The sequence below is a fragment of the Thalia democratica genome, chromosome 6, assembly GCF_965202585.1.
Source record: "Thalia democratica chromosome 6, ktThaDemo2.hap1.1, whole genome shotgun sequence".
Classification (NCBI taxonomy): domain Eukaryota; kingdom Metazoa; phylum Chordata; class Thaliacea; order Salpida; family Salpidae; genus Thalia; species Thalia democratica.
Genome location: NC_139170.1, coordinates 6,852,797 through 6,924,885, shown reverse-complemented (window position 1 = coordinate 6,924,885; position 72,089 = coordinate 6,852,797). Strand labels below are relative to the sequence as shown.

The 72,089-nt window shown below is 25.1% G+C and overlaps 5 protein-coding genes across 5 annotated transcripts in view; 2 read left to right on the top strand and 3 right to left on the bottom strand.

The window, feature by feature from the left end:
- Nucleotides 1–1,376, top strand: part of LOC145837835 (translocation protein SEC63 homolog) — a 4,354-nt gene extending 2,978 nt beyond the window's left edge. The window contains exon 3 of the mRNA XM_082945288.1: nt 1–1,376. This exon is cut by the window's left edge and continues 109 nt beyond it. Within this exon, the coding sequence (XP_082801414.1) occupies nt 1–38 (38 nt within the window). The 3' untranslated portion in view covers nt 39–1,376.
- A 23,235-nt stretch (nt 1,377–24,611) lies between these two features.
- On the bottom strand, nt 24,612–30,252 carry LOC145838645 (uncharacterized). Its single transcript, XM_082946269.1, has 4 exons — nt 30,199–30,252; nt 27,621–27,772; nt 27,058–27,196; nt 24,612–24,942 (listed from the first exon to the last, which is right to left on the bottom strand). The coding sequence occupies exons 2-4, from the start codon at nt 27,770–27,772 to the stop codon at nt 24,853–24,855; spliced, it is 381 nt and encodes a 126-aa protein (XP_082802395.1). The 5' UTR covers nt 30,199–30,252; the 3' UTR covers nt 24,612–24,852.
- Nucleotides 30,253–30,769: 517 nt separating this feature from the next.
- LOC145838373 (18S rRNA aminocarboxypropyltransferase-like) lies at nt 30,770–31,793 on the bottom strand. The gene has a single exon (XM_082945952.1). It carries the CDS (start codon nt 31,790–31,792, stop codon nt 30,839–30,841), a length of 954 nt encoding a protein of 317 aa, XP_082802078.1. The 5' UTR covers nt 31,793; the 3' UTR covers nt 30,770–30,838.
- Nucleotides 31,794–39,027: 7,234 nt separating this feature from the next.
- LOC145838467 (uncharacterized) lies at nt 39,028–41,016 on the bottom strand. Its single transcript, XM_082946066.1, has 2 exons — nt 40,846–41,016; nt 39,028–40,190 (listed from the first exon to the last, which is right to left on the bottom strand). Exons 1-2 carry the CDS (start codon nt 40,974–40,976, stop codon nt 39,797–39,799), a joined length of 525 nt encoding a protein of 174 aa, XP_082802192.1. The 5' UTR covers nt 40,977–41,016; the 3' UTR covers nt 39,028–39,796.
- A 7,375-nt stretch (nt 41,017–48,391) lies between these two features.
- LOC145838606 (uncharacterized) lies at nt 48,392–55,844 on the top strand. Its single transcript, XM_082946225.1, has 10 exons — nt 48,392–48,617; nt 50,021–50,152; nt 51,846–52,066; nt 52,857–52,983; nt 53,315–53,416; nt 53,604–53,670; nt 54,009–54,135; nt 54,533–54,639; nt 55,336–55,510; nt 55,748–55,844. The coding sequence occupies exons 1-10, from the start codon at nt 48,409–48,411 to the stop codon at nt 55,819–55,821; spliced, it is 1,341 nt and encodes a 446-aa protein (XP_082802351.1). The 5' UTR covers nt 48,392–48,408; the 3' UTR covers nt 55,822–55,844.
- Nucleotides 55,845–72,089: the final 16,245 nt, after the last annotated feature.

The window sequence follows — 72,089 nt, the reverse complement described above, 5'->3', positions numbered from 1 at the left end:
AGGGCATCTCGTCTGGGGAGTCCGATCTCGACGATTAGAAAGTTGATCAGATGTTAAAACGTTGTCTTGATTTCATAGGTTTTTTCTGTTGTTTCACGCGACACGTTTAAACTAAGGTTTTAAAGTAAAACAATATTTAAAAATCGAAAAGCTTCAGTTTGAAAAATGTGAAGGACCTGAACTCCTGAATACATTTTTTCTACGGTTGATTTTCTAGGTTTATTCTGCTGTTTCACTACATATTTTAATTAAAAATTATTACTATACAAATAAAGTATTTTTTTTTTGAAAACTTGAGAGAACAATTCACAAAAGACACTGTATGTGGTTCATGCAAACAGTTTTTTTATTTTTTAAGCCATTAAGGATCTTTCTTGCTATCGACCATTATCTAAATTTAAATTTTGGTTGTAATGCTACTAGTTAATAGGAGTTTTGCATGCTATTGATATCAATTTTTGTCAGTTGAAATTAATACATGATATCCAAGACTTCTATTTGTTGCTTTGGGGAGTTCAAAACGTTACATCACTGATTTTTCAACTAGTTGGGTTATTTTTTAAATTCCTACTGACCATCAAACAAATTTAAAGTTTTTTTTAAACATAGTTGTTTAAAGTTTTACTTTGCTGGAGATTTTTCCCATTTCTGTTTTGTATTTTGATTTATAAAATCCATATGAACGACTGAATTGTTATAGGGTAGATACTAGCGTTATATTTTTGACTAATAATAATAATTAGTAATATTGTAGTAGATCATTACTTTACAAATTTAGTTTATGATCTAATGGTCAGTTTTTTACTACTAACTCTTAAAACTCTTTTACTACTATCTAACGTCTAAGACTAAGTTTGATTTATACAATTTAAATTTTTCGTCTTAAATTGGCCTAGAGACTTACAACAATTAATTTTTGAAGAAACTTGAAAGAATGAACACTAACTTATTTAACCACCTTATTTATTGTTTATAGTACAATAGAAGTAGTTGGTAGGCAATAACTACCAATTGCTAGCCTTAAACAAAAAATTTAATAATGTACTATTGGTGAAAGCTTGGCTTAAAATATTTTCTGGTTGTTAGGTGCCTTTAAAAAAAAGATCTAATAAATTTTATTGTCTTAAATAAATTGAACGAGTTGAATTAAATTTAAAAATGAGTGTTTAATTGTTTTAGTTTGAAGTAATTAAACATAACTAAATAACAAAGTAAAAACTGGTTCTGTTAACTAAACACATTTAATGGCAAATTTTCTCAAGCAGTTTCTTTTATTTTAAAATTTATTGTACTACAATGGTCATTAGTAAATTTTCATATAACGAATTTTTTTACTTATATATATTGTTGTTAAGCTATATTAAAAGTGTGTTTGTTTATTCCATGTACAAATGTATTTGTTTTTATATTTTTTAAGAGGTGAAGTTTGTGATGTTCTCATTGTACTTCAAATAGATTTTTCTTTTGATATTTTTATTGCTTATAGTTAATTGTTTCTATTTTAAGAATTATTTTATTAAAAACACTTTTTAGTATGATTAAAACAGTTACACTTTTAAAATACAGCAATTCGTTGTAATTTATAACATTTTAAAGTTTTATACTTATACAATGTTTAAGTGATTATGACATTAATGTTTTAATATTTACTATCTACTGCTGAAGAAATTAGTATACTTACTGTTTTAATACTTTTAATTTATTTTTTCACTTAGCTAACATTTATACTAGTTTAACATTAGTAGGCACTTAAAACGAAAAAATATTTGACCAAAAATTAAAACTCTATAATTTTTAATTACAATATTTTAATGATAGACTGTTTTTTTGCTGCCCATTTTTTATAGAACTTTGAATAAAAGTTTTTTATTTTAAGTGGTTCTATTGATTATAAAAATCCTTAGCTTTTATAACATGACCTATAAATTTCCAGTACTGTTTTTCAAAACAACTTTTCTAACATTTTAGCTCAATGAAATTTTCAGGTTATAAGTATTAAAGTGATTTTTTTTGAAAGCTTCCAAAACTTGTGAATAGTTAAGGCTAGCTGTGTGTTTCAACATCTTATTTCTATTTTGTTTCTCCGGTTTTAATATTGAATTACAAACAACTATTTAGTGGTGTTTTAATAAGTTAACATGGCTTTGCTGCTAGAATAAATTATAAGCAGTATTATAATCTTTGTTTTTGATTAAAATAAAAATATTGATGAGTGTTTGATTTTTTTTTCGTTTTTGTTGTACTTCAAAATAATAAAGGCGGAATATTTGTGCAAGAATTGTTCTTTCAGCGTTTATATACGAATAAAGTTTTCTTTTTCTTTGTTATTTTATCCTCTAAAAATTAATTATCTATTTCGTATTGTATCCAATAATGTCACCACGTTTAAATGCACAACTTTTTGTAAGTATTTAAATAAATTAATATTTAATACTGTAGTTTAAGAATTAGTATGATTTAAACATGCATACACAAATATTCAAAGTTACACAAAATTTCAGTCGTTTATTTGCTGAAAGTTGGTTTTTTTATTTATTAAACTTTTTCAAGTCTCCACAAATGTAAAAGTACTTAAATGAAAGTAATTGGATGGTATTATGTTAATATTAAAATTATAAAATTAAACTATAAAACTGCCAACATTTTAAAGCTAGTCAAATCAAAAGATTTTAACTGGTGCTAGAAAGTTAGTATAAAAAACAATTAAAAAAAAAACTATTATATAAAAACTTTTTACCTGGAATCATGGGCATAAGTTGGAAAATTTTGTTGAAATTTGTTCATATTTGTTAAAAACTTAAATTTTTTGAGCAGTATAAATAATGCAAAATCAGACTAAAAGCAATTTGCACGCTTTTAACGCGATTTGTTGGTAAAGTTTTTAGATAGAAAAGAATTGATAAATACAGTAATTTTGTTGGAACGCAGTTTAGCTTAAAACAGAATAATTATTTTTGTGTCACTTAATTGAGTCTGAAAATATAGTTTCCGTATATGCATACTGCAGATTAAGACTTAAAAAATATTTTATTGAATAAAAATAGACTTTACAGTATGTGATAAACAAAACTTTTGATAACTATTTTATTTATCAATAAAAAGCATTCGGTAGTAGAATTCAGATATATTTAGACCTTTTAATGTAATTAAGTACCATTTAACTACAAGACAAACAAATTTTTTCATTATAAACTTTATTAAAAACTTAAGCGCTTTCGGAATGTCCAAATTCCCTTATCAAAATACTAAACACTCACTAGTTAAACTAACACAAAATAAATTGAGTGAAATTATATCATTTGTAAAAACACAACTAATTAAAACGACAAGTAATTAACAAAAATGGATTTTTATAAACAATAAAGACAAAATGGATTATTTAAAAACATTAATAGTTACTCTTGATCCTTTATCAGGACCAAGCTGATTATTCAAATTTGGCTGCAATTTTTTAATTAGTAAAGCTTCTGAAGATAATAATTCATTATACGAAGTGCACGTTTTAATAACTTTGAAACAATCATAAATATTTTTACAATTAGTACAAAATACAAAATTTTCGATATGTTTAAACACCGCACTGTTGGTTGGAGTCACATGTTCTTTAATTCTGACGAAAAGTTGTCTTTCTGTCTCACCAATGTACTGGTTGTTCAGATCACCTGGACACGTAAATTTATAGACGAGACAACTTTGATACAAGCTACTTATTGAATCTTTTAGAGAGAAATATTTCCCTACTTTTTCTGATCTATAAGTAATGCGTACTTTTACCCCGATGCTTTCAAATATGCTTTTATGTTCTTGGCGAATTTCTCTGACGTCTTTTTAACATATGGTGTTGTAATGAATTGTTTCTTATCATCTTTATTCTCAATTAATTCTGTCTCAAAGGTGTCTTTCTTTTGTATTTGTTCATCGATAAACTTGGCCGGAAATGAGTTTTTCATCAACAGCTCTTTTACCTTTTGCCACTCGTTATTTTGTAAATCTTCTGTAACCAGATTTTTGATTCTGTGATTCATGTTTTTTACTAAATTTCTCTTCCACGACTGCGGTACACACGAGTTAAAATTCATGAGCACGCCCGTGCTTGTTGGTTTTCTGAATATTGATGTTATAAACTTGTTGTTTTTTATTGTCACCTGTGTATCGAGATATGGTAGTTTATGACATCCAGATATGACATCCAGACTTGCCAAGAAGGATATCATACACAATAGTCAAATATTGTGTAAATTTTATTAGTGTAAGAAATAAATAACACAAAACTTCAACAAAGCATAAACATGAAAAAAAATTTAAACAAAATCTCGCAGTTTCAAACACAACTTAATATAAAAGATCTTTAAATACATAAGTAAATACCAAAATAAAACTTACATTGAAGTAATTTTTCCCATGAACAAAGTTTGCATTTTGTATAAAATGATAAACACAAATGGATGATCAACTGTAAATTGAATTGGTACAACAACATATTTTATTAGACTCTTTTGAATCATTCTAACTCCTGTTGCTGCAGCAGCTTCAGTTCCTTCTTCGTTTGTCTCAATGAAAGCTTTGTGAACTACTTTATCCACAAAAAGTCCTTTTGGTTGCATGGACTTTGCACTAAAATCTGATTTTACTTTATCAAAAGCATCTTCTATTCCCAACGAACGCAAAGTTTCGTTCAAATTTGCTTCATATTCGATTTTGAACTTTGGCAATTTCAACAAGACTTTTTTCCTTATAAAATTTTCACCCTTTTTAATGTCTTCAATTGTTTTGACGTCTAGTTTTGAGATCAAATCTTGTAAACCAAATCTTTCATCAGGTAAAATTATCAGCATATTTAAGTCTGGTTGCTTTTAAGGTATTTTCACACATTTGAACCCTTTTTCATCAAACGAAATGTACGAATAGTAATTTTCTTGTTTCATCATTTTAACAGTAGAAGTTTTCTTATCTGTACAATAGAATGGAGCATCTTTGGTGCTACATGACTTAAACTTTTTATACCAATCACCTTTGAAGTAGATACAACTGACTAGAACACATGCTGTAACAGGATCTATTTCAGCAAACAGATTTTCAATTTTCCAATTAGTACAATTTGCAACCCAATTATTGATTGTAGATTTAGATTTGCCTGAATTGTGCACATAGTCTAAAGACTGCATTTGACATTTAAAAGTGGTCTTCATGTCATTTTTGTACTTTTCAACCATCTCAAAAGTTTTTGAAGGAAAGACAGAATTAGCAAGTTTGATTTGTAAACCTTCGGAATCGGAATGAAGTACATCATTAAACGCTTTGAGCTTAGAGAGAAGCTCTTCATTTTTCACAGTTCCTAATGCCTTTTCAAGCTGTTGCTTAGTTCTTCCATTAGAACCTACTAGTAGCATTGACAGAGCAAGCGAAATGCTAAGTGGTGAAAAGAAAATGTTCTTATTTTCATTGGTGCTTTCACAAAGCTTGTTGAAGAGGTTCACATCAAATGAATTGTCATGCATACTGACTTCCGACATTACAAACCTTATATTCCTGAAAAAGTTGATACTCAATAATTTATTTCTAATGTTCAATTTATATTCAAAAACCACTAATCCCAAAAAATTAAAAGTTTGCAAAATAAATAATTACATTTACTACAGACTATCTGAATTGTTTTAATCAAATGTATTAATTAATTTCTATGCAACCAATTTATTTTTTAGATACTTTTTTTTACTACTTTTTTCCTAATATTTAGATATGTAACGTTTTTAGATGAACAAAGATGTGCAGTCTAGTCAAATTGAAAAAGATTTATTAAAAAACTTTCTACTAGACTTAAGTGTTAGATATCTGCTTGAAGTCTTATTCAAAAGTGTCATGAAAATAAGTAGTAAACATAGAAAAATCAAAATTTTTATTGTAAATCACTTAATAGTAAAGTTTCAATCATAACTGAGTAAGTTGCAACAAAATTTTTGATATTTTCAATGCTAACTATGATTTTTCACGACACTTTTGGTGCTAATGAGCTACTTTTTGTCGATCTGTGGGGTATGAATTTTACAGCGTTAAATACAAGCTAAAAAAAGCTATTATTTTATAACCTTATTTACAATCACAATAACAGAAAACTGTAAGCTTTAATAATTCATATGCAATATACTTAAGTTCTTTAACATAAATTGAATTGTCGTGGATCTAAAATGTTTTTTATGTGCAGAAAAGCTTTTATCTTTTTTTTTAATTTTTCATGATAAAATATTTGATTAGCTTTTAAAAGTACTGATTGTAATACGGTACTTCAAGCTAGTACTATTTCACTTATTGAAACTATACGTATATACTAACTTTATATTTGGTATTTGCATTTATTTACTTTAATTTATTATTTTGCTTTAGTGCTTCTAAGTAAGTTGAATATTAAGTTTATTTCTAACTAGACTTAAGTTTGTAAAAACTAAAAAAAACTGTTTTACTAAGTTATTTACTTTAGTTTATTTTTGTTTTTAACACCCCTCTTCAAGATAAGGTAGTTATTTTGTCATATTATTTATACTTTAATTTTAATTTTATGACTTTGTTTGTAAATAGACTGGGTTAGATAATTTTATTCTCAATAAACTTCCGAAATTCAACAGCAAAACAGCATGCTAAACGTTTCTAAAATAAAAAATGTTAATTTTTGATTTCAATTAAATTTTTAAAAAGCTGATTTTATTTACTTAGTGTTAACAATTTATACTGATTTTAGTTATCTTTACATTTTGCAATTTGAGAAGAAATCCATGTTTAAGGTTTGTAAACAAACCACGGTCAACTTGGCCTAACAAATTTCACAGTTAATAACTTTATAGTTCGAATTAATATTAGCAAACGACTAAGTTTTAATTTTGAATAGTTATAGGTATAGATAGTTAGTATAGAGATATTTGCAATGTTTTATTAGAAAGTTAAAAAAACGTTCTAAAAATCAGTAGCAGTGATCAACTACAGTTGAAAAAATAAAAAACTTAATATTTTCTACTGCTACATTTCTACAAATAGTTTGTTTAAGACTTTTTTTTTCAGATATTAAGATTCAGTATACACGTATTTGAAACAAGTGAAACATCAACAACAATTTTTCATCTTTAAACTGAACACTATATACGCTAAACTAAGCTTAATTTCACTCATTTAAGTAACATTTACTTATTTATGTCAGTAAAGAAAAATAAAAGTCTTTTGTATGTAAAACTATTTTCAAACGAGATATTTTAAATCTTTACCAGCTAATTTTTAGATGTATTTTTTTAATACTTACGTAATCTTATTCGAGCATATAGAAAAAATTTTAACTACTCCTTTATTTATACAGTAAACCAGCGATTCTTAACCTAGGGGTAAGTTTCATTGTTTTAGGAGGTAAATTTTCTTGACACATTTTATATGTACTTAGCTTACCTTGCTTAAATATTCGAAACAATTAATCGACTAAACAAGAAACTAGAAAAACCAAACAAGAAAGGCCCTGAAGTTGTATAATTGTGCTAGCTGAGGTCAACAGTTTCTTTGTGAAACTGAGGTCATCAAACATTGGTTTCAACGTGCAAAAAATTACAATTTCGGTTCATTTCACCGCATAAATGTAGATAACTGGAGATAATTTTGAACAAAATATGAAGTGTACACCATCTACAAATCTTTCAGAATCAGTTTGTACGACATTTACCCGAAATAAATACAGATATTAATGAAACTAACAAGAAATCATTTGTATGTAGCGTGGAGGATGTTGCTGAAGCCATACAAGAAAGAACTTGTCAAGTTAATAAACTCATATTTCGCATAAGATGAGTTTCATTCTTGCACTACCCACGACTTGGTATTTCAGCTCTGAAGATTTTTATTACATTTTGTTCAAGATACTTGTGCGAACGCGGCTTATCTGCATTGCTTATCACTAAGCCTAAAGCATGAAGCAGACTTGAAGTTGAGTCACTCATTCGATGTATCTACTACTTCTCCACACAATCATCTGCTTGTTGCCAAAAAACAAGGACAGCCGTCACGTTAAATGTTAGAAGTTTTTGTTTATTTATTTTATAATTGTTGATAAATAAAACTGGAGATGAACTTTTATATACCTTTCTTAAAAGAGTTTAGTCCGAAAAAAAAAGACTAAAAATCCCTACTCTAAATAGGTGCATAGTTTGTTATTTATCACTAAAAGTAAGTGTAACACCTTAAGTCTTTTATATACCTTTCTTAAGTCTCATTACTTTCCTGAAAAAGAAATTTCATTGATTATTTCAATGATTTTCATTATCTTATCAAAAAAAGAAATCAGCTTAGTAAGTAAATTATACAATTTAGGGTTATAGTTTGAAAACTGTGAGCGTTTAAAGTAATTATTAAGCATTTTAAAATTATAAAAAAAACCGGATGTTTTTAATCATTAAACGATCTAAATCCTTTTTAAGTTTCCTTTTTTTTAATTAAACTAAAGTTATACTTTTCAGATAAATCCAAAGCCTTTAAAAGTTTTTATAAACTAAAGTAAGTTAATGAAGAATTTAAATTGTAAAGAAACTTTAATCCTAACTTGAATATTTAAAAGGAATTTAAAAAGTTTAGTCATTTAAAAAGGCACCGATTGTTTTACAACATTAAATTTAAATTATTTATAATGACTAAAAACTTATTAAAAAGACTATTAAGATTTTCAACATAAATAGTTAGAGTTTTATTTAAGGTAAAGGTATTATTATTTAAAGGTATTGAAAAGTTTTAAATTTAGCAAAAATTTTATTATTATGTGTAAACATATCATATTATATATATTATTTTGAAAATCAATTAGAAATTAGTAGAAATAATTTTTAACATGCCTAACAAAAAGAGTCTTTCTTTAACTTTGTTACTACTACTAAAGTCTAAAAAACTTCTAATATTAATATTAAATGTAAACAAATTTAAACAAATCAGATATAATGAGCTAAAATAAACTTGTAAAGTTATCTGTTTGTTAAAACTTAATAACTAAGTAGAACAATATTTCGGTATTTACAAGTTTATTACATAAAAAATAGTATTGATCATTTCGAATAAAGAGTTTCAGAATTTTATTGATTAGTTTGTTTTTGTTGAATAGTTTGTACAAATAAACTTTTTTGAAAAAAATGCTAAATACTTTCATGTTGTAAAAAGGCAAAGAGTTAAAAGTTTACATATTTAATATGAAAAACACAGCAATATTTTTTTTTGGTATTTTATTGATTTTTTATTAAGTTTTATTTTTATAAAATTTAACCAAACTTTATAAATTGCATTGTATTCCGCTATAACTTTAAAGATTCATTCACAAAAAAAGTAAAACATACTCCCATGTAAAGACAATGAAAAATATACAACTGTTCATATAGAACATAGTTAATATATATACAAATAAATGAGTTCAAATTGTTATAAAAGTAGCATAAAATGAACAAATATTTTTATCAACCTTTTAGCTATTTGAGACGAGTATTAAATATTTCAAACATTAACCAATAGTGCAGTTGTAGAATTAGAAAAAAATTCACACTAAATCTATTTACATTTACAAATTCAACAACAATAAATGTTGAGGTTTTGGGTTTTTACACTGCTTTAGAATAACAACAGCTATTTACAAATGTATTTACAAATGTACACCACTTGAAAAAAAATCCATCATCACATTTGCTCTATTGTAGATTGTAAGAAAAAGAGAAATGAAAAGTTTATAGACACACCAGACTATTACCTTTTGGAAAAGTTCGCAGATAAGATTTTATTTATAAAAAAAGACATCGAAATATTTACATATATACAGCTAAAAGTCAACCAGTTACAAGCAATAGCAGTTTCAAATGACCCTTTTTCAAATGTGAAAATAGTTGGCGATTAAAGTAAAACAAAGTAAGCGAATTATTTACAGTATCTACAAGATGGACTCGTCCGATCGAACCGCATGACTAAAAGTAAAACTGCGACCTGATCAGACGAGCGTCCAAAACGGTCGCTGGGAAAAGTGACTCCGAGCAAGGGTTTTCGGTTTTGGGGAACCACCAAAACAATAAAAAAATATATACAGATTTTCGATAATTTGTCTATCTTCAAACAGATTTCAAGTGCCAGTCGATATAACGTGAGAGCGGTTAAAAAATATGTACAAGATGAAAAAAAAAACAGAGTAAAAAAGTAAACAGTTTGAATTAATGGTAAATAGATCTTATATATATTATACTTAAAAAGAGTTAAAATTTATAATTTAAGTTTATACAACATCTTTAAAGTTGTTTAAGGTAACAAGCTATTTCTAAGTGGTGTTTTTTAAAGTGATTCAACTTTTTTATGTAATTAGAAATTAAAAACAAAATTTATATACAACAAAAACTAATGAGGAAAAAATTGCACATTGTGTTTCCCCTTAATAAAAAGTAATAAAATCAAGTTGTGTTACTCTGGTTACTTATAAAATTTAAAACACAATTTGTTTGGTTTTGTTAGAGTTTTTAGTTAGTTTAAATTTGAATATACAGAGAGATTCAGGTGTCTGTCGTCTATTTTAAATTTTCAAAACAAAAAAAAAGTAATTAAAGAAAATTAAAATTTAAACTATCTACAAATGTACATGCAATGAGTTATAGCACAAAAGCCAGGGTAAAAATAAAAAAACTACAGAATTATTCATGGGCAATATATGAGCATCCTGACTAAAACTAGCAGAAATAAAAATGAAGATAATCCAAAATAAATTAACACAATAAATTTATACAAACCATTGGTTAGCTTGTGATATTTTGTTAGGCTTGTAAAGCTCTATATAAACAATCTTAAACAATATTTAAATTTAAACCACAAAAAAATAAATAATTTACTTGAGAACAACACCTTAAAAATTTGTTTACTTCAAACCGCAATAGTTGTGAAGATTTGATTTTTATAGTAAAAAGTTTTTTAACGCAAGAAAAATAAACAACAAAACTACAGGTGCAGACATTTAAAAAAAAGTTTCAAACAAAACTAAATGGCTTCCAAGCAGGCTGACTTTAAACAAAAATAAATAATTTTATGTACATGTTTTTTTTTTTAATTTAGATAATTGCATATATACTGATTATACTGTTATAATTTTTAAAAACTTGGGCTATCTACTCGTAACAGGTTTTTGATAAAAAATTTTTTCGAAAAACAGCATTGATATTTACTTCATGTGATGTTCTAACGTATGACGTCATAATACACAGTAGAACAGAGCGAACGCAACCCACACAAAAAATAGACAGATAAATAAATTTCTACACATCCATAAACAGACAACGACAATTTTGAGGGTTTCAAAAGAAAAAAAAAACGTTTCAATAAAGCATACTTTCACGTATTAATATTTCGAATAATATGAAAATTGATGATATATTTTGAATAAATAAGCACAATATATTTATTTTTCGTATATGAATTATTAATATGCATAGACTTTAAATTTTTTCAACTAGTAGAATTTTATGACTCTGAAATTTTGGAGCACAGTATTTTTTCTTCTGTGGTTTTTGTGAATGTGCTGTAACAATTAGACAAGACTTTTTTGTTTTAAAGTGCAATGTTTAAAACTTTTCACAGCTTTAAGTTTGAAAGATGAGTTTAAATTTTGTTGCAATCCTTGCTTTTTATTACAATATTGTAGATTGTTGTTTGTAGTATTTTACACAAAAAAATAAACATTAAAAAAATTGATGAGTTTTAACCAAGGCAAGAGCTAAATAAATATGTTTTAAATAAGTTTATAAAAATGTATATTGTGATAATGAGGTTTAATTGTTGCTGATAAAATGTTATTGAGTAAATGTGTTGAGCTTAGACAGTTTGAATAATCTTAATTGTATTAATACAAAATATATTTTACAACACCAACTAAAGAAAAAGGTATAAGAATATTTTTGATTCAAAATGAATAAGAAAAAACATGTTCAGAGTTTTTGTTCGATTCAGTCTGAAAAGACCTTGCTAATCAAAGTTGGTGTTGTCTTTTTAACTTTTATTTTTATACTTGATGTAGTTTTTGTTTTGATACATATACTTTTCTTCTTGAGTACTTGTTACATCTCAACTAGATACGGATCATGTTGAAAATCATTAGTGTTTCAGATTTTTCTTTTGTATTACTTTAAAATTGTGCTTACATGGTTTAATCTGTAAAAAATAGATTTAAGATAGCGTTGTACACTTTTCAATTGAACAAATTTCAAAAAAATGTTATTCTAGAGTGTAATGTAATGTATTTAAACTAAAAACAAAAAGATAAATTTAATTTTAGAAGTTAGTATAACAGTTATATAACTACTAAGTATAGTATAACAAAACAACAAAACAAGTTAGTATTATATATTTCACAAACTAATAAAAAACTCTTTTTATTTCCTACGACTTTAATTGAGTGACAATTCTTTATAAATTATTAATTTTTACTTTAGTTTTTTACTTTAGGGGTTAAATTGATACTTTAGAACTGTCATATTAAATAGAAAATTTAAATATTTTATCTTTTTTGTTTATCATTTATTATAAGTGTTGATTAGATAGTTGATGTTTAAAAAAATAAAATAAGTTTTGTTTCAAATTTTATGTTTTTTGCAATCCAGTATAGATTGTAATAACTTATCTATTTAGTTCAAATATGGTTTTGTCAAAAAGTGATTTTTTGTAAATAAATATCTGAGATAAAGTTAAAAAATAAAGATATTGTATATTACATAAAACAGTTTTTTAGTTAGTTCATAAAAATAATCTAAGATCTGATTTAAACTTGTTATAAAACTAAATGATTTACTGTTTACTTAAAACTTAGTTTTTATGTTTATTTATTTATGTTGTTTTGAAAACCCTTTTAATAAATTAAAACACTTATCAAACACAAAAACGAAAACAAAATTAACAAAGTATAAATTTTATTCATTTAACTAGCTGCACCTTCAAAAGTCCTCAGCTGAGAAATGTAAACAAAGGACATTATGGCGTTTTGCAGCTTCGCCGACTTTGATACGTGGAAAAATTTAAATGACCAGGGGCGTCAAACTATATAAAATCCAGCTCAACGATTAAGTTTCAACTAAGCTATCTAACTAGATATACTTTACTTAAACAGTTTTAAAACAATTGAATTTTAAAAAATGGTATTGTGAACATTTATATAAGTTTACGACTAAATTTCGATAAATTCATATGTTGAATTGTCAGTATTGATATTGTTATAAAAACTTTAATATAAAAATACTTAAAAAGCAACGTGTATAATTAAAGTTTTATTCGATAAATGTTTTAATTTACGCTAAGTTTTTATAATACAATATAATAATACTTATAACTTTAGTCTGTTTTTCTATATCATAATTTCTAATAAATTGTATATACTTTTGCTATATTAAACGATGATAGTAAACTTACAACAAAGAAAAGTAAAAATATGCAATCATAATATTTGAAATTTCTTTTTTAGTACAGTTTGTTAATCAGTCAGCTCAACAAGTTATCGAAACATTTACAATTTTATTTAAATAGTTACAACTTTTGTAATAGTTCTAGGAAAATTGGTCAATTAGAAAAAAAACAAAGTCTATGAGCTAGTTGTTATATTATTTTCTGTTTTTTAAAAGCTTGTAAAAAGCTGAACTTTATAGTTTAGCTGAATAAGCATAAACTGGTATGTACTTAAATTATTTAGATGTATTCAATCAAAATTTATTTTTTGTTATTATTTATTGCAACAAACTCTATGATATTATAAACACAACTAAGACAAAAACTTTAGTGTTTTAGTAAAAACATATTATTTTTACATAAATAATATAGTTTAAACTAGCTAGTTAGCTTTTTAGATGGTTTAAAATTTTGATTAGTATTCTAATCTATTGAGTTTTAAACCAGTTTGTAATAAACACTTTACTGTCATCCCATTAAAAATTCACTGACTGTTTATTCTATATGTGATTACTTTCTTCAAAAGCATACTAGCTAAATGTATTGATAAATAAATTGTTACAGCTAGTATAATATGAATGTATATGACTAAACTTTAAAAATTTTGCACTAATAAGTTTTTATTATTTTTTTTATGGTTAATATAACTAAAACTCTATGAAAAAATACACGTATGTTTTTGTGTTGTACTGTTTTAATTGACATTAAAAAGGATTTTTTGAGCAACTGTGTAGATCTGAAAGTAATAAAACTGTGTTAGTAACAAAAAAAAAAATCAAATTCAGCATTAAATTAAATATATCGTATTCTAAAAGAGTTATATATACAAAAAAAAAACTACTTCTAAGAACCAGAAAACACATTTTAATAATATATAAATTACAATAGGTGAAACAGACATTACATAAAAAGCCTGGAAGTAATAGTGACATAAGCTGATTGTAATAATTATATTTTTTGTTCTTGTACAATTATGTTTAAAAATGGTTCAAAACTTAACCAAATGACAAACTTAATTTTGATTTAAGAAATGAGTTTGTCGTTGTTCCCACTAACTAAATAATATAAGTTGTTCAAGTTATCATAAGTCAAACAGATTATTATTTCAATAACAGAAAAAGAAATGCAAATGACTTTAGAAATTTAACAAAAATACACTATATCGAAATAAATCGTCACAAAATGTATAAAATATGAACAAAAACAAAAATGAAATCAAGTTTGAATAATTTATTCGTATTATATGTACTAGTAAAATTAAAAAAAAAAAAACTGAAGACATACAATTTTCATATTTTATTTAACGGAAACAGTAAAAATATTTCTTGAAATCTTTATTAAATTATTATATGAATTATAGCATTTGTCTTAAAATTTCTCAATCAAATTTTGTGATTTTGTATTTACTAATTTATCGCATAGTAACTGTTTAAGAACGACGTCACTAAAATTTTTGAGATAAAAACTATGCAACTATTTTATACTACTTTTTTAGTAACTATCGTTATTGGAAAACGAAAAATAAAGCATTGTAAGAAATATCCGTGTACTGGCAATATTGCTTTGCTATAACAAACTAAAATGATGCACCACAGAAACAGCAGCCATGGATCTAGAAGTCCTAACATTGCGTCTCTGGCTGAGTTAAGATACAAGTAAGTGCTTCTAAAAACTACTTACGATTAAGTTGTTGTTCTACTGTTAATTCTTTATAACTAAGTTTTTATAAGGAGATATGAACAAGTACATAGTCTTTTTGTTTAAACTTCCGTTAATAATCTATAAACTGTGATAAAACACAAAGTTTTGTTTCATTAAAATATGTTTTGTTTAAATATATTTTATTTCTACGATTTGAACTTTTTTGAGCCTTAGCCACTGAATAATGATGATAAACACAGTTGTTGTGGAAAAATTTAAAAAAAGCAGTTTTTATGTTAAAAACATCAAGTCTTATATAAATGCATAACATTGAAACTTGCTTTAAATTAAACAATAGAGAGTTTTCAACTTAAGTTGCTTTAAGGAGACGAATTAAAATTTATTTTCACAGATTATTTCAAACAATACAGTGTTACACTCTTATAGTAAACTATAAGAGTTCATCACATGATAAAATAATTCTTAAAAATAACTTTTTATTTTTGAAATATTTTAACGATTGATGATCTGTGAAAGTAAAATGATTTGTGATTTGTAAAGTGAAACACTGTATTGTTTGTAATGATAAGTGAAATTAATATTAGAAAAAAATATTTAGTAAAATGTATAAGACGAAATAAATTACTTGGCGTTTATTTTCTGTGCATTTGTCGACTAACAGGTTTCAATTTTACAAAAATACTTTGATTTTGTGTTTGTTGGTTGACTTTAGTAATTTATATTTACAGTTTGGGCTAAAATATTACCTCAAAATAGTTATAAAACCTTTATAACAGTTGCTTAAAAACTTTAAACATAACTAAAGCAAATACATAAAAAATACTATTAAAAAACATTTTATATTTTTAAATCAAGATCAGAAAGTAGTTCATACACAAAAGCTTATCTTAGTTACTTTATATTATTATAGAAAAAAAGAAAGAAATATAGATTACAGTCTGATTAGGAATTAATCTAAATTATTAAAAAACAATTTGGTGTTAATTTCTTTCAACTTGTTTTATTACCTATTGTTTATTGTTAGTATAAAATTTCCTTTCTACTTACAACTATATTGGTGATATTAGACCTTCAATAAAAATCTAAGTTTAAAAAATGAGTTTATTTTAGTAAATATTTTTATAATGTGTAGAGTGCACAATTTTCTAACAACATTAACAAAGTTTACACTTTTAAAACCATTGACTTCTCATTTAAATGCTTTTTGATCTTTAAAATTTGTTACTAAAAAATATAAGCTGTTTGCTTAAGATGAATGTTTATAAGCATGCACTTTTTTCTTTAGATTAAAATTATTATGATGATTTTAATAGGTTTTTAAAAAGTATTACAAAGTTATTCAAGATGAAGTAGTTAAAAAAATATAACGAACAACCATATAATGACTTATCATATACAGTTGTTTTAAAACCTATTTAAAAAATTCATATGTTTGTTAACATAAGTGTTTTTGTAAAAAAAATCGTAATATAGATCAAAGTTTACCAAAACTTTAAATGTGTGCAAATTAAAAATTCTTATTTTGTAAACAATTAAATTTAGCTTTTGTGGTTTTTGTTTTTTTCAATTTAGTAGAAACTGTTTTTTTTTAATGGTTAATGTAAAAAATATTAACGTACTTAGCTAATTAAAATGTTTGACATTTTGAATAAAGAATTAGTTTACATAAACTTAAAAAATAGCCAGTGGTTTTGTTAATTTTTCTATTTTTATATAAACTTATACTTTTAGTTAAGAAATTACTTGAAAAACCCAGAAATCTTTGAGATTTAGTTATGCTTCTTGTAATAATCCGCAAATAGTTGTTAATCTAGTAGTTTCAGTAAGTTAAAGTATAAAATAGCAACACTTTTTATTTTGTCTTTAAAAACGTTTTATCCATAACGGATTGCAGCATTTATCCTTGAAGTTTAAAAATGCAGCAAAATAAATTTCAAACGTTAATGTCGACAATTACTTATGTGTAAATTAAAAGTTAAGTAATTAAAAAAAAAAGAAACGAGTTGAAGGTACACTGCCGGGAAATTTTAGGTAAACACTAAATGACACTTATTTTATCTACAAAAATGTACAAATATATACAAAAGTTATGAGCTTGCGTTAATAAATGTTCTGGAACTCAAAAAATTTAACTCAGTTTTGAAACAACTCACAAAACAAGCTTACTTTAAACATTTATTGTACTATTACCTTCTTTAAAGAAGTTGTTACCTATCATTCAAGTATTCACATATGCGGTTTTAGAATTGTTTATCTCCTTTTATAAGTTAATTTGAAATTATACATGTATATGTTTTTAGTTCTTAGGTTATTAGACAAGTTTTTAAGTACATTTTTAAACTCAAAATTCATTTAATTTTGGTTTAATTTTATTTTCTTTCATTTCTTTTAATTGATTGTTTTATCACTAAATATTTAAAAATTTAGATGATAGAAAAGTTATGTGTAATAGCTTGCAAGAAATTGTAAAGCATGTGGTGTACGACTCGATGACCTAAAGGTTCCTTTGTACACTAGGTCTTAAGACCAAACTTTTTAAGCGCTTTTTTATCATTCAATGAGCAATATGCGTATGTTAACAATACTAAAAATGATGATTATTACTAAAGAGTTATGTTATTTTTAGAATGGAGCACGACAACGGCCGCAACTGCAAGACGTACACCACCTCGGAGACCCACGACGAGTACACCCCTGACGTGAAGAGGGAGTATGTGTGGGGCCAGTACCCAAGGACCACCACCAGGCCCGGGGTCAGGGTCATTGAGGCGATGGCTGTCAAGACGGACCAGAAGGCCAAGCCGTACTACCGGTGGAAGAGCGATAAGTACAGAGAGGTTAGATATTGAAGTGTGTTTTTTGTGATGAAAAAAGAATAATAAAGTTGTTTTTAGATATTTTAATGTAAAAAAGATGTAGTTGTTGGCAGAAAAAAGTGTAAAACGTTTAGTGTAGAGTTGGGAGTTAATGAACAGTTATAAAATGAAGCTGTAAGTATACTTTTTTATATAGAGAGGTTTGAGTGATTTGATTTATGATGAAAACAAATTGATGGAATATTTAAGCTGAATACTTTTAGCGATTTTATTGAAACAAATTATTTTTACGACTTTTTTGTTGAAAAACAAGAGTAATTGCACTACAGTATATATTAGTTAAAAAGTTAGTATACAAACATTACACTTGTGACATTAAAGCTACGTGTTTTTTAACTTATGTTAATGAGTTTTGAAAAAAAAATTATAAATTAACAACTTTAAAAGGTTGTTTTATACTTTGTTCACTTTTTAGAAGTCGCAAAGGTTGTATAGAAGTTCTAAACAACAAGACTTAATAAACCAGTTTAGATAACAAACCAATGAGCCTACTAACCTTATGGACTTTTAAAAAACTACCTTAAAAATGTTATTTATATCTTATTCTTTTCCTTGGAAAGTGACACAAAAACTTTTTTATTTTTTCAGACATTCACAAAAATTTTGATAATATGAAAAGTTTCGAAAACACAAATGGACAGCTTGTTAGATTAGATGTCACTTTAAACAAGTACTTAAATTTTCTAAATTACTTTCTAAATTAAAAAAAATTATATCAAGGTGACGCAAAATCACTGCCACGTGGGGGAGATAGAGAGCATGGTGAGCGACGGAGCCACGACCATTTCCACCACCGACTACGACAAGTACAGGAGAAACGGACCCAGGATCCGCATGCCCTACCACCTAGCGGAGAAAAACGAAAAACCGAGTGACAGCGATGTTGAACCGGCACGGTACGATAATATTTGATAAAATCAATTTTATATAGCATATTTATTATAAATATGACTTTTGTGGTTTCAAAAAACTTATTCTAAGTTTTAGGTAAAATTTAGATTGTAGTTTTAATTTTTCAAGTTTAGCGTTGTGAGTGACATAAAAAAAAGGAAATTTTGTAGTTTCGTTTTTAAATGTTAGTATAAAGTAATAAAACACATTGGTAAATTGTTTTACTAAAACTTAAAACAGCTATTAAATTGAAATAAAATTCTTAAAAAAATATTTTAGACTTATTTTCAGGTACGGATAAGTTTAGTACAAATGATGTTTCAACTAAAATTAAATGAAAATATTATTAAAATAAAACTGCCAATAAATTATTGAAATATAGTTTTTAACACATTAAAGTAAACTGAATTACACAAGTTTAACAAATGTTACAATTGACAGAATTATTTGACTTTTAGCTTTGTTTTTAGATACTGATAAGTTTAGAACAGAGTTTCCCAAACTTTTTTTCATAAAGTTTCTTTTTTTAAAAACAAAAAAGTCTATGGCCCCCTTCGACAAAATATCTAAAAAAATACCCATAAAAACGCCTAGGACATTTTTTTTGCTCTTCATCATCAACACAAGAATATCTTGTGTAAGTTTCAAATTATGGCCCATGGATCTCCATGGCCCCTCTACTACTCGCCTCCCCCCTCCATTTACAGCTTATACCCCCAAAGTAACCATAAGGCCCACTTTAGCAAAACTTGGTTTAAAATTTTTGTATCATAACATAATCTTATATAAAACGTCAAGTTTATGCTATTAAAACAAATGTTATAATTTTACCGATATTATAAAAAAATAAACAAGTTTAAGTAGAGGTAATATTTTCCACAGTTACGACACTATGGTGCGAATGGAGAACGAGTATTACAGGAGGTCACATAAACTAGCCAGGCAGCTATGGCGGGTGACCAGGCCCGTGCACAAGAGGGCGCTAATAAAGAAACCCCAACACTGCGATGAAATTTGCAGGACGCAAGCGCAGGTAAAGATTAAATGAATTTATGTTAAATTACTTTTAAGTTTTTATGTTTTTTTCACAGCTTGTGGGAATATAAATTATTGATAAATGTAAAACATTAGCAAAGTAAAATAACATTATAAAACTACGGTTACTCTACTTCTTTTTTTTTGTATTCTAAAATGTTTTCAAGCGCACGTAAAAATATTAAACTACTTGTTTAAAATGTCACTTTTTAATTTTTTTAGCTGTATTTTATAGCTTCAAGGATCAATAGTTATTAAAAACCATTCTACTTCAATTTTTATTTATAAAAAACATCAAGGACTAAATAAAAGTTAAGTTGTAGTTGAAGTTAATCTTAATTTAAAAGCCAAAGTTTTAATTAGAATATATCGTAATAGATTTCAAAACAGTAAAAGCACATTCAATATAAAAAACAATCTTTTGTTCCAGGGACCCCTGAGAAAAACGAAGCAGGTTGAGATCGACAGGAGCCAGATCCAGTATCACCCGGATGCGAGCGACTACCAGAGGATGCAGCACCTGATGACGGCGCTGGGAAAGCTGAGAATAAAAGAAATCAGGAACACCAACGTGATCGAGCAGAGAGCGCCCAAGATGAAGTGCGGAGGGAAGAAGATGAAGTGTAAGGGATGCTGAATGACAATAAAATATTATACAAAAAAATTGAATTTGTTCCATGCTTATCTAAAATATTTGTGAAAGTTGTGTGAGCTTAGAATAATTTCTAGTTTAGTTGAATCTATGATTCGTAAAAATTATGTATAAAACGTTTTTGAAAGTGTTCTTGTAAATTTCAAAGTAATAGCTAAGATGTCGAGTGTTTATAAATTTGATAGATAAAAGTATTATAACGCTGATTTGTCAATAATAAATTATTTCGATATCTAAGCAGTAAAGACTTATAAACAGTAGAGTTTAGAAAGTAAAATTATTAGAAAGGTTGACGTATACTTTTAAAATATAAAGAGTTTTTTAATAGTAATTTTTCTAAAGTAATGTCAAAGTGGCAAAAATTTTCTACTAATGTAAACTATTTAGTAATTATAGTACTTAATTTTTTAATTGAGTACTTTCTGATAAAACCTTTAACTCTTCACTTACTCAAAATTTAATTTAGTTACATTAAAAGTTTATAATAGTATCGTGGTCGAGTAGCTAAAACGACATGGTCGTTTTTAATAAACTTTAAGAAATAAATCTATAAGTTTAATAAAAGCATAAAAAAAATTATAAAAATACTATAGTAAAACCATGTAGTAGTCTTGTATAACGTAACCAAATTTTTAGCTGCTGTGTATAATAAAAGTTTAAATCACATTAATTTATTTTTACAAGCAATTAATCTTTAGTAGTTATGAGTTGATCATTTTTGAAGAAAAGCAGTACTTTTGAGCTCAAAAGAAATGCAAAATCGTCATTTATTTACTTACACTATCTTCTATTTCATCAAACACTTTTAAGCAATTTCTTAGATAGTTTCCTCTTACAAATAGGCTCCTATAAATTATGACTTCAGAATTAAATTTATTTTAAAATATTATTGCTAAAACCAAGGGTAGCATAATAAATGTTTGAACATCTATTCTTTATTATATAAATTCAATAAACTTTCTTCAAAAGTTAAGCAAAAAGGCACAACAAAATATAAGTAAAGTTAACACGTGTAATGTTTCTGGTTAAACATTTTTTTCTGCGTTTTCAGGGGTCTTACAGGCTTGAGGAAACCAGTCAAAGGACGCCCCATGTGTTTCATATATTAACTTAAATTTGGCAAGAAATAATAAAAAATTATTATTCAAGATAACTTATAAACTGAATTTTTGTTTACATAAAAGTACTAAAACATTTTCCTTTTCTTTTTATAGAACAATTTTTAAAAAATGAGGATTTACAAAGCAATTAAATTATGCTTTATCAAAACGTTTAAATAGCTTCATTAAAAAAAAACTTCTAAGTGTCTTGTTTGAATTGGTCAAAAATATAAAAAAACTTGTTAAAACTAGGTACTCACTTTGTATAGTCCAGGTTTCTACTGGGAAATACTGGTCCTTTAAGGGCGGTTTTGGCTATCAGGAGGCATTAGTTAGTAGGCGATCAAGTGAATAAGTACTTAACTATCAAAGGATCGATATCTAAAAAAATAATGGCGATAATTGTTTTTTAATATCTGACAATGGGACTTCTATGAAAATGAATTTGGGAAACCCCCGTTTAGACTTTGTTTTGATGGTTTATGGCTTCAGTTGTGTGCGTACTATATCTTATAGAAACACTAACTACTTATACAATTAAAATGAATTGTATGAAGGTAGTCTGATTTTTATAGTAGAAATATGGACAGCTTTGAATGATGTGATCTACATGTAACAAAATTTGTTTAATAAACCATTAAAAAGCTGTCTTAACTCTTAGAGTTGAGACACTTTTTTTAAAAGTATTTTTAAACCAATTTTGTTGTATGTATAGCACTTATGTAGGTAACAACTTTAAATCTATGCTACAACAAATGCTCGTACAAAAGCTGTGACTTGAGTAGATAGGTTATAAAAATACCGTGGTAAAACTTTTATTTTTGTACACATAGTGTTTTTCATTTAAAATCCTCATAACATTTTTATTAAAAAGTTAAGAACACAAAAGGTGAGCACAATTGCTTTCAGAAGTTACTTACAAAACATCCTCTTTTACTTTTTGTTTTTTAAAATACTTTCTAAAAACATAAGAAGTGTGTTTAAATTAAACAAAGCATGTTCTAGTAACTAAGAACTGCCATTTAAATGCTACAAAAACTTTTCATAATATTGAATTTTATTTATATTAAGATTTAAACTTAGTGAAATAATTTTTTTGAACAATAAGCTTAGCTTTTATGAAAATAAATGTTTCTCTTTAGCTCAATTAGAAAAAAATCGTTATAAGTTTTAAAAATTAAGTTAGTGGTTCTTTATAAAAAAAAGCTTTCAATTAGTTGTATTAACTAGTGATGTATGCAATCTAAAACGAAATTGTTGAAAGTTTTTTAAACACTATAATTCATATCAAGTTTTGAATATGTGCAAAAAATGCTTTAAAAAAATCTTGAGTACAGTGTACACACTCTTTATTAAATATTTTGAAGATAACTAAACTTGTTTTTAAAAAATCTTTAGAAACTGTATCTAAATAATTTTTTGCTCTTTTGATGCATAGTAGTTTTACAAGTACCTTCAACCATAAGATAGTCAATAAAAGTTATTGGCCAAAAATGAACAAAAAATGTTAGATTTTACTTAAGGTTCTGCTTTAAAACTAACAATATATCTATTAATTTGAAAAATTGTAAGTTGTTTTTTATTTATTTAAATGTTCGCTAAATAAATGCTTGAAATTTAGTGGTTTTGTTCAGGGTTGCCACTAGTCGAGATGAAAAAAATTCTTGACTTTTTGATCGAATTCTTAATCTAAACCGACCAAAAAATAAAAACAAAGACTTGAAACTATGTTAAAAGTTCAGTCATAATTTCATACAAGTTAAAACAAAAGTTATTTTGGTAGATTCAATCATATAGCTTCCATTGCACCATTTGAACCATCTGTGTATGATCGATGTGTATATGCAATAAACAGATCTATAAGCAAAATACTTGTATTTATACCACATAGTAATTACATTGATAATAGAAGATTTTAATTTGATCCAAAAATTCAATTAGACCCTGAAAAAAATAATTGCAATTTTTTTTTCGGAAATAACATTAGCAAAATGAGGTTTACAATGATAATAAACTATATTTTTTTTTTACAAAAATTAACTTTGGCTTTTATATGAAAGCTTCAAGTACAAATTACAAGCCAGTTTTAATAGAATTTAAAAATATCATTTAACTTCCAATATTAACGTATGGACTGCAAATTTTTGGGGTCAATTTTCTCGGAAGTTTTAAAATTCACTAAAAATCTATCTCCTCCTTCTTTATTTTTCAAGCAATCTTCTTCAAATTTTCAGGAAACATTTCTAAAAAAAAAAGGAAAAAACCTTACTTTAGAATTTTAATAATTTAAAAAAAATAAAAATTTTATCACAAAAATTAAAAAAAAAAGTTTTTTTTCAAAAAAATAAAATTTTTACAAAAATTTTCTAAAATTCCAAAGTAACATTTTTTATGTTATTGTATGAAGATTAGACTGTGAAAGTTTGAAGAAGATTGCTTCAAAAAGTAGGAGGAGATAAATTTTAAATTTAATAGTCTTTATTCGCTGTTTTAGTTTCCTTCCCAATGGGAACCTATTATGCGGCCCGACTTTGCCTGGTCATATATCAAAAAATAATTCGAAATTTTTTAAAACGATAAAAAGCATCTTGAAGCTTAGAAAAAACTCTATAAAATAAAATCAACTTGTAAAAAACATGGTTTACCCCCCCCCCCTCTATGGCCTTAAGAGCATGCTTATATCAAATTTACTGAAATTTTTTCATAAACCCCCACTTTTTCCTGACTTTGTGGCAGCCCTGTTTGTTATTTAGGAATGTCATAAAAATATAATTTTGTCTAAATCACACTTTAAGCTGCAATAATAGTATATCATAAAAACAAAAAATTTGAGTACAGTGTACACTTTTTTTGTTAGTATTTTAGCTTTAAATACTTAAAAATTGGAAACTAACTGTTTAATATGATAACTTTATATGATAGTTTTAACAGTACTACTTTGCGAATTAGTTTATTTTGAAATGATATTATACAAAATATAGCTTTAAATTATTTGATATGGTACACAAAAAATTTGATTTTAATCTAAAGTTTTATTGAATACATATTTATACGAAAAAAAGTATTGAATTAACTTCCAAAACCAAAAACTAAGTTTTAGATACTTATATTTGCTAGACCGACAGTAGAAATAAATACGAGATAACCACAAAAATACTATATTTTGTTTATTATTTTAATACAACCAGACGCCTTTACCGTGATTGAACGGAACAGCATCTCCCATTCTTCTTGATGCCCTCTCCAATGTTCTGCGCCTCTGATCCTATAGATATTTGAATCAAAATTAAAATAAACAGTAAATAAAAACATAGACAAATATCAGGAGCTGAAAGCTAATAATTTAACGTTCAAGTTTTCTATGTTCTGCGTCTCTTAACTTATAGATATTTGAATTTATATTAAAATAAAGAAAAACATATAAAATATTTACATAAAAACTGTAATATTTTAACAGTTAAGTCTCCAATGTTCTGCGTCTGTGATCCTAATAAAAATTAATATAGACAACTAACTTTAAAACTTAAGTGGTTAAAAACTTGCCATAATATTTTACACTATTATATAAAAACATTTTTAATTAACAATTTAAAAAACAGGTGCTAATCAATACATTGGTGTTGTCATGATCTTTGGTACATACACAATATTTATATTATTAAAATTTAATCGTAGGAAGAAAATATTAAATTAAAAAGTTTATATTGATAAAACCAGGTGCTAAAAACTGTCAGTTTAACTTGGTTTAACAGTTTAAAACTTTGTGGATGCTAGAATTTTTGGTTGTACATGTAAAAATAGCTGCAAAAATTTTTTTAACTTTATGCGTACTTTAGGTTTTGTACTGTCTTTATTAAGATATAGTTAAAAGTACTGTAAGTTTTTTGTCATCTTAAATTGACAAAAATTTAAAACTATTGATAGTGTATAAAAATTCATATGCTTATATATATAGATTAAAAAAACAAGCGTAGATAAAAACTGCCAAATATTTTTTTTAAACCTTGTATCTATAAAAATCTTTGAATGTTTGGATAAGGGTTTATAAAAACAATAACATTTTTTAAGTATTTAAAATTATTAACTGTTTTCTTTAAAACTTAAAAAAATTGTTAGATCTGTAAAAGTATAATAAGAAATTTTATAAAAAATTATTTCTAATTAGTTTAATTACAAAATAATTCATCCTTTGAATTATAATACATTTATAACTAAAACATATCATAAATTAGTTATATAAGATTTGGTTGTTGAAAAAAGATGAAACTAATTTTTATCAGCTAGCCAAATATTGGTAACATTAAATTTGTTGTTATTCATTTTCGAAATAGGAAGATAAACGTTTATGAATTAATCAAAGTAAGTTAATAATATTTCAGAATAACTAATCATCCAACTTCTAGGAAAAGTTAATGCGATTTAACCTAATTAATTTTATTCTATCTTAATACGTAAAAGTTTAATAATAAAACTTAAATCTAACATGTGAAATTATTACATAAACTCAAGTAAATACTATTTCATAATTTCAGAGTAAAGTAAGTTCAAACAAATACAAAAAGCAAAAAAAAAACATACAGTAATTCTTCGTTTTGCATTCAAAATTATCTGCGTGTAGTTAAAATAGTTTTCAATAACCAAGCACTACTTATCTAGAACATAATTTTTAGTTTTGTCTTTTAGTCTTATACAGGGTTGCCGAATGTTTTTGGCAAATTTTCTCCAGCTTTTTAAAAATACTCACTTTTGGGCCTATTTTAGTTTAAATTTAAGTTTAAGGTAAAAAACTGTTTTAAATAGTATAGAAACATTGAAAAGATGCTGTAAAGCTACTTCAAATGTGTTTTTTTAATAAATAAAACTTTTGATGATGACAAATGTTTTTTATCTATATGATAGATTTTTTGTGTCAAATCAAAATTTTTCTACTTACAGGGTTGCCACTCGTTTTTTCAAAATTATTTCCACGTTTTCCAAATTTCTTCCAGGTTTTTAAAAGTACACACTTCAGGTCTATTTTTAGTTTAAAGTTAATTTTTATATAAGAAACTGTGTTAAATAGTATAAAAACATTGAAAAGATACTGTAAAGCTACTTCAAATGTGTTTTTTAATAAAAAAATTTTTGATGATGACAAAAAAATCCTATTTATATGATAGATTTATTGTGTCAAATCGATATTTTACTACTGAAAAAGTTAAAATTATTTAAAGTTCCAGGTTTTTCCAGGTTATTTTTGCCTAAATTGTCAAATTCTGGGTTTCCAAGTTTTTTGTCAATCCTGCTTGTAATATAATGTGATAATTTTCAACAAAACATGCACGTTTTGAAGTAGGTTTTTTAATATTTCTTTTTAATTTGATATTATTTCAAAACAAACATGTTTGGACAGAATTCCACTTCTGCACTCAGTGTAGTCCTGGAGTTGGGCCTTGCACACCTCCCTCGCCCTTGCCTTGTGCATGTTCCGCCCGCACACCATGTACGCCATCATCGTGTCCTGACACCTCCTGTTCTCACTGTTGGGAAAATATTGTGATAATAATATTAAGTAATAAACTGGCGTGACATAACGCTGTAATTGTTAGTTCAAGGAAATGTTGAAATCAGTAGCTAGTTGCATCAGATTTTAATTTTTAAGCTTCTTAAATTTGAAACAGTATGTTAACAATAAATATTGCGAAAATTTTAAATTATAGCGCAATACACTTTTATTTGCAACCGCAAACTTATTTTGGAAAAAAACCAAGAACTCAGATGTGTAGGTCAGTTTGTATAACTTTGGTTTTGCAAGTTTTTTCAAATTGTAATTCGAGTTAAACATGTTTCTAAATATTTTGAGCAACTTTATGCAAGTACAGTTTAGTAAATCATAAAAAGTTCATGGGTTAAAATTTTAAGCTAGTCATCAATAATTTAATTTAAAACAAACAAGAAACTAACAGGGCCATCCTCTGGTTGCCCTTCTCAGTGTGGATCGTTTTGGGCAGTTCGGTCTTCGCGTGGTACTTGTGAGCTTCCGGCAACACGGTGGCACCTGGCGCCCTGGTGAACTTCCCGTGAGGTACATTTTTGTTTACGCTCTCCGATGACATCTAGCGTTTGAATTAGTAATTTAAGTTAGCTTTGAGATGTTTGCTATCTAAAGGTGCTATAGTATACTTATGTTTATACTCTTGAAAGCAGCAAAAACAACGCGAGTCAAAGGAAATTACTACAATAAAATCAAAACTTAGTATAATTTAAAAGAAAAATTTAGAGTGAATAAAGAATAAAGTTGTTTTAATTGTAAAAAAGCTTTAAATTTAGCTATTAACAATCAATTTATTATTACTACCAAACTATTTAACAACTATGTTTATTTTTGTTAAATGAACAAAAATTAAGCAATAAAATTTTATTTAATGAACAAAATCCAAAATTTTTCAAAAATTTTGACTCTAATTAATATTAAACATTACATTGAATATGTACTATTATAGGAAGGTCTTTAAACGTATTAAATACCATTTGCAACTTAGTATATAGAGATTGCTCTTTTATAATTATTTCACAAAGCTTTTCAAATTAACTTATTGGTATATACTATGATAATAATAGTTTAAAAGCTTATTTGTGCAAAATTCAAGCTAATTTATATACAATTTGCAACTTAGTATATAGAGATTGCTCTTTTTTATTTTATTTCACAAAGCTTTTCACGAATTTAACGAGTTTCATTGTTAAGTGTTAAATGAAGTTGAAAAGATTTTGGAACTATTTCATACAACAGATATATAGTTTACTTTTTTATGCCTTTTTTTTAAAGTTACTTAAATATATTCTTTTTTAATTGATTTTTAATTTAAGGATTTTATATTAAACAGTTTGGGTAGTATTTTATTAGACTAAGTGAACTATTTTTATAAGTAAAACTGATTTAGAAAAGTCAGGAAAATTTTGGTAAAAAGTCAGGAAATTTTTCTCAGCTTGATCAGTGGCAACCATGTAAACTACTAAAAAATTTTTCAACTTCATTTAACATTTACCACTTGATAATGAAACTCATATACTTGTTAAAAGCTTTATGAAACAAAATTAAAAAAAGCAATCTCTATATACTAAGTTGCAAATTGTATATAAATTAGCTTGATTTTTGCACTAATAAATTTTTAAACTATTATTATCAAAATATATACCAATAAGTAAATCATAATGCCTCAAACTAGACAAAGTAATGAAGACTACCATGACAACCACCAAGTGCAATAACAAGCGGTATGTTTGCTCACATTAGGCTTTTAGAGGAACAAAATTAAATTATCTAAGTGTAAAAACTGTTTGAATCAGAAAATCAGGTAGTAAACATCTTTTAAACAGAAGAGTACATGCAATCGTCACATAACTGCAAAGAGCTTTTTTAATATAGAGGTTCACTAAAATTTACTAGCTTATAGCAGCTGGTGTCACTGTGCAAATAACTTTGAAAAAAGTGTATAAATTTAAATGTTTATTTTTAATTTCAATATGTTTAATGTAATAAAAAGGTCTAGTTTAAAGGCATTACATTAAATGAAAACGTAAGATATATTTTAAAGTATAAATAACGCATAGTTAAACTACACTAAAAAAATTGAAGTTAGTTTTCAAAATACTTTAAAAATATTGTATTTTTAATTTAAATTCTAAATTGACTCTACTAAGCCTGATTAATATGATTTATGCAAACCATATACTAAGTATGAAACTAAAATGCCTTTGATCAAAACTATTTTTGAAGAGGCATACTAAACTATTAAATATTTGTACCACGGTTGCCAAATTATTTTTTTAATTTCCCCCAGGTTTTAAAAAGTACACATTTTTGAGTCTACTTTTAGGTTAAAGCTAAGTTTAAGGTTAAGGTTAAAACTGTGTTACGTAGTATAACAACATTTAAAAGATACTATAAAGCTACTTTAAATATGTTTTTTAATATTTTTTTTGTCCATATGATAGATTTTTTGTATCAAATTAAAACTTAACTACTTGACATGAAAAAATTGTTTAAAATTCCAGGTTTTTTTAATCTAAATTGTCTAGTTTTCAGGTTTTTCCAGGATTTCAGATTTATTGGCAACCGTGCTATACATTATTAAAAGTTAGCATTTTAAGAAAAGTGATTATAATTTTATGTTAATTTTTGTTTTTCTTAAGTTAGTTTTTCATGGTATACTTCAATTTAAAAACCTTTAAATTACTTATTAAATATGTATTAAGTATGTTGAGTCAATAAAGGGCAGTTTAAACCAATATATAAAACATTGCTTTTACAACATTGTAACATAGTTTAGAGATCAATTACATTAAAAAAAATCAATAGCAACAAATTAAAAAACTAAATGCTTTTTAGTAGTTTAAAATACTTAAATAGTTACTGTTTAAATTTGTTAACATTATACATTCCAGTGAACTTGTTTCGTTAGGATCTTTATTAGTAAAGGAATCACCTAAATAGTTTAAATACTTAAATAGAAATATATAAATTATTTTACTAACTAACCTTTGTCAGTTCCAACGAATTAAATAGAAAAAAATATTTTTAGATTCTATACCTGAAAGTTTTTAAAATAAAAACTTTAAGTTATAGCAACAAAATTACAAGAATTGTTACTAAGAATAATTTAAAAACTTACTTTTTAGAGGTGCATTTTAAAACAAAATTTAACTGTAAGGCATTATTAAAAAAATGTTTTCAAAACTGTGACTTCAAACAAAACACGAATTAAAAATACTATTCAAAAAATCAACAGTCAATGTGATCATTAGTAAAGTTTTAAGAAATTTATTAGAATCCATGAAAGAACTAAAAACTAAAATAAACTTGGTAACTTTTTAAATAGAAAATAATAGTTATCTATCTGCCAAAATATTCATAGGTAGTTTAATGACAGAAAATCATCAGAAAAAATTTCCTATAGGATAAAAACTATACGAATTCAGAACATAATTATCTACAATAAACATTTAAATTCAGTAATCTATTAAAAACTATTTAATTTTAAAACACCTAAAACTATTAAGTTAGCTTTTTTTTTTTGAATTAAAAACTTTTTTGAGTGTAAAACAAACAAAACATATTCTAAAAATATATATTAATCTAAAGTGTTAAATTAAGCAATAGTTAAAAACCACTATGGAATTTAGTTTAATGATAATGTAGAAAATGCTTCTGCATTTAAATTTGGATTGTTTTCTAAACTGTCATCACTTCCAGAGTCTGTTTCAGAGCCACTCAAGGCTTCAGAGTCATTTTCAACATTTAATTCTTCATTATTAACATCTTCTTCACAATCACTTTCCTCCTCCTCACTGCTTTCTTCTGAATCACTATTTTCATCTGAGGAGTAGTTGTTTCTGTGATTGGGATTCCCGCACTCAACGTCAGAATCAATATCAAACGGATCATAGTCAGAATCGCTCTCCTGCAATAAGCTCTCCAGGTACTCCTCCTCAACTCTCTTGACATCGGCTGCATCGGAGCACTTTTGGTACTTTTTCAGTATTTTGCGGTTCAGCTCCACAAAGCTGTGGCCCCAAGAGAACTTGCCAAGCAGTATGTTTGCTTCTCTCTTGCACCCTACTATGTACAATGTTGCTGCAAACGCCTCAACGCATGATAGCTTCCTGGGCTTGCCGTAGTTGATAGGGTTGGCAGCCACCATGTAGGGCAGTAACCTGGGAAATCCTCCCTTCATCTTGGAGAAGGGAGTCTCGTCCAGCTTTGCCCAGGAGCAGTCGATCACACAGACCCCGTTGTCAAGCACAGCATCTTTGTCAGCAGGGGAGACATACTTGGTTGCCATGGGTGACAAGACAACGCCAGGGAAGAACTGCTGCAGCCTCAAGGTCTTGACCAGGTTCATTCTGGCTAATTTTCTGCCACTGCACTTTTTGGGGTCACAGTGTCCCAGGTCCCACATGGCAACCGTGAAGCTTATTTCATTCTCTTTTTCTTCCTGGTCACTTAGGCAGTTTTCTCTGGATATGACAGAGTAGCCGTCTTGTTTGCCGTGTGCTGGTGGCTTTCTGTGGTTCTTCTTGCCTCTCTGTTGGTTGTTTCTGTTACCTTTCTGCTTGTTGTTGTACCTTGGCATGTTTTATTTTTATACAGTATTCTGAAAGAAAACAAGGATTTCAAAATTTTCTAAGGATTAACTGAAAAATACAAATTGAAACAAACTTTTCAGCAAAGATATCAATAAAAAAATATTAAAAACTTTTAAAAATAATGGATACTATATATGTTAAGTTATTTTTAGACAGTTAAGATTTTGATAGCTAGATTGTTATTGAAAACTTACTAAGATTAATCTGATTTTAAAAATAACTAAGAGATTAATTAACAAACTTGACAATATTTAAAATAACACTAGACAATTTAAAAATTAAATTTATTCTGTACAAAACAAAAGTTTAACTGTTAAGTAAACTTTGATGTATTTTTTATTGATGTCTTTGCTGAAAAGTTTGTTTTGCTAAAACTACAAACTTAAAATAATTAAGCTAAACATAATAATTGGGGAAAGCACTAATGCAAATGTTGTTAAGAATTCATATTACAAAGAACTTTTTCATTAAGTTATTTGGATCCATTTTAAAAATTTGACAGAAAACTTCCAACAAAAATTTAGTATGCCAATTTTTTTTAAGAAATTTCCACAATGTTTTCTGAATTTCTTCTAAGTTTTCAAAAGTACATGTTTTTGGGTTTATTTTTAGTTTAAAGCTAAGTTTAAGGCTAAAAACTTTGTGATTAGTATAACAACATTGTAAAGCTAGTTTAAATGATTTTTTAATAATAAATATTTGATGATGATAACATTTTTTTATCTGTATGGTAGATTTTTCGAGTCAAATTAAAATTTTACTACTTGGCATGAAAAAATTGTTTATAATTCCAGGTTTTTTTCAAAGTTTATCAAATTCCACAATTTTTTAGCCTAAATTTCAGGTTTTTTGGGAACCCTGAGTAAGGTTAAAATAGTTTGATGCAATAGTAATAAAACACTTTATCAAAATTGATAAATTTTCTAAATTTGAACTAGTGTAAATTATCAAATTTTAAATTATTAAATTTAATATATTATTAAATTATTAAATATTTAGTGTAAGTTATTAAACTTACACTAAAAATAGTAAAAAAAATAGTATAGAATTAGTATTTTGTCTAACTGAAATGGATAACTGAGTAGTTTTCCTAAATTAAATAAAATTGAAGTGCTTTGGCATACCAATGACTAAATTTTTCCCTATCTGGCCTGCAGACTGAAAAAATTGCTCACCCATAAATTAAGAAATATAAATAAACATTTTTGTTAAACAAGTGCAAATGAAACAAAAACATCAATAAAAAAGGATCAACTGATTTAAAAGTTTTAAACATCTAGCTTCAATTTATATAAGTTTAGCAATTTGAATAAAAAGTCTAAGCCATTTTAGTGTCCTAAAAGTAACAAATAAAAATTTATACGCTCACCTACTAGGCAGCTCAGTTTAATACAGTTGGGTGAAATTATAAATTTTTTTTCAAGCTTATAGTAAAAACATATTTTTTAGCTTGAAGACCTACGACCTTAAAGGCTTATGCTATTGGTAAAGTATATAAAACTAAACTTTTAAAGTCTGTAAAATAACTTTTTAGTTTACAACAATAACGAAACAAAACTAATATTTTCAAAAAAAAGTTGATAAGCAAAGTCTAATAGTTTTGTGTTTTAATTAACTAAATTTTATGTTTAAGAACTAAACAAGCCATAGAATTTTCTATTTTGTCCTTTAAGTACAACAAACATAGTAAAAACTTCATCTTGGTAAAACATTAACCATAAATTTTTTTTATATATAACATAAAAACTATGTAGGATAAAGATACAAGACATTTAATTTGAATAGCATCTTTGTATACAAAACCAAAAAAACAGGCTTAGAACCATAAAAATTGATTAAAACCTGATTTTATAAAGTAAATTGAAGTAAATAATAATTTCAGCAAATAAAACTATAATGTAAATTATGTACTTTATCTGTACATGTTCAGGATGTCTTTTATTGAAGCAAAAAGAATGCATGGGTGACCAAATACTAGTCTGAATTTACAGAAACTTAACAAAAAAGTAGTAAAAACCATTATTTATCAAACTAGAACAGTTTTAAAAAACTAAATAAAAGGATTATTATCATGAAATATATAGTTCAGGGTTGCCACTTTTTTAGGCAGAAAAAAAAAACAGATTGAATGACCTTGAGTAGCCTGATTATGACAATTCTCATATCTTAATAACTAGCCTTAGTTTAGAAAAACCAAATTAAGCCCAAGTTTTGTAGAAAAAACCTTAAAGCCTGATTCAGCTTAAGTTTTCTAAACATTCTGAAAAATATTCAAACTTACTTTAATGTTTGGCAACCAAAGTTTTAATAATTTAAAGAACATATTTTAACAGCTCAGTCACTAAAATTTAAACTTTTACTTTTTATCCTATCAAGATAATGTTCCAGTAAATATTTTTTAAGTAACTGAAATTTTTTTAGCCCATTTCAAAAGCTTTAAAACTTTATCTCAAAAATTTATTTTTAATGCATCTGACTCAAAGTTTAAACCCTTTTTCAAAAACTTATTAAATATATTTAGTATTAAAAAAAATATATCATCACTTAAAGTTTAACTTTATACTATCTGTAAACAGTTCAGACTTAGAACTTTATTTTTACTCAAATACTTTTAATCCTCATGATAAGTTTCTGTCTGAATTATAGTATTACACAAATAAGTGTGTCAATGAAAGGCTTATTTTAAAAACTTAAGTTTTTACAACAGCTCAAATGTCTAAGAAACTCATTTTAATTATTTTATTAAATAAAAACATATCACAATATAAAATTAATTCAATTAATCAGGGTTGGCAATAGTTTTTGGAAGCTTTTCTCCAGGTTTTCAAAATTTCCTCAAGTTGTTATTTCGTTTGGGTCTATTAATAGTTTAAAATTAAGTTTAAGGTAAAACACTGTGTTAAATAGTATAAAAACATTGAAAAGATACTGTAAAGCTACTTTAATGTGTTTTTTAATAAAAAAATTGATGATGACAAAAAACATTTATCTATATGATAGAATTTTGCGTCAAATTGAAATTTTACTACTTAATATGTAAAAGTTGTTTAAAATTTCAGGTTTTTAGTGATTTTTGTTCAAAACTCCAGTTTTTTTTTCAAATTTCTATTTTTAACCATTTTTTATTTAAGAATATATTAGTTCTACAAAATAAGAATAAAACTTAAAAACATAATTTTTATTCAATAATTCTACTCAAGTTATTAAAATAAAACTTTGGGAGCAAGACAAAAGTTTGAGTTTGTCAACTCCTGGTCTAGACATTTTTTTACTTTTGGTATTTTACTCTTCAACTAGTACTTTGCTAGTTTTTATAACTTGAACACAACATACAAACTATGTCTTTTAAATAAATAACATTTTTTATTCTATCTAAATTTGTTAGTCATGTATCTGCTGCACTAAAATAAAATATTAGTTTAATACCTTTCTAAAAAGACTAAGTTCTTCAAAAATAAAAACTTATTTTGTGGACCCTTTTGTAAAAGTTGATACTTATTATTATACCTTATCTCCAGCTTTTTTCATAATAATTACTTTTGTTTAAAATACTTTATAAAATATCAAATTTGGTTATTATATATTTTTATTTATTGTTTCTTTACTTTATATATTATAGAACGTTCCAAAACTTGAATAAAAAATCCAAAAAAACTATTCAAACCAAATTTTATTGATAAAAATCCAGTACTATTAGAACATGTTTTTATCTCAAAACTTTATTGGATAAATTTATAAGTTTAATTTAACTGAGTAATAAAACTACCAGATAAAATATTCTTTTAAAAAAGTTTACTTACAATCTGGTGTGCACAATAGTCTTTTTTTACTGGAGAAAATCAGACTGGACAAATATAGGTGTTAAGTTCAGAAAATAATGAAAATTTTAATAATTTGTTAAAAAATAAAAACAAACAAATTCATAACTGTATGTTTGAAAACATGTCTGTAAAATTTTAATTGTTTTGTAACTTTGGTAATGGCCTACACTTTAAAAAAGCAAATATAAGTGTTTTTTTGGTAAAGTTTAGAGGGTGATGATATTTTTAACACATTATATAGAATATTAACAAAACAAATTGATTCATGACTCTGAATTTAACTACATGTCTGCAAAACTTGATTTTTTTTTAAAGTGTTGCTTATATTAGTACACTTTTTTGTCTGGTATAATTTTTTCCAGTGAAAAAACAACTATGGTATGCGCAGGACTCATATTTTACCAACTATAAATTTAAATAATTTAATTATATGTATTATAATGTCTACAAAATCACATTAAAAGCATTTCTTATTCAAAAACTTAATAAAGTGCACGAGTTGCATTCTAGTGTATCAATAAAATAAGTAAATGCTTATATGATTTCCAAATGCTTTTAAAAGGCTTAATTTCATCTAAGTTCCTCACAACCAAAAAAAAAATCCTTGTAAATATAATTAAACATTTACCCAGCAATAGAATACTGAAAAAAATCAAGGTAAATCCAGGAAATTGGAAGCCCATATAGTACAAACAGTAAAGTTTTGGTTCATAGTAATATTGGTTTATTTAATTTATTTGCTAGCTTCTAAAATATATCAACATTTTCAAGACCTTGCTTTACAATAGAAAGGATCAATTACTTAAAAATTCAAAAAAAAACACGTATAGTTATATAAAAATTTCGTAAATTAAAACTAAAACATTAACCATTTAGTTGCAACAACTGCCCATATATATTTTATAGCTTTATTGGTAATTTTGCAGTATGGTTTTAAATTTAAGGTATTTACTCAAATAAATATTAGTAACCTTTCTTAGAAAATTTAAAAATCCCCTAGTCAAAATACATTGTTTTGTGAACAAGTGTGGTATTAACATTTTAAATTAAATAGAATAACTAACAAACAACGAAACATACTTTTTTAAACGACGAGCTAGAATTATTTTTATTATTTATAATTTTACTTGCTTAATTTAAAAAATTTTAGACTAAACTACTCTTAATCTACTAGCTAGTAAAGTAAACTAAGTTTACCCTTTTTGTAGCTTAATAGCTGTAGGTTGAAATATATTTAAATTTCAGTTGTAAAATAATTTGACTATTGAGAATAAAATAATTAAATAAACTATTTTTTTAATTCATGAGCTTTTTTAACTTAGCAATAAACTAAAACAATAATGTATTGACCTTGTGTGTAGTATACAATAAATACATACAATACAGATATTTTAGATATCATATTAATCTAAGACTAGGTAATATATAATTATAAATCGTGTCATGTTGTTAAGTTTCTTTAAAGTTTAAAAATTAAAAAAAAACAAACCTTTAGAAAGTTTTTTAATGCATTTAGTAGTATTTATTTATAACTCTGAGTAAATTTTATTTCAAATCCAAAAGTGCTAAATTTTTTTTAAAGGTATTTTACTTTAAAAGCAAACTAATAGAAAAATACAAAAAAAATTGTTCACAACAGAAAAACCTTACAATATATTAACAGAAACTCCTAAATTCAAAAAATAAGTAGTTCTAAGTACTAAAAATGCATTTTTTATTTAACTTTTTAATAAAATTCTTGAATAGTTGTAAAGCAACTTGATGTTTACCGTCAGGCAACTTTTTTAGTAAGCTTTTCTTATTCTAAATTAGCTTAAAACGTAACTCAGCCTGTAAAGTTTTATTTTTTTGTAAGACTTTATTTAAACTTAATGTTTTTATCACAAATAGTATTAGCGTTGACCGAATTTACAACTTGCCTAAAAAGTTATCAACAGCAGCCTTTAGTACTTTATTTTAGGTAACAACTTTTTAATATAAATATTGTTGCAAATATTCTACATAAAAAGGCTAATAAATTCATATTTTCAATTATAGAAATAGTTTATTGTTCTCAAATTATAAAAAACGCACCTGTTTCTCACTAGTTTTCCAAATCGACCTCTATAATTTTAGTACTTTATTGTGATTAATCTAGCCATTTAAAATAAAACTATTAATTTTCAACTTGTATGTTTTCTTGAGAAGAGTATATATTTTTATAAATCATAAAAAAAAACTTAATTTACTTGGTTTTTGCACATAATAATTTATTACTATATTGTTATTCATTTATTTATTCAAAAAACTGCTGAAAACAAGTAATCAACTCAAAAATTTTTCAAATAACTAAAAAATTTCGCGTTTCATAATGAAAATTAATGCAGTAAACATAAATTCCTAACAAAAAAGTTACAATTTAGTTGTGAAAATATTAAAAATTAGATGACGGTTTACTTAAGACTAAATTGTATGAAAAATTTAAACTGAACTAAAATTTTTATTATTGTAAAGTTATTTTTCAAGAAAAATCAAAACAAAAGTTTAATAATTTTATTTTACATCTTAACCTTTCGTGTTTAGTAAACTATTAAAAGTTTAAATATGACCTGGACAAGACATCCGTAACCGAAAGGTTTTTCGTGCTCCGGTCCCAGGAGTAAATATATTGAGCGTTTTTGTTATCGTTCACTGAACTATAGTTATTGTTATACATCTATAAAAAGCAAGTTTCAGGTGCTTTAACGCATTTCATTTATGTAATGTATCAGCTTGAACAAAACAAATCAAAACTACTACAATTGTTTTAGTTAGTTAAAATTTAAATGAGACTAGAAGTACTTCAAACAACAAGTACTGCTTGTAATTATGAAAGCTTAGCAAAAAAAAAACTGGTTACTGATTAGATTTAGAACTTTAAACGAAAAAGAAACCGTTGTGTTATTATAAAATTTAACTGAGACGTTTGTCAATAAATGTACAATTATTTTTTTATATTTATTTAACGAATTTTACTGTTATTTTATACAGTTTCTAAGAAAATTTAACTTTTATATTTAACAAAAACATTTTAACTGTAGATATGATTAAATACTTTTTGCTTATTAATTTTTTTTAAAAAGAACATTAATAATTCAACTTAAAAAACAAATTATGTTAATAGAGAGTTTATTGTTAAACCTAAGGGTAATTAAAACAAATAAAAAGTTATTTAGTTCAAATTCTGTACCTTCTAGTTCTGAATATGTTTTAGTTATTTAATTACAAAACTTTAGTTTTAGTTTAACATTTTTATAGTAAATAAAAGAAACACGTATATCTATATACACATTAATTTCATAAAACAAATGAACATCAAAGTAATTTAATTAAATGTAAAGATGCTTTTTTTTAAAAAATATTTGATTATCATTATTTAAGATTTAAAACTGTAATAAGTATTTTTATTTATTTAGCTTAAAAAGCTTCAATTGAATATAAACAAGTATATGTTGAAAGAATATTATTTTGTATTTTTTATCAAACGCAAAAAAGTTATATAATATAAATTAACTAGATTTTTTAATTTTTTTAAGATTTGCTAAAATTGGTAACTGTTTCACGGTCATACTGTCCATATTTTAAAAGATATATTATAAATTTTGTTAAAGAAAATGCAGCTTAAAAAAGGCTGACACTAAATAAAGGTTATAGTACATAAACACATTTACAATTAAATCAATTTACAAAAGTTTCTAGCTTAAATTTTAGAGCAATAAAACCAAAAATAAAGTAAGCTGAAACACTTCAAGGTTAACTTCTTATAACTTACCTAATTAAAATACGTAAAAATATAAGAAAAAAATTAAAGGCACTTATAAAATATAACGAATAAATCTTTAAGTATTCTGTGATTAATTCTGTGTTTCATCCAAATAAAAAAAAGTTTCTCTATATAAACTAAATTATCTTAATCTTTGTTTTAAAATAGTTATAAGCTAGCAAACTTTTATGTAAGTATGGCATCAAAAACCAAAGAAGAAAAAACATGGTAAATTGTCAGCGCACTAGTTTTTTAGTTTTAAAGTTTATTTATTATTATATTCAAAATCAAGAGACAAACGCTTTTTTAATAAAATCAGACCTTGAAAAATAAAGTAAATTGTTTTTTTAGACTTTTTCACTTAAAAAAACGTCCGTTTACATTTTTTTTTAAAAAGTAGGTTTGTGCTTTTTATCCTTCTCTTCCGCTTTTTCAGCCATCCTTGCGATCTTGTCACTCGCAAAAACATTGTTCTTGTTCATCTTGGTCTTCTTCACCTGCATCCTCTCATACTCTGCTCTCTCCTTCTTGATCTTGTCCCCAATCTTGCAGTTACCGAACAAGCAGGGCATCTTGATGTTCCTCATCGTGATCATGTCCTTCAGCTTCTCGTAAGTGTCGGCTATTTTCTCTTTCAAGTTCTTCTGCTTCGTGTTTTGTTTTATGATCTTCATGAGTTCCTTTTTGAGCTTTAGCGTCGGCTTGTCGAAAATTTTCTCTTCTTCTTTTTGTTTGCGCTTGACGAAAGCGTTTCCTATCAGCTTCAAGATAAACTCGCACCCGCTTGAAAAAATAGGTTTTAAAATAAAGCAAAGAGAAAAGTACTTTCAATAAACAATTACTGTGTTTTGTAGTCTTATTGTAATAAATACATAATTTTAGGTTATGCGTTATGTATTTTTGGAGATACAACTGCCGTTTTAAATAAAACAACAGTTTTAAGTAAAATTATAAGTTATTCAGTTGTTTTTATCTAATTTAAGTTTCTCAGGCATTAAAAATAATTAGTAATATCTTAATAAGTAAAAACTTAGCTTAAGTAAGTTAAGTATTAATTTTACTTTACAATGACAACTCAACTGACTTAGATGATAGGTAAAAATTATTATAGGTAGTATTTTTCAAGTAAAGTAGAGTTTAAAAAAAAATAAAAATTAAATGAATAGTTGAGTATGTACGTAAATATGTGCATACACTGTAAAAATATAAGCTGTTAAACTTATAAACTGCGTATTGTTATTTATAAGTTTTTTCTTTTCATAACTGTACACAAAAACCACTTTTAAATGTTTTAAAACAATGACTCATGTATAAAGTTATTTTTAAATGAACTCAAAATTTTTTGCGAAAACTATTTGTTACAAAAATAATTAAAACTACCAAAATTTACAAAGAAAAGCGTTAATTTGTTGACTTTTAAAATTTTCATTAAACTTACGTAATGTATTTGAAGTTCAAAGGCTTCTCTATCAGGTTCTGATCGATCAAAACTTTGTTAACAAAATCTTCGGTTTCTAAAAATATAGCAATGAATGCGACTCCGACAGCTAGCTTCAAAATAAAATTCATGTCTCAAATAAAGATTTCACAGTTTAAACAATGTACACGACAATTTGTTTTTGAATAATTACGTTGTAGTGTGTAAATTGTTATATACGAAATATTTTAAACAGCACTCGACTCGCGCTAAATAAACAATCGAAACACATTGTCTTTTCAAAATATACAAGCCCAACATTCATCCAATCTCAATTTCACTAGTCATCCAAATGCAACTGCAGTGACGGCATAATAACAAATCTGAACTTTTTATGATGCAATAAGTAAGAAAAATGAAGTATTTTTAAACTTTCATTGAAAATTTATGAATAAAAATACTATACAAAAACTTGTTACAATAATGGTAGATACGGAGAAATAATTCAAAATTTTGTTAATCTAAAAAAATAATTTAAAACTTTTAATTTTTAAACAAACCTAAATAATAAGCATTATCAAATCAAAAGAAAAAAAAAACAAATTGCCTTGAAGATAAAGAATTCCGTTTTAAGTGTTTTAAAACAAGAAAAACGTAAACCAAACCGATGTAGAATACCAAAAATTAAAACGATGTTAAAAATTCGGGTGAAAATTATAATAAATTTAAAAACGCAACAGTGTTTTAAATTTTATTTTCAAAAAAAAAAGTTTTTTATTAATAAAAAATCTTAGTTATGTAAGATTTGTTTAAGAATTATGACATAGCAACTACGTATTATCAACGGTTCATGGTTTGTTTATGAATTTTTAAGCGACTAAACTCGACTCACTTAGTATTCAATATAAAAAACAAGCATTTTGAATTTACTTTTATTAACTAGAGTTGATTTTTTTATTAAGTAGCTGTATATTTCTTTTGTTTATATGTTTTGCTACATTATTTAATTTTGTTGAAATATATTTTTTGCTTACTAAGTGTAAAAGTTTTGTTTTTTTCAATTAAATGTTAAGCAATGTGAAATTAAAAAACAGTTTAAGGTATCGTAAAAAAAAGTAATTTAGTAAAATATCTAAATACTGTTATGACTAAAAAAGATATTAAATAAAAAAAACTATTATATAAGTTTTTAAACATCAGATTTTAAAAACAGTTTTTTAAATAAAGTTATTAAATATGCACATAAAGTGTAAATATTTATTTCTGTAAATTTTAATTAATTACCTAATCTTTAAATATTCGAACTTAAAACTAGTTATTTTTTGTTAACTTTACTTGTTTATATTTTTAAGTTTTTTTAGTTTTCAGTAAAAATATTTTAAATACTTCTATGCAAATAATCGCATAAGATGTTTATATAAATAAATAATTTTTGTGTTTTAATTGAATTATGAGCCAACTTTTATATTTCGATAACTTTTCATCGAAACATACGTCATAATACAATAGATTTACAAGGAATTGAGAAAGTATAAACAAGTTGTAATGATGACATGGAAATGTATAAACAAGTATAAACAATAAAAATTACTTAAAGATCACGCAAAAACTTAATTTGTACTAACTGTTTTTTATTTTGAGTTATTTATACTGAAGCTAAATGAAAATTATATTCTTAATTGATAAACAAAATACTAACTATAAAAGTGATTAAAAAAACAGTAATTCCCTAACACATACATAGGTAGTAATACATTTATATTAAAAAAAAGGTTTAGTAGTATAATAACAATAAATATATTTGTTTTAGAAAGTTTTTTAATTTTATCAAAATTAAATTTACCTTGGGATTTTTGATCAACTATTTAAAAAATGTTTTATTATTCTCTGTAGTATTAATTAATACAAATATTTTAAGACATCATAATTTTCGTTATTCTAAAAGTTTATAATTAAACTTTAACTTTTTTTTTAAGTTTTGGAATATTAATAAATTTTTGTTAAATACTTCAAAAATACTTTTCATTTAGGTATAATAAGAATTATTTAAGAAGAAATTTTTTTAAGTAAACTTTTACCAACAGCTGAAATTTAGCTGTCTTATTTTATTTATTTAATATTTATAACAAAACCAACATTTTTTGTTAAGAAAAACAACTTTTGTAATTTTTGTACGTTTGTGGTAAATACAACTTTTCATTTAAATTTAAGTTTTAACTTACTTCCTTTCATAGTAGTAAAATTACTAAATCTTAACTTTAGTTCATGTTTTTATATATGATACTACGAAACAGTCAAAAACTTGATAATTTTAAATAAAAGAATAATAGTTACTCAAGTTAAAAATAACTTAAACATTAGTTATAAACTTAAAATTTATTAGTAGGAACTAAAAATATACGGACAGTTGTGTTAATATATTCATGTTATATAGAAATCAGAAAAATTTATAAAAACGCAAAACTAAATATAAACATTAAACTAAAAACGTTACTCGTTAAAATGTTTTACAACATAAGCACGACTGATTCAATGCCAAAAAACGTTTATTGCGTTAGTTTAGATACTCCATAATTAACTGTATGAAGAGAAAAAATTGGCTTATTTTTGATAAAACACAAACTTTTTACTTGGTTAGTACTAATTCATGACATAGCTGCTTTTGTCTGAATATGAAAACTTTATGCTTTGTAAAACTAGCCTAAGAAAAAAAAAGGAAATGCTACTAGTATGAAAGTTGTGTTTAAAATCTCTTCCATCATTATTTACTTGATGAAAACCTGAAAAGTTACAACAGTTCAACAACTTGGTATAGAGAAGTGACTTTAGGATTGATTTGTATTAGATGAATAATAGACGAGAACTTAGTTTTTATAGAACGTTTGAAATAATAAAACACTAGCCATGTTTTTTTTTAAGTACAATTTTTAAAAAGTTGAACATGAAAAGTTATCTTGTAAGTTTACTATGCAGTTTTAGAAATTATATTTTCTTTAAGTCATAAAATACAAAAAAGTTAAGGATACATTTGATTAGTAGTTAATTTTTGAACTATATTTTAAACAGTAACAGAAATGACGCTTAGAATGATAGAAATAACAAATTTTAATCTAAGATTCGTGAACTAACCTTACATTTAGAGAATTATAAGTTTGAAATAGTTTTCATCATTATTGTAGAGTAATATAACAATACGTACCCTTGATTTTTATGTTAACATAAAATAATTAAAGTTATGAAAACTCGTTTACTAATAATGACTACTAGTCATCTAAATTATCGTTAAAATATTTCTATAATAAACTTCTTCGTATACACGAATGAAACTTTTGTTATTTGTGCAGTAAATTATTTTAACTTTTTGTTTTAAATTAACTTAAAAAAATTTTTACTAAAAGTTGCTGAATAATATTACATAACCAATGGTTTTTAATTTTAGTAACAACCAGTATATTAATAAGTTCTAACTGCTACATAACTTAAAACAAAAATATTTATCTATAGTTTGTATTTTTAGATTTATATATCAATTTTGACATACTAATCAAAGCTGAGTATTTTTTGCAGGTTTTTTAAGCCACTTTTTAAATTTTCTAAAATTTAAAGAAAGTACAAACATTTAAAGATTTTAGAACTTTATATATTAGTTTTCAGTTTAGAGTTTTTAGTTAGCAATAGCCTTTCACGATCAAATTTTTTTTATGTAGAAAAAATTTAAACAATACATGTACGAAGTTATAATTACGTAGAATTTTTCTATTTGTCACGATTTCTATCAAAAAAAGTGTAATCAGAACAGATTACATTAGTTTCTGTTCATAAATAGGTCATCAAAACAAATCTAAGAGTTTTTAACAAAGAAAACAATTTTTTCAAATAGCAGAAATTATATTGCTTTAGGAAAGTTACAGACACTTATTTTTATATGCTGTTTTCGCAGATTTTTTTTCAATATATTGAGTTGTTAATCCAGAAAAGCTCTTTTATCATTTGTAAAATGTTTTTGATAAACATGTTTAGCTTATATGATTGATAAGTAATTAATTTGTTTGAAATTATTTAGAGTTTGTTACTAAGTTGACTTAAAAAAGGATTAAAATGTTTTATTTTAGTACTTATAGTTTGATACACTTCTCTATTTGTTTGTTCAATAAAAATTGTATAACTTGAAGTATTCAGTTATCAAAGAAAATAAAAGTGCGTTTAAATAAGTAAAAATAGTTTTATTTTAGAAAAATATTTTACTTTAAAAAAGTAAAATTGATACGTTTATTTTTGTTACAACTTAATAAATTTAATTAAACTTATAAAAAAGGTTAATGTTTTATATAAATGTTATAAACAAGTGCTGTTGTATGCTAAGATTCAGAAATGATGAATGTTAATATTTCCAATAACTTTAAGGGTCTTTTATTTATAAAAACGTATAAAAACTTAAAGCTGTTATAAGCTTAAAAAATCGATAATGTTATTTGAGTAAACTTTCGTTATGAAAAGTACACTCAGTTAAACTTTACAATAATGGTTATGAGTGGAATCAGTATATTTTTATTTTCTAAACTTAAAATTTATATTAGCTATTATTTAGCTTGTATGTACTCTGTTTTATTATCATTGAAACTTAGCTAAACATGTTATTTAACTTGTAGCATATTATCTTTATTTAATAAAAAATATATAATTAAAGAATTTTAATGATAGTCGAAGTTTGAATTAAAGTTTTAACCTGTTTTATAACAATATTTTTTTCATAGTTGATACTTAAAAATGCTTGAACACTTCATTTAGGCAATATTTCGTTGTAATTTAATTTGAGTTTTATTAAAATTTAACTAAAGATTATAATCATCTTAACTTCTTTTAAGAAAGCAAATCTAGTAGCTTTGCTTAACTAGAACTTTTTTATAAAATTGCATTTCGACTATTTCCTTAAATAAAGGAAGACGTTTAAAACGTTTTAAATACACTGCAATAAATAAGTATTCATTCTGAAACTAGTTACTAAAACAACAGTTCAAAAATTATTCTGAATAAACAAACTTTAGAGAAAATATTTTTAACGCAACTAATTCAACTTTTTTCGAAAATATTGTAAAGCTTTTTTATACATAAGTGATAAAGTAAAATTAAAGTAAAACAAAGACTTTAGTTTTATGAAAACCAAACAAACCAAATCGACAAATAAATAATATTTTTTGCTTGTTAGTTTAGTACAGAAGCATCTTTTGAAATGGTCATTGAAGATTTTTTTAAAGTTGTTATTTCTTTTTTTTTTTAAATCAATATAAAAACTTAGTTTTCAAATCATTTTTACATTATTAAAAATTTTAAGTTTGTATAAAATAAGCTATAAGGCAAAATAAATACACTGCATGAAGTTCAATTAACAAGTTCTCTTATTGATTTCTAAAAGGTACATAACAGGCAATACTAAATCAAATAAAACTAGTTAGTTGTACTAAAAAGAATATTCCTGACAACACTACATATAATAACATATGTCTGTTATATTTGAAATGACTATGTTTATCTTTTATTTGTTTAAGACTTTTTAAGACTGCTGTTAAGACTGTTTAATTGTTTCATGTAACTAGTCTTTTTAAATATAAAAGTTAAGACATAGTAAGAAAAATGCAGTTTATTTTTTTAGTACTACGTTAATGTTGCGTAACTTTTATGCTTCTATTGTCATTGTGGTTAACCTTGTATTACAATATGCTAGATAAACCGTTAAAATTATTATGTTAAGATAAACTCAAATTTATAATAAAAAGTAAACAAGGTTTTATTTGTAAACATAATAATACAAATAAATGAAAATTAATTTAAAGATAAGCTTTACAACTGAAAATATTTGTATTAAAACTTTTTAATTCCTTACGTCTCTTTAAAAAAATTTATTTCGTTTAAAGATGAAATATGCAATTAGTGAAAATGGAAATGTTATGTTTTTCCTTTTATCGCTTAATATATTTGATATGTTGTTTCTTATGTTATTGTTGTAATCTCTTTCGTGCGTTTCAACTAACTTGTATAAAGTAACTTTGTTAACTTTCAAATTGTCGTTTGTTTTAGTTTGCTTGGTTATAACTTATAACCATTCTCTTATAACTTATAAGAGAATACAAACATATATTTTTAACTATATAAACATTTAAGTTGAGATTAAAATAAGGTTTTTTTTCTATATAATTATAAGTTATTTATTTTTTTGATCTGAACATATTTATTCTTAATAAATACGAGATTTATTGAATTATCTAAAAATAAATATCAAAATATAAAAATTAAAATTGTAAAATTGCCTACAAACCCATTTCTGTTGTGGTTATAACATCTAGTTTTGAGTGCTGTTATTTAAACATATATTTAAAAATGACCAAGATTAGATCAAAAATTAAAAAATGAGTTTATCTTCTCTATACCTATGGGTTGTTAACCTATTTATGTATAAATGACTAATTGTGTTCTACTTAATGACGCTGTTTAATTTATAAGTCACCATATAAGATAAAAATAAGTATAGTATAAAATATTAAAAGTAAATAATTGCTGTAGAAGTTTAGCTGTCAAAATAGTGCTATTTTATTAGTTTTTAGCATATTAAGTATATTGTGTAAGTGAAACACAGAAAATATTTTTGTCAACAGTAGCTATCTTCGAATTGTTTTCAATTTAATGAAATAAAGTGATAACATTTAGTTTAAAAAAATCTTTATTTAAAACAAATATTAAATGTTAATTGGTACATGCTTTTTAACAATTTAAACACCAAATTTTTTAAACGTAAATTAATATATTCTAAAACCATTTCTGTGTTAAAATATATCACAAAAGGTTAAAGTTTTTTAAAAGTTTTTACTAGTCGAAAATAGTCGAAAATTTTGTAGATGAAATATTTTTTAAGTATAGTTTGAAATAAACATAATTATAGATTTGATTAGTTTTTTTTTTGATAAGCAATACAAAAACAGACTATATTTTAGTTAGACGTCATTGATTAAATTTTAATTAAAGAACATAAAAACAAAAATAAGTAAGACATCTAAACTGTTTACATTTTTAAAATTTTAGTATAATCTTAAAGCTTTCAAAAACTAACAACTATTTGATATTTAAAAAAAGAACATTTAAACCTTAAGTTAATACAAAATCACTAAAAATAAAGTTTAAAAGAAATTTAGGTTCGATACTAAAGGTTCTTAAATTAAATTTTTGACAACTAATGTAAAATTGAAAATAGAATAAAGAAATGAACATTTTGTATTTCATTTATAAACAAAAGATTGTGTGGTTTCACTTTCTCATGTTTGTGACTTGCATTCATTTTTACTTCCTGCAAGTTGCATTCACTCCTTCAGTGCTGCTTTCAAAGTTTGTTGCAACTGGCTTTTTTTTCAAACTTGTTGTCTTGTCAGTCAACTTAATAACAAATAACATTTTTTTACAAACAGTGTTATCTTGAAAATTAAATTCGTTTTAAAAAGTTATACAGATGAGCTTTGTTTAAGAGTTACATTAAACTTTTTTTTTTACTCTGACAAAGATTTTTATCAACAGCTGTATAAAAAATTACCAAATAAAATGAACACTACGGCAGCATCCCTTTTCGAAGTCACCGACCTGAATCCGAGATCGGATGACGTCATTCTGAACACTGACGTCATGTTTAGTGACGTCACAGGTAGGTGCATGGCGAGGAACGAGAGAAACGGAATAGTAGCCCTGGTCGTCCTGCCCATACTGGCCTTGCTGGTCAACTCAGTCATGATACTGGCCAGCTATTTTCACAGGTCACTTTTTTATATGTACTTTCATAAATTTATTAAGTCTCTGTTACAAAATGTGAGATATATGCACCGATGTTTTTGTTTTAAGAAGTCACTTTTTTTTCTAACTACGAAGCAAGGTTATTGACAACTTTATTTTTTCTTAGTAAGCTTAAAAGGCTGTATAGTAAAGTTAATTATAGTTTTATAATATTTTTATTTATAAGTAACTATAAAATAGTTTTAAAGGTAGGTATCACTTTAATATACAGAAATGGCTTAAATAACATAGCTAGTATGATAGATTTGCTGTATACTTCAAAAGTGGAACAAAAAGATGTCTATCTTATTAAAATTGATGAAATTAAAAAGTTTAAATCTTCTTCTAAGTTTTATAAGCTTTTGTAAAACTTATTTTCTTTACTTATTGTAGTTTTAGTCTAAAATTAGTCTTTAAGTTACGCTGTTTAATAAAAGAGATTACTAAAATACTACGTATAAATTGTTTTTAATATTTAAATAAACCTCAGAGAACTAACATTACCATTAGTATTATTGAACTTAAGTTTAAAACTATGAATGAATATTTTACTAAAAATCTTTATACTATTATTTAATAAATTTTACTTTACTAATATAAAAAACGTTAATACCGCAGACACAACATTTATATCTGAGTCATTCTTCCGAGCTATAAACAATATAGTGACTAATACAACAACAAACTTTCTTAAACTAGATTAAAAAGTATATAACTAAATTTTTTTTTTGACTAAAAATTTTCTTTGTATGACCATTACTTATTGTTCACTGAAAACAGCTATTGAACTTAAGAAAATTTAAAGTATTCAAAAACAACAAAAATTGATTTTTACTATTACAAATAAAAGTTATTGTTAAGTTTGACTAACTTTATAAAAATGTTGAAGTATTCAAAAATATAACTTTTCAGTTTAGTTAGAATAAGTACACTAAAGTTTTTTAGTACACTGCGTGTTTAAATAACATAGTTTAACTGAATTTATAACTAAAAAATTGTTGTATTAAAATCTAAATATTTGTGATTGTTAAAATACACTGTGTTGTATATTTTATTTAGTAGTTTTGTAATCATATCAAATAAACTAATTGTTATGACTATTATATTTATGAACATTATCATACTTACAAGTAAAACATAGTTATAGGTACTTACAGAAAATCATTAAAAACTAAAGTTTTTCTTTCGAAATAAATGTAAAATAAGTTTTCAAGTATAAATAAATTTAATTGACAATATTTTAGAGCCTCATTGTTTTAAAACCGTGATCAATAAACTAAACCAAATGCTAAAAGTATACTTAAAACATACATAGTCTGTAACACCTTAGTCAATAAAAAGTTTGTAATTCTTGATAAAAATTACTCACCATGGTTGTACAAAACAGGTCAAAACTGAAGAGGAAAAACATTTATTTGTACTTGTACAGCACATTGATAGCAAATGTGATATTTTCAATTCTAGCTATTTACCAGATACTAAATCATCATTTTCAATTTGAAAAGAATCCGGCAATTGAGTAAGTTTTTTGCTTTCTGATAACTATTTATATTATAAATCTTAAAGTTTTTTTCATACAAGTAGTTAGAGAAAACTAAAAATATTCCAATAGTACTACTTTTTCAAATAACTAATAGATAAGAAGTTTGATGGTCAGCTACAGACAAAGTAAATATTGATTACTAAAAAAAAACTTTACAAAAATAGTTTAAAATCAAATAAATTTGGCAACTTGATTTTATTTACACTAAGTTTTGCATTTTATATAATGAAATTAAACTGTTTGAAAAGTTGTTCAAATATAAAGGTTTAAATAAAGTTGATTTCAAGAGAAAGAAAAAAATTCAATTATTTATTTTTAGTTGACGGGACAACACTAATATTTTCAAGAAAAACTTTTTAAAAACAACAAAGCTATAAACTTTTCATGGTTAGAATGTACAAATTTGCTGTTTATTTAATTGTGGTAGTTTTTAAAGGACTATTTTAACTTTCAATTTTTTTTTTTTATATAAATTTGCAATAAAATTTTGGCTGGCAATAGTTTTGTAATAATCCAGCAAGAAATGATTTTTCTTTGATAATCATGCTAACTACTTACAAAAGACTGCTGATTTCTGACTTGAAGAAAATAAAGCTAGTATATTAAGCTTTGAATACATTTTTGGTAAAAGTATTAGTTGCTTTTAAATTTATGACAAAAATATTAGTTTTCAATTTTATAACGGTCAAAGAAAATAGTATTTTACTGAGCTAAAACAACTTGTGTAAAAGTAGGATGAAGTAAAAACTGTTTAAAGTAGATTACTAACATAAACTAATTTTTAATTAATTTTTTTTTTAATAAAACATATGTTTCAATTAAAACATTTAGCTTTAATTATTCAAATCTTTCGAACGATTAAAAAAAAACTCTTTAAAGGTAAAAAGTTCGTAGATAATAGAGCAATTGAGTTTAATTAAGGTGGTAATACGTACTGGTAAAATATAAAGTAATTAAAAAATTTTTTTATAGTTGCTAAATTATGTTAATTCTAAAATAATTTAATGTATTAATACTTGATATAAAAATTAAAAAATAAGTCCTTGAAACATTAAACATTGCTAAAAAAGGTTAAATAGGTACAAGTATTAAAATAATAATTGTGAGTTGTAACTAACTTAGTAACAGAAGAAAAGTAATAGTTATAAACATAAACGTATAAAACATAAAATTAATTGCAAAGTAAGCTTTTTTATTTTCAGGTATATGTAGTAAAGAAATATTTTTATTAAGAAGACTTGTTAGAATGTTGTATTTTAAAGTTTTTTAAGCTAATGTAGTAACCCGTTTTATTCACAGCTAGTTTAGAAGCAAAAGGACTAGTAGAGAGATTTTGTATCAATTTATATTTCTAAAGGCAAACTTGGCAGAGAAAAAGTTTACAACAGTTTATCACATTATCTGAAAGAAACTTTGTTAGCATGTACTAAACTATAAAATTATGAAAAAATTAAAACCATACCGCATCGCGTTTTAAAGCTGTTTATATAGTACTCTATGTTTTCAGAACATTTTATCTTGTAAAAAAAAACAAGTAAACCAGATTTTCAGCTCAAACATGGCCATTATAACATATAAAATGAAATAAACTTACCAAAGAATAAAATGAACAAAAATATGTAAAAAAGATGTTTTTAATTCATGATACAAAGTTAATTGTACGTCACAGTGAAAACTCGGCCGTCAAGACGTGGTGGACGTTCCGCAAGGCCTCCACCCACGCCGTCTTCCTGATCATGATCGGAAACATCGGCATCCTGGTGTCAGCCATCCATGACGGGTCGGTGCTGGTTGCCAGGACGACCGCCACCTCGACCCACCAGGTCGACAACAAGAGGGCGGCAGAGAGGCTGAAAAACCAGAGCAAGAAGACAGTGTTCTTGCTCGCTTGTGAGTTTGAGTTTTTTTATGTATTTGTTTTTTAACTTGTATCTATCAATTAATGTTTAACTGTTTTAACTTTTTTGTTTGATATTAACTTATTAACATTTTACAACTTTAAAATATTTGAATAGATTTTGTTTTTTGTGAGTTTTTCTCGATTATTTTTTTTGTCAGTCTTATTACTAAAACATTTAGCCAGTATTTTTATCATTAATCCCACTGTATTGTATTTTTACAAGCTTGAGAAATTTTTGATAAAGACTCAACTTTTCAAACTTTGAATACATATATATTTTGCGTTTAAGCAAAAATGCAGTATGTAAACAAAAAGTTGAATATACTTTTTTGATTTATAATTTAATTAAGTTTTTCTAACGACTGAAATTTTTGTATATATTATGACTCACCTTGTGAAATGAAGCTTTAACTGTAAAACTGTTTAGTAACTGTTTTTATATGTTTAGAAATTATTAAATTAGACTTAAGTATTAACAATAAAAACTTTTGATGTTCAGAAAATCATTTTTGAAGTATAAGTACTAACAAAATATTTTTTTAAAACCAAGTTAAGTTTTACACTTAATAGAGTTTCACGTGGTTTTGTTATAATCTTTTTATGGAATAATAAAACTCAATGTATGTACATTTAATTTTCAGTTTTACTTCATACTTTTTAAAAGATCTTTGAGTGAAAAAACCATTAATACGTACAACAACTATTCGGTTTCTATTTTAACAAGTACACTTTTAAGAAACAACAACTTACAAACTTGTTAGATAAAATATTATTTTCAAGCGATATGGATTATACCTTCCATCTTGCCGTTTGCAGCATTAGCCGGGTGGAGCTGCAAGAACGAGTGTGAATGTTTGACCAGGTGCTACACACTGGACCAACTGCATTCTGCCACTAGAGTGTGCAGGTGAGCAGTAAAATTTGCTAAATTGCTCTTAAAAAGTACAAAAAATACAAAATACATAAGTTTTAATTCATATACAACTATTTTTAAGTAACTGTATTTACAAATTAATGAATAAGTTATTTTAATTACATTTTTTATATAATATGAAGTTGTGAAAAATAAACTTTATAAATATGGTGTATAATGTTAAAAGTGGAAAAACTAATATTGTTACGAATAACTAACTTACTTCAAAAAGAGTTTAGAGTAAAAAACTACGCTTAAAATATTTAAATTACACAATTGTATGATGATAAGTGTGTCTAACTTAAAGTTTTTTTTTAATGTTCAGTCGAATTTGGGTGCCGATGACTGCCGCGTACATGAAAGTTGTCGTCGCTTTCTGGTTTCTCGAGTTTGTTGTTCTGTTCGGGTTGATCATAAGAACTTATCGGTGAGTTTAAAAAAATATATACATATATAGCTGATAAACATGTTGGTTTTATTTTACTACGAAGTTAAAGTTAATTGAAACAGTAAAACTTTTACAGTTAATTTAAAAACATATGCCAAGTTAACTCATTGATACTGAAAACAAGAAAGATCATTTTAATAAGTTTAATAACTTTTCATGAGTATAGATCTTCACTGTTTGACAACACACCAAAGCCGGAAGACATGGTTATTGAACACAGCTACCATAACGATGTGAGTTTGTTAAATAAGTTAATAAGAAAGTTCTTTTTAAATCCCACGATAATACAAAAACACTAACGAAACTATTTGAGCTGAGCTTTTAGCAGGACGAAGTAAGCTGAGGTGTAGTTATTCGATGTTTTTTTATATTAAATATAACTCAATTGTTATTTTGTAATTGTTTATTTTCTGGTACGTAGTTATAGTTATTTTATGAACAAATGAAATTATTTTTATATTTTTTCATCTTTTTACAATGAAAAGCATAAAACATTAAAAAAAGTTTTACTGGGTCAGAAGCATACTTTTAACAAACTAAATGTTTAAATTTCTATTTTCATTTTTAACAGCAGAACAACACAACACCCAACCACCTGACGGTTCCGACTCAAGATCACTCAATGACGTCATCACTTGCGTACGAAACCAGTGACGTGACTGCAACCAACACGAGAGCTAGGAAGAAGGAAAAACAAAGTAAGTAACAAATGTGACTTAATAAACTCTGTAGAGCATTATAGCTTTGCTTGATAGTAAAACATCAAGAGATATCTAATTTACAGAAGCAGAAAAATATAACTTTTATGATTTGTTCTACTTAAATATTTTTTTTTGCATTTATGAGTAATTTAAGCGAAATTGGAAAAAAAAAACTTTTAAAAGCAGTCGATAAAAACTACAACATGCATGTGATTTGCTTAAAATCTGTTATAAACTACATGAAAAATAAAATTTTAGCAATATTTTCATTTGAGAACTTACTAAAGCGATGTCAAAAAGAGTTAATAACAGTTAAAAACATTACCTGGTTTTACTTTAAAGTAGTTGGTTGAAAAAGTATGGTCTTAATTGTTCATCAACGTTTATTTTCTAGAAAAGAATTTGAAAAGAAAAAGAAGACAATTGAAATGGTTAAGGCAGGCGGCCAAACAATTATTCTTGTTAACAATTGCCTTCTTTATCTGTACTGTACCTGTTGTTGTGAGTTTTTTTAAGAAAAATTAAATCGAATAAAAAAAGTCAAATTCTGTTATTATTTCATAAGTAAAAGTTAAGCGTAAAAATTTTCAGATTAATTTAAATTTTTTATTTCAGCATATTTTTTTCTAACTAATAAAAACCAAATTCATTAAGTTCATAAGCTTTTGCGAAGTTTTTTAACGTTGTTGATGTAATTTAATATTGTTAGCTAAAAGCAAAATTGGATTACAGCAAATTTTTCTCATTGTAACTAAATGTAGTTTTTGTACATATTTTATAAATAGGGAAATTAAAAAAAATACGTTTTAATACTTTGTTTTTAGTGATAGTTTGAAAAAAATATGTAAAAACGTTTAAATAAAGTACTAAGTTGTCGTCAAACTGAACAAAGTTTGTGCATTCGAAATTGCAAAATAAAAATTTGTGCACACCAATGTACAATTTTCTCATAACGTTTAGTGTTAGATTTAAAACTAGCTTTTTAACCACTTAAGACCTTTTTTTTTTTTGCTTTTCATCCAGAACTCCAGAATGTCTAGTACAAGTTTCAAAATTTTAAGACAATTTTTCATGCACACCAAAACAGATCTCGTGCACACCAAAAGTGCATCAGAGCACACTTTGACGACCACTGCTTTGTAGTACTAAAAGCTATTACCTGCAGTTAAAAAAAATTAGCTTAATTTTTTTATTCAGACTGGAATATTAATAGACTTTTCAATGGAAAAACCGATGGAGACAATTGTGTCTTCAGTATTGCTTGCACTGCCCTTGCTATACACGATAATATGTCCTTTTTTGCTTATGAAACACTTGGGAGGGCTTAAAATAGCTTTGAGGAACCTGTTCATAAAAATGACTACATTTAAAAGTTTGTTATTTTTGTTTTAGTTTTAAAACATACTTTGAAATTGTTAATTGTAATATATTATTTTATATTGAATTGTCAAGGTATAATTTGTGTAAAAATATTTTGGTAGTTGTGTAAAAAATTATAGTCGTATAGCTACGTCTAATTCTTTAAAAAAAAAATTTTTGTTAAATGCAAGTAGATTTTTATAAGTAATCGATATTTCTTTATCCAAAAATACAAAATTATTTTTTGTAGCTCATAGAAAGAAAAAGAGAATATCTGTTGGCGATATTAAACCAGGATCACTTTTCAGCAGTGTTACTAAATAGATGTCAGCGATTTTCAATAAAACCTACTTGAATTTGAGATTTTATATTTACGAAAAAATATGTTTACATTTAAGTTAGCAGCCTTGCTGTAGGCAGCTCTTTTATTACACTTTTATGAAAAAAAAAACTCGAAGATAATTAAAGTAAAGCTTACTTTATATAGTTTGAAAAACGATTTCATTACCTTTGTTTTTCAATTTTTCTTAACTACCTTTGGTTTTTCATACAAGTTTAAATAAATAAGTTGAAAAATAATTAAACAACAAAGCCTTCAAAAATTTGATTATAACTGTTTTAGTAAAGTTTAAAACTAACTCTAGTAAAGTTTTTAAATTAGTCTTACTTAAGGTTGTTACTTAAACTTATTCTAGTCAGTATAAACTAGTTATTTTTTGTATAAGTTATATCATATAACACTGTATCTTTATCTTTAATTACATAATTCAACCCTTTGAGTTTTATCTGTTATTTAAACTAAAATCTTAACCTTAAGTTTTAATAATATATATATATATATCCATTAAGTGCTTGTTTAGCAAAAAAACACTATCTAATCCAAATGAAAAACAATCTAAAAGTCATTTTGACACACCTGTACACATTAATATATAGTTTTATTAGTTTTTAAAACTTTAAATTTATGATGACGATTGAAAGCTAAGATTCATAAAAACTAAAAGTACAAACAAAGAACTTTAGTTATCTACAAGTTATCTCGTGTCTAAGTTACTGGTAAAAATAAATAATACTAATACTGTTGATATGTACTAACTTTACTTTTTAGTGATAATTTTTCAATAATATAACTTTTAGTCAGAAGATAGCTTGTATCAAGGATCAATGTTAATTTTTTTCTCGATAAAAATTCAAAAGTACTTTCGTTTTATTTTAACATCATCAAACAATCTCACAAGTATTGACAATTATATGTCGAAGTTAAAATGGAGTAGTACTTGTTGTCTACTGAAGTAAAAAAAAAATAATTTTGAAACTAAATAAACATTTACAATGTCTTGTTAACTTGAAGAAAAAGAAAAAAAATATTGTTATATAGATATGTTTTATTTGCAAAAGTCGTATAAAACTCAGTTATGACAAGAAAACATAAAGATAAAAGTTTAAAAAACCAATGATTCAGGGACCTTATTGAAGAAGTTTTATAAAAATCATTGTTCATAAATCAAAACCAAAACAGAAAAAAAAATCTAGTAGGTAGCCGATACTTCTCACAAAGTGAAAGTGAATACTAAAAAAGTATTTACTTACTTAGAAAATTATCAAAAAAACGCTGAAATTTTCGCTTGATCCATATCGTACCTATCACTACCTCTCTGGTAGGCGGCAAGTTAACCGTCCCTCAATGTAGGCATCCAAATAACTACAAACGTATCATACTTATAAAACAGGATTATATATATAATTATATATATAAAATCATATAAAATATGATTTTATAAAAAAGTTATAAAACATATTTTCCTTATTTATCTGTGAACTAGTCTACTTAAAACTGTATGTAATGTATACATGTTTTGGTGTTACTGTAGTTCCAGTTTATCTTAAATACTGTTTTTGTAAAGTTGCTTGGTATAAAATCTGTAAAACCTAGCAAACTTCTATACTTTTCGGTCTACGAAAAATTCAAAAACAAATGATGTAGGCTTAATGTAGTATTATACTGTGGAAAAAAACTCGGTAATTTAATTTATATTTTTTCATCTTAAGCACATTCAAACAAAGTAACTTTTCAACTTACAAAACCAACGCTTGCTGGATTTTAATTTAATTATTCTCGTAAAAAAGTAATTAATTCTTAAAAACCATTTCGTGTCCACTATGTCAGCCATTAGGTATGATTCTCGCAGTTTAATTTAAAAACTTTTAAATCTATTATTAGGATCCTTATACCGTCAGACCACACAAAAATAATAAATTTCATAGAAACTTTTGTAACACTACCATTTAGTTAACGTTTTAAACTTATCAAGTTATTTAATATACTTTTTGTTATGTTCCTAATATTTTGCTAACATTTTTAAGCTTTTTCGTTTTAAAAAACTTTCAAAAAAACATAAAAAAAAAACAAAAAAAAAACTCTTTGGTTTGTGTGTTTTTATTTGTATACAAGTATCCAATACTGTTATAGTTTAGGTTAGTTTATGTAGTTGTTAGTTTTTAATTGGATAAATGTATTTAATCTTAGATTTGTTAATTTCATGGGCAGTTGTTCACTAAGGTGTAAGTGAGGTAAGATTTTAATATTTGGATCAGGTAGTTGTGGGTTTTTAGTTGGATATGTGTATTTAAATTTTGATTTACTTCTTCATTAATATTTAGCTCAGAAATGATTTAGAATAAATTAAACTGAACTCAGGTAGATGCAGATTTTTAGATAGAACACAGGATTAAACAGGCTGCGTTGTTTTTATAAATTTGTTTTTTATGTAAAACAATGTTTTAGAATTTAATTAATAAAAAATGCATTTTGTTTTTTCGCATCTTTACATGTGATAGTTTCACAATTAGAAGTAATTTATTTTGTAAAAAAACTTTATTTGTTTTAAAATAACCAGGTTTATTATATTAATTTATTTTATTGTTACATTACATAAAATATACAAGTAAATGCCTAGCATGATTTTGGACCAATATCGAGCTGAAATTAGCCTTTCTATCCCCCCTCCTTTGGTCTTAAGACCTTAATTAAGTGATCACGCTTTTTCAATATCAAAATCATTTCAAAGGAGATTTTGTACCCAATTTAAGTACATGGGATTTTACCTAACCTAAAAACCCACTGCACTTACTTAGGCTTTACTTTTCGTATATATATATATATATATATACGAAAAGTAAAGTGCCAGTTTATCTTAAATACTGTTTTTGATATATATATATATATAAAAGATTATATATGAAAAGATTTATGAAAGATTTAATTTATCAAATTAAATAACTTTATTAATATATATATATATATAGATAGTTTATTAAAATGGCGATTTTAAAAATTCTGGAACATATGTTTCATAAAGCTTTAATTTTTCATAAAGCTCTAATCATCAGCCAGTTATTTTCAAAATAAAATCACTGTACTAAACAAAGATACAAAAGTTATGCAAAAAAACAAAAAACAGTATGACGTAATATTGTACATTACAAATATTCAGTACAAAAATCGATCTACCTTCTAACTAATCAAACAACTAAAATTAACGAAAACAACAGTTAATTGACTATAAAATGCTTCAAAATTTGTTGTGTTTTAATAGAAGCTTTTTTATATGTCGACAAGACGATATAAATTCGCTTCTCTTATTTAAACAACCTTCATTTTTTAACGCATACATAACGGCTGTTGATTCAATAGTCATTCTTTTAAGCACAGCCTGCAAACAGGGTTGTTACCATCTGCTATTGGCTGTGCTCTTTTTATCACCTCCCAAGTTAATTTAAAATCAATGTTTTTGCGCTTAAGGCCGCAAACATACTTCGAAAGCTCAGTTTCATTTTCGTATACACCACCTTTAAAGGATTTTTTATGGTTGGCATACCGAAATCTGAATTGAGTGGAGCATAAGCCGATGTAGAACTTCTTTTCAAGGTCAGAGTTAACTGTTGCCTTGTAAATAATGTTCTCTGACCGGCAATTGCCCCCCTTCAAATTGTATTTACAGCCACCGGCGCAATTACACTGATCTTTGATTGAATTACTTTTGTTTAAAATCCTTTGATTATGTGACTTAATTAATCTCTCCAAATTCGCCATACATGAATAACTGATTCGCATATTATGTTTGTTAAATATCTTTGATAATGGGTTATTTTTGTTGAAATGTTTTTTTACTAGATTTATAAATTCTCTGCCGATGTTTGTTTTAACTGAAGTACAGAATGGGGGATTATACCAAATTATATTTCGCTTTCTTTTACTTTTATTGGTCGTTTTGTTTTTTTGCTCCGTTGTTTCAAAATTAAGTTTATCATTGTAACCGCATTTTTTCATTATTAGTTTGTAATCTTGTTTTGTCTTTAAAAAGTTTTCTTCGTTGCTTGATCTTTTATTTAAACGTTTATTAATTATTTTTGGTATTTGGTTTATAATATTTTTTGGGTGGCTAGAATATTTATTTATATACATAATTTTTGCGTTTTTCTTTTTATAAGGCATATAGGAGAGATCATGCAAGTTGAGCTTCACATCCAGGTAGTCAGTCGTCAACATTGGTGATTCAATAGTGACTCTTAACCCCATAGACTTGAAGAAGGCGTGCGTTTGTTTTTTTAGCCTTTCAACTATAAAGCCAGAAGAATTGGGCAGTACAGCTAGACCATCGTCCCTGTACAACCCAACTCTTTCTAAACCAAAGATATTCTTCAACCCATCTAACAAAAAAAGACTTACTAATTCACATAACTCTGCACCCATGAACGATCCCTGCGCTACATTAAAAAGAGAGCTGGTGTTATTTGCTCTCTTCTTTTGCCACAGGTTTCCTTCTTCATAAAGTACTGATTTACATGCGTTTTTTATTAGACTTAAGTCTTCAGTAGGTACGCTAGTATAAATATCAGCAAATTTTAGTGATTTTATTACCAATTCTTCGCTGATAGAAGGATAAAAATCGACTACATCAAACTTAAAAAAGCTGTACGTTTGTTTTTCCAAACCAGTGAACCAATTTAAGACTTGGTCTGTATCAGTCCACTGCATAAGTTTAGATTTTAAACGCACAGCCTTATTAATGCAGTCAATCTTAACCTAAACTATGCGACCTACATCGGACTTAGAAGTATTAATCAATCTACATTTGGGATGTGTCAAAAATTTATCTTTATGGTCTTTGACCGTTATGTATGCGTTTTTTAAAGGCAATTTTTTAATCCTATCGTGTATTTTTAAGTTTTTAGTTAAATTTTTAGCTTCTACATTAATATCATTTAAAGTTTTATCAGTACATTTTTCGTAATCTTTAGTAATATTGTCTTTTAATAATTTTTTATAGTCACTTACTGAAATTTCGTAAAAATTAGAAGTTTTATCAGAAGGCACAATCAAATTTTTGCACTTACTTATGTCCTGCACAATCTTTGAAAGTTCATTTTGGAAACGGCTTCTACTTGTTCTGAATTCCACGTCTTGCACCATTTTTATTAGGTCTTCTTCAAATGCCTTTAGATGTTGTATTGGCTTAGGTGTGCGTGTTGTTTTGAACCCGTATGTTTCGTGTTCTTCTGCAGCCACTTGATCTTCTTCTTCGAAGAACTTTGCTTTCCACCGCATCCGTCTTACTAAGTGTTGAGTCTTCTGTATTAATGCTTCCTTATACACATCTTGTTTACCACATGGAATGTTCTTAATCGAGTGCTTGATATCAAACTTTTTAAAATCTGACATTTTTTATATGAACGTGTTTTTGTTTACTGTGCTCGAAAAAAATTTGGAGCATAAATATAAAATAAGGTTAATGTTTGAACTTATTAGGTTGTTTAAATAAGAGAAGCGAATTTATATCGTCTTGTCGACATATAAAAAAGCTTTTCTTAAAACACAACAAATTTTGAAGCATTTTATAGTCAATTAACTGTTGTTTTCGTTAATTTTAGTTGTTTGATTAGTTAGAAGGTAGATCGATTTTTGTACTAAATATTTGTAATGTACAATATTACGTCATACTGTTTTTTGTTTTTTTGCATAACTTTTGTATCTTTGTTTAGTACAGTGCTTTTATTTTGAAAATAACTGGCTGATGATTAGAGCTTTATGAAAAATTAAAGCTTTATGAAACATATGTTCCAGAATTTTTAAAATCGCCATTTTAATAAATTATTTAAAAGCCCTTCAAGTGGGCTCAGTTGAAAGTGTTTAAGTTTAAACATTAACCTTATTTTATATATATATATATAAATATATATATATACATATTAAAGGTTTTATAAAAAGTTCTGGTCGATAGTGCTCGACAAATTAAATTGAAGCTAAATATTTATCTAATTATAATAAACTTTCCTAAAAAGCATAAATTAACAATTACAGCGTATTATTTCAAATTCAGCTAATCGTACAACAAACTGTACCATTACTACGTCACAATTATTATAAAAATTTTCAAAATCTAAACTTCTGTGTACTATTATAAGAAACTGTAGCTTACTGAGGAGCACATGAAATTTTACATTTCATGTGTTAAACAGCTGTACAAATTATTCTTTATATATATATGAGTACTAAAAGCTATAAAATCAGGGTATTTTAAAGCTAAAGAATTGGAACAAAAACGAGTTTTTTGCACAAACGTAAACGTTTCTGCAGATTAACAGAAACGTACCAAGCTACGTGCCTGTTGTATAAAAATGCTGAACTAAAATATGTTATAAATTTTTTTTTATTTAATGTTATAGAATGAAACTAAATTTACAACTAACATATGAACAATTTTTGGAAGTAAGTTTGAAAATTTTTAAAAACGAGGTTACCGGACTGGATCCTTATAAATTCCAATTAAGAACTTTACTTAAACTCTAAAATTTCAAAGTATATATAGCTAGATATTATTTGTTAAAGTTAATTAGTATCCTAACTAACTAGTTTTAATTATTTAATGCTATTTTTTATTTAAATTAGTAACTTACTTGAGCTTGTTATAGGTTTTGCCATTTATTAAAGTGTATTCAAAAAAAAAATATCTTACAAAACGAAGATAAGAAACTGTTTTAGTCGTTATAAAAAAGTTTTAAATGCACTGTAGTTTACATACTTTTTTTTCAATTTTTTTTTTACAAGTGTTAAAGATGTGCCATGTGCTAAAACATGAAACATAAAAACCTTGCTTGTTTTGCCAAATATGCATACTTTTTATGCAAATATGAACCAGATTTTAATGGCTCATTGAGCATAAAAAAAGTATTTAAAGTACTGATTTTCAACGTTCAGCGTAAACTGTTTAAAGACAGTAGAAAGCTCATAAGTTAATTGAACAACAAAAAGTACGTGACCAATAAACGATGGTTAATTTTTGAACAGTACATCTATACAAAATCTAAATAATAAAAAAAAATGGCGTTTTTTTAATTGTAAACTTATGTAGCAAACTAGTCTATGTTATACTAGTTGTATTTATTTATTTTTGGATTTTATTGCAGTTTTTTTTTGTACAACAAAAGTGTAAAGATAAAGTTAGCTTGTAAAAATATGTATGTTTTATTGTTTTGTAGATGACTGCCAGCGGGCATTAGACGATTGTTTATCAAATCACATAATAAAACTTAAACAATATTTATTTTTATGCACAGTTAGCCATAAGATCATGCGGAAGACTATTAAATTTAGAAAATTTAAGGCACTAAACTAATTTAAGAACTTTTTTATAACTTTTACTTCTTAAAATTTTTACCTTTATTTGTATCATTGTATTACATTGTGCTTAGTTAGCCATAAGATCGTGCAGAAAGCACATTAATTTTTAGAAATTTAAGACACTAATTTAATTTAATAACTTCTTTTATGATTTTTATTATATAAAAGTTTTATGTTTATTTGTATTAATGTATTATATTGTGCTCTGTTTAGCCATCGTTGTGCAAGAAGCACAACATATATTAAGACTCTGTGAAATTACTAAGATCTATTTGTATGTTTAAGATTGTGAATTTCAAACATTTTAAGAACATTAATATATTTTTAACTTGTAGAATATTTGTGTTATTCGATGTGGTTTTTATGCAGTTTTATTCTATTGATGTATTAGCTGCTTTATCACTTTTGTAATAATCTGTTTTCATTAAGGAAACTACATATACAAGTTTGTTACGTAATTATTGGTTACCAAGTTAAAACTAATGAGTCAGGTAAATTCAGTAAAAGCCTTTATCTAATAAACATTAAACTATAATCTATTAATGATTTTTTTAATTTAAAGTGTACATTTACACATTTTGAACTTAAAGTTTTTCCGATGTGCCTTTTTATAGTTTGCTTAAGAAAAACAGTAACTTAACATTTAATAGTCAACATATACAAAAAACTATTTTTGTTGAAAAATCAAAAAAAAAACTAAAATTATCTATTACAAAACCTTTTCAGTCACTATTTTGAAGGCAAAAAACTACAGCACTGCCTATTTCCGTTTTTTAATGCCGCTTACTTATTTAGACCAAATAAGGTTTAATTAAGATTTTTGCAAATAGTAGTTCAAAAAAACTTATCTATTAAATACACTGAATCACAAGTAAAAGTTTACAAAATTGAAAAAGATGTTAATATTCTGGAAGAGCTTGCTATTTCTATAGCCCTTCACCATGAAGACATTATTCTATTTGAAAGCTTGACAAAAGATGAAACTTTGCAGGCTATAGTTTATGGTATTTAAAAAACCTTACTTTATTCTTTTTTTAATTTTTAGTATCTTGATGTACTACTGTTGGTTCTATTAACTTATAAGAAAAAATTCTCAGCTTCTGATTTTAGATAAATAAACAAGTTACTGTGTGTTCTTTTTTCAAACTAAAGTTCTAATAATTAAATATATGTGTATATTGTTGTCATTTCAGGATTGAACTAGGGTTGATTTTATTTGTTTAGATCATAATTAATCATATTAATTAAACGTACAGGTCTAGATTTTTAGTACCATAAATTTGAATTTATTGAAGTTATCGTTGATTAAAATTATTAAATCTTTAAGAGTTTTGTTTAGAATGTTTCAAAAATATATTTACATTTGGGTTATACATTTAACTTCCGAAAAATAATCATCTTGTATTTTAAAGACAAAGTCATCAGGTTTTTAAAAGGTTTTCAAAAAAAAAAAACACAAAAATATTCAGTTAAACAACTGAAAACTTTCAAACTAAACAATTAACAAGCACTTAAGTTTTAGGAAGAAACTAGTTTGAGTAGTAAAGACCAAGACTGTTTGTTTTGCGCAGTACTCAACACAGGAATTTGGCAATTTAGCCACTAAAAGCCGATTCCTCCTTGATGAACTCACACGATGCCTCACTAAACAGTGTCTTGTTTTGAATGGAAAATTAAAAATAATTGTTTGTCCAATGAAATTTTGAAATTGATTGTTCTTAACGTTTTTAATTTATTTTGAGATTCTAAGTAAACTTTAAAAAGTATACTTTCTAACTTGATATGATGTTTGAAAAAAGTTGATATTTAATAGTATATAAAACTAACTTTAACAAATGGTTAATTTGAAACTTCAAAGTACACTTTATAAACAACAAGGTGTAAATTGTACTTCTAAAAGCATAAAACAGAACAAAGAGAGTAAAGTGTTTCAGTTTTCTTTTTTTTTTCATCAACTAATTTTGTTTTCGTTTCTTAAGTGTTGTGTTAAATAAGTTTTTACTTATAAAACATTAATTTGTAAAAATCTCAAGATTTATGTTCACATTTATACTGACAGTTACTTCTTACTTGACAGAATTTATAAAATATACGTTAGGTTAGTTTTTTACAAAGTTCGGACCTAAAACAATAAGTCCTTTTGATATTAAGTAAAGAATTAAAAAAAAAATACGGGACAGTGCTTTAAAAACTATTAAAAAAGAATTAAGAAATAAATTTATTTTAGTAAAAACAGAGTTTTATATGATACAAATGTTAACAAGCAAATTACAAATTCAATAAATGAAGACTAAATTATATCTCAATCATCCGTTGAAGGTTGTTAAAAAAACGTTGAAAAAAAACTAGATTTTTTTTAATGTTCATTATATATTTAATTTTTTGTTAAAAGCAATCAAAATATAACAGGCTACTCAAGCTGCCATGAATATTGAGTTGACGATAGATATTATCAATTTGCTTTGAAAACTTTTAAGACTGAAATTTTTAAAATGGACTTTCTACAAGTAACACTTTTTAAGTTTTATTATCAAATTAAACATATTATAGTTTTGAATTTTCGAAGACAGAGTTTCATCTTTTTTTTTTTTTTAATATTTACATTATAAAAGTTCCGAAAATTTTAAAATAACTAAACTTCACTAATTAAGTACTCTTTACAAAACGAAAGCTTTACTTAAAAATTTTAAATAGTTATAATTAAAATATAAACTAAAATAATTTTGATTTAAACTTAGCTTTTTAAACTGCTTTGAAGCATGTACTATTTCTCTATTCAAGTCTTTAAATTTAAATATTAGTCATAAATAGATATTTCAAAATATTTTTGTTTCTTTTGAAATGTTAACATTTTGAAGTGACCGTTTTGGTAAAATTTTATCATAAATGTTTTTTTGAAGCTTTTCAGATAAAAAGATCAAAGTATTTATCTTCAATATTATAAGATGTAACGTTTAAAGGAGTTAATTCCTAGAGATCCTAATAAGCTAAGCTTATCGGAATATATACCACAGATGTGTTTGTGTTAAAACTTTATTCCGACTAACGGCGTTTCACTGCTCTCAAATAAACTTAAGAACAGATCTACGGAGTTTCAAAAAAGCTTTAAGAAATCTTAGAAAGATTTAAGAAAGATTAGAATTAGAATTTGATACTTAGAAAGAGTCTAAGAAAAATTCTTTGAGTTTTTTTGAGACTCCGTAGATCTGTTCTTAAATTTATTTGAGAGCAGTGAAACGCCGTTAGTCGGAATAAAGTTTCAACAAAAAAACATCTGTGGTATCTTCAATATCATATAGTTAATTGTCATAACTAAACTTTTGTTGGTATTTAGTTTAAATTTAAGTTTTTAGATATTTCTTAATTCAACTTAAATAAATTTTTAGAATTTTTTAAGATAATTGTTAAACCCGTTTAAATTTTGTCTGTTACATAAACTTAATACAAACTAGATTTTTGTTAGGCAAACAACACTACTAAAGCACTTTTTTTTTTGAATAACTGTTTAATGTTAATATATATATATAGTTCTTTTATTTCATTGTTTGCTTGATAAATAACAATTAATTAAATATTTTGAAATACGAAAGAATACTACTTTCAGGTTTAAATAAAATATTAAAAAAATTTCTTATCATGTACAAGTTATTAGATATTTTCAAGAGGAATGCACAAAAATTTTTTGAAGAAAATACTGCAAAATTTTCTAAAGAGAATGCTAAACGAGGTGTTAACAAAAATAAATTCTTCAAACTCTTTAAAATTTAAAAAATTAAAGATTTTTATATGAGACGTATTTTCTACTATTGAAATAGCTATTTGGTTAAAACTTTATTTAAAAGAGTAAAAATCTGTATAATTGAAATAAAATGATCAATCTTTATATAAATTATTCTTTATGTAAAACTTTATTCTTAGCATAAATTAACCGAAAATATTACAAAGTCATTAAATAAACTATATATAATATAGTTTATAATACATATACATATTTGTAAAATAATCAGAAATCAATAATTCTAAAATAAACAAATATTCAATGAACTGTAAAAATACTAAAAAAGAAAGCACATTTATAACCTTCAAAGTTAATTTTATATAAAAACAATTTTACATCTAGTTTATTTTTAAATATTTATTTTGTCAAAAATGTGTCATATATCAGTTTAAAACCTCAGATATTTTACTAGAAAATTTAAGGTTTAATAAGTATCCAATCAAAGTGCGTCAAAGGATATCAAGATTTAAAAAAAATGTTTATATATACATTTGTGTAATGATGACTTGAACTATTTTGGTCATTTTTATTTTCAAATGCCAACTAGTTTTATATTCTTAGATATTGATAAGTTAAAAAATAAAAGTAAAGGTTATTGACTATACATATATTGGAAGTATCGTTTAATTACAAATATTTTATAAATATTTACTTAATGAAAGCTTCTGCAGTTGTAGTTTTATTTATACTTGTTAGAAAATTAACAAAATTTTATTAGGCTAATTGCTTTACAATTAATGAGTTGTGAGTTGCTTTTTTTATTAAAAAAAGCATTTAGTCTGAAAATGTACTTAATAATTTTTACCTCTTTATGCTTCTATATATGGTATTTTATTTATGTCTACTTCAGTTCTGTAAACTGTAGATTTTGAACTATACTAGTTTAGTTTAAAATTTATTTAAGACATGTCTTTAACTCCTTTATAGTTTCTGTTAAATAAATGTTTTAAATAAAAACTATTCTAACAACCAAATTTTTAAACCAGTTTTTTTTTATATTATAATCAGTATGTATATAAATTTTATTAATAAAGCAGATTAAAGAGTAGTTAAACGGTCCAATTTAGTAAGAGCTTACGGTACAAAAAATAAACACTATTTTTAAATTTTACATGAAAGTTTTTAGCTTTAATGCTAAGGTTGTTATGATTAGTTTATTATAGAGTTGCAGTGGTAACTTTTTCTAATAGATTAGTATGTAAACTCAATATTACTTATTGACTACATAGTATATTTCGTATAACTAAAGTTTATATGCTAGTAAATAATATTTTATTTTATTCCTAGTTTAAAAAATAAACAACTTTTTCAGAGATAAGGATTTAAAAGTTCATCAGAAAAATGTTAGCTGAACATTTAATTTTTTCAGTTTGATTGTTTAAATGAAATATTAAATGTTGAAAGAAAAACTGCAAATGAGTTGTGGGTATTAAGTAAAAAAACTACATTTCTTAGATTACTTTGATTATTTTAAAACTTTATTAGAACTCAGGCTTTCTTGTGGAATGATCAAAACTCAGGTTAGTTTAGAGTTTTAAAAAAACCATGAAGTTTACTTTATTTAAAACTTTATAATTTTCCCTAAATATTTAGTAAACTTTGCTGTTTTCTAGCAATTTTTAAATTGTTTCTAGTTCAAATAACTTTAAATATTTCAGAATTTCATAATTATTGGTATTTTCATAGCCATAGCATTGACTTAAGACTAGTTTTATCAGGCTTCAAAAGGAAATAGCTTTTAAAACATTAAAAGGCATTCTCAGTTTTTAATAAACTTTATAAATAGGAAACTTCCATTTTAGAATTTATTGAGTTGTTTTTTTTTTCGAGTTATACCATAAAAATTAAAGACATACACCTAATAATAATATCAATAGTAGTATATCTGAAACTATTTTTTTGCTTATTTTAAGTTTAATAGGTAATCATAACTACAACAAAACAGCAAAAAGTTACTTCTTTAAATAAATTGTTTTATAAAAAAGTGAATTGTTATCAAATAATCACTCACTTAAAATATAAAACTAGTTCTGATGAGCTCAAATTTTTTTAATTACCCTGATGGTGGATTTATGTTTATATATATTGTTTTTTTTCTTGAATAAATTTTTCTATATGTATATTTTAATACTTGGATTTTAATTTTATTCCATCCTGAGTCTTGAAAGTTATAAACTTAATTTTGTAATTTATTTTTTTCTTTGTTTTATGTTCTGTACAACAATAACTATTAAAATTGTAAACTTTAAGTACTATCCTAACTTGTCATAAGAGTAATGTTATTTTTCGTAAACAAATTTATTTAAATCATACCTAAAAATCTAATAAAAATAAACTTTTTATGCTACAGTTTACTATTATCCTAATTTGAAAATTTTTTAGACAAATTAAGTATTTATGTCATGGATAGCTCCGTTAAACTATATCTAAGTGGTATGGTATACGACTTAATAACCATAAACATCTGGTTCTAGGATCAAATATTAAAAACTTTTGATTTTTGTTAGGCAAACAATACTGTTACAGCACTTTTTTTTGAATAACTGTTTAATGTTAATATATATAGTTCTTTTATTTCATTATTATCTTGATAAATAATAATTAATTAAATATTTTGAAATACGAAAGAATACTACTTTAAGGTTTAAATAAAATATTAAAAAATTTTCTTATCATGTACAAGTTATTAGATATTTTCAAGAGGAACGCACAAAAAATTTTTGAAGAAAATACTGCAACATTTTCAAAAGAGAACGCTGAACGAGGTTATAACAAAAATAAACTGTTCAAACTCTTTAAAATTTTAAAAATTAAAGATTTTTATATAAGACGTAGTTTCTACTATTAAAATGATTATTTAGTTAAAACTTTATTTAGTGAGTAAAAATCTGTATAATTGAAATAAAATTATTAATTTTTAATTAAACTATTGTTTATGTAAAACTTTATTCTTAGCATAAATTAACCGAAAATATTACAAAGCGATTAAATAAACTAGATAAAATATAGTTTATAATACATATACATATTTGTAAAATAATCAAGATCAATAATTCTAAAATAAGCAAATGTTCAATGAACTGTAAAAATACTAAAAAAGAAAGCACATTTATAACCTTCAAAGTTAATTTTATATAAAAATAATTTTACATCTAGTTTATTTTTGAATATTTATTTTGTCAAAAATGTATCATAGATCAGTTTAAAACCTCAGATATTTTACTAGAAAATTTAAGGTTTAATAAATATCCAATCAAAGTGCGTCAAAGGATATCAAGATTTAAAAAAAATGTTTATATATACATTTGTGTAATGATGACTTGAACTATTTTGGTCATTTTTATTTTCAAATGCCAACTAGTTTTATATTCTTAGATATTGATAAGTTAAAAAATAAAAGTAAAGGTTATTGACTATACATATATTGAAAGTATCGTTTAATTACAAATATTTTATAAATATTTATTTAATGAAAGCTTCTGCAGTTGTAGTTTTATTTATACTTGTTAGAAAATTAACAAAACTTTATTAGGCTAATTGCTTTACAATTAATGAGTTGTGAGCTGCTTTTTTTTATTAAAAAAAGCATTTAGTCTGAAAATGTACTTAATAGTTTTTACCTCTTTATGCTTCTATATATGGTATTTTATTTATGTCTACTTCAGTTCTGTAAACTGTAGATTTTGAACTATACTAGTTTAGTTTAAAATTTACTTAAGACATGTCTTTAACTCCTTTATAGTTTCTGTTAAATAAATGTTTTAAATAAAAACTATTCTAACAACCAAATTTTTAAACCAGTTTTTTTTTATATTATAATCAGTATGTATATAAATTTTATTAATAAAGCAGATTAAAGAGTAGTTAAACGGTTCAATTAAGTAAGAGCTTACGGTACAAAAAATAAACACTATTTTTAAATTTTATATGAAAATTTTTAGCTTTAATGCTAACGTTGTTATGATTAGTTTAATATAGAGATGCAGTGGTAACTTTTTCTAATAGATTAGTATGTAAACTCAATATTACTTATTGACTACATAGTATATTTCGTATAACTGAAGTTTATATGCTAGTAAATAATATTTTATTCCTAGTTTCAAAAATAAATAACTTTTTCAGAGATAAGGATTTAAAAGTTCATCAGAAAATTGTTAGCTGAACATTTAATTTTTTCAGTTTGATTGTTTAAATGAAATATTAAATGTTGAAAGAAAAACTGCAAATGAGTTGTGGGTAACTACATTTCTTAGATTACTTTGATTATTTTAAAACTTTATTAGAACTCAGGCTTTCTTGTGGAATGATCAAAACTCAGGTTAGTTTAGAGTTTTAAAAAAACCATGAAGTTTACTTTATTTAAAATTTAATATTTTTCCCTAAATATTTAGTAAACTTTGCTGTTTTCTAGCAATTTTTAAGTTGTTTCTAGTTCAAATACCTTTAAATATTTCAGACTTTCATAATTATTGGTATTTTCATAGCCATAGCATTGACTTGAGACTAGTTTTATCAGGCTTCAAAAGGAAATAGCTTTTAAAACATTAAAAGGCATGCTCAGTTTTTAATAAACTTTATAAATAAGAAACTTCCATTTTAGAATTTATTGAGCTGTTTTTTTTTTCAAATTATACCATAGAAATTAAAGACATACACCTAATAATAGTACCAATAGTTGTATAACTAAAACTATTTTTTTTGCTTATTTTAAGTTTAATAGGTAATCATATCTACAATAAAACAGCAAAAAGTTACTTCATTAAATAAACTGTTTTATAAAAAAGTGAATTGTTATTAAATAATCACTCACTTAAAATATAAAACTAGTAATGATGAGCTCAAAATTTTTTAATTACCCTGATTGTGGATTTATGTTTATATATATTATTTTTTTACTTGAATAAATTTTTCTAAATGTATATTTTAATACAAGTCTTGAAAGTTATGAACTAAGTTTTGTACTTTATTTTTTTCTTTATTATATGTTCTGTACAACAATAATTATTTTAATTGTAAACTTTAAGTAATATTCTTACTTGTCATAAGAGTGATGTTATTTTTTGTAAACAAATTTATTTAAATCATACCAAAAATTTCACACACTAAATATACTACAGTTTACTATTATCCTAA

Coding starts and splice junctions, on each gene's coding strand:
- LOC145838645 (XM_082946269.1), bottom strand. CDS start 27,772: ATGTCATCGGAGAGCGTAAACAAAAATGTACCTCACGGGAAGTTCACC. Junction 27,197..27,620: donor GGCAACCAGAGGATGGCCCT/GTTAGTTTCTTG, acceptor TTTTCCCAACAG/TGAGAACAGGAGGTGTCAGG. Junction 24,943..27,057: donor GTGGAATTCTGTCCAAACAT/GTTTGTTTTGAA, acceptor AAATATCTATAG/GATCAGAGGCGCAGAACATT.
- LOC145838373 (XM_082945952.1), bottom strand. CDS start 31,792: ATGCCAAGGTACAACAACAAGCAGAAAGGTAACAGAAACAACCAACAG.
- LOC145838467 (XM_082946066.1), bottom strand. CDS start 40,976: ATGAATTTTATTTTGAAGCTAGCTGTCGGAGTCGCATTCATTGCTATA. Junction 40,191..40,845: donor TTGAACTTCAAATACATTAC/GTAAGTTTAATG, acceptor TATTTTTTCAAG/CGGGTGCGAGTTTATCTTGA.
- LOC145838606 (XM_082946225.1), top strand. CDS start 48,409: ATGAACACTACGGCAGCATCCCTTTTCGAAGTCACCGACCTGAATCCG. Junction 52,984..53,314: donor TCTGCCACTAGAGTGTGCAG/GTGAGCAGTAAA, acceptor TTTAATGTTCAG/TCGAATTTGGGTGCCGATGA. Junction 54,640..55,335: donor TCTGTACTGTACCTGTTGTT/GTGAGTTTTTTT, acceptor TTTTTTATTCAG/ACTGGAATATTAATAGACTT.